The sequence below is a fragment of the Eleutherodactylus coqui genome, chromosome 2, assembly GCF_035609145.1.
Source record: "Eleutherodactylus coqui strain aEleCoq1 chromosome 2, aEleCoq1.hap1, whole genome shotgun sequence".
NCBI classification, from domain to species: domain Eukaryota; kingdom Metazoa; phylum Chordata; class Amphibia; order Anura; family Eleutherodactylidae; genus Eleutherodactylus; species Eleutherodactylus coqui.
In genome coordinates, this window is record NC_089838.1 from 190,810,906 (window position 1) to 190,882,994 (window position 72,089).

At 47.9% G+C, this 72,089-nt stretch overlaps 2 protein-coding genes across 3 annotated transcripts; one reads left to right on the plus strand and one right to left on the minus strand.

The window, feature by feature from the left end:
• Window positions 1-24,944: 24,944 nt before the first annotated feature.
• Window positions 24,945-53,077, minus strand: LOC136612038 (ras association domain-containing protein 6-like; the record flags this gene model as incomplete). Its single annotated transcript, XM_066592105.1, has 5 exons — window positions 24,945-25,442; window positions 37,469-37,566; window positions 37,646-37,764; window positions 49,509-49,560; window positions 52,967-53,077. Coding segments are annotated over 5 exons (456 nt in total), but the record flags the coding sequence as incomplete, so codon positions are not given.
• LOC136612036 (uncharacterized) lies at window positions 35,775-47,600 on the plus strand. Of its 2 annotated transcripts, none has more exons than XM_066592104.1 (2): window positions 35,775-35,913; window positions 44,035-47,089. In XM_066592104.1, exon 2 carries the CDS (start codon window positions 45,337-45,339, stop codon window positions 46,399-46,401), a length of 1,065 nt encoding a protein of 354 aa, XP_066448201.1. In that variant the 5' UTR covers window positions 35,775-35,913; window positions 44,035-45,336; the 3' UTR covers window positions 46,402-47,089. The 2 variants fall into 2 exon arrangements, 1 of the variants encoding a protein (XP_066448201.1); XR_010790341.1 differs by lacking the exon at window positions 35,775-35,913 and adding an exon at window positions 47,288-47,600 and having other exon boundaries at window positions 43,930-46,834.
• Window positions 53,078-72,089: the final 19,012 nt, after the last annotated feature.

Consider the following 72,089-nt stretch of genomic DNA (forward strand, 5'->3'; position numbering starts at 1 on the left):
AGGCACACAGTGGTTACTCTGCATATTAGCTGGTGGTCATAATTTGACTCTGTATATACTAGGTTCTTTTTTAGGCTGTGAAGTAACCTCATCTGTTTATTCCATTATTGTTAATATAATGGTAAGCTGTGGTCTGAGCCCTAGTAGTCTCACCTGACAGTCTCATTATGTCCTCTGTGATTGTACTGCATTATATCGTTTGCGCTGATTGGTCTGGAAGATCATGTGCGAGTGAACTCACACAGGGGACATTGACGCGTGTATCCATAGTGTAGTGAATCCCACTGAAAACTACTGGAAAAAATATCTACGGGTCTTCCTTTGAGTGTAGACTGTTCCAAAGCCTATTTTGGCCTGACTGATCCTTTGGATGGCACCCATGTGGTCCTCCTAGACATTATAAGCAAGTGAGAGAATGTTAATTTCTGAAACTATATTCTTATGTTGTCTAAGGAAGTTTGCTTCCTTCAAAAAGGAGAAAGAGAAAGGCTGATTGTTAACTACACTTCTTTTTAAATGAGATTCATAAGCATAACGTTTGGACAGATGTTTGCCTCTTGTCAAAAATCTGCTTCCTGCATGCTGTAGCCGTGTGATCGTTTTTTTACACCAAATTATGAACAAGACTCGGGATCCCCGCAGGTGACATTCTAAACGCAAGCTGCCTGGGCTGAACATGACTCTACTAGGCCCTTTCAGAGCCAAGAAAGTTCGAACCACGAGCAAAAAGTCCCTGCAGCACCTCCTGTGAACAACCTGCCAATGGCCTCTTTGTCCACCCAAGGTCCCTTTTCACCCACATACTTCGGTGTATTCCTCCTGAGGAATGACTTATTGTCACACCGAGGCATAAATGCATATGTCGCAATATATGATAGGCAAAACAGGTACAAGGATACACAGCAGACAACAAAGTTAGAAAAATGGAAAATGTTATACTAATAATACTGCAGCGAAAATGGATTATGCAACTTAAGAAATCAGTGGGGAAAGCACGTAAATTCTATAGTTCTGTTACACAAACATGATTATCACTAACTAGAAAGATTAACTGTTAGCATACACATACAATGCAATACCCAATGTTAATCACACTGCAATACACAACATGGATAGAACATGGGGTACTTCGATATAAACTAGTAAACCATTAATTTGCAGCTTACTGCACACAATTCATAGATAACCAGAGTAATAACTGCATCTGGGGGATTTACAAATACTTGAGGCAATTATCCGAAAGTCCCAGGCTTGTCCCCAGTAAAGTCTCAGTGTTCCACTAAGTGTTCAAGCCAAGAAGTAACTAGTATCCCAAAAAAAGTATTACATGACTAGAAGGCCTGCATAGTCCCTAGCAATCACTATATGTGTGCTTACATTTGACTTTTATTGAGGCTGACCTCACTTACAACCTGTTGCTGACGAACTCTTTACATCCGCTGATGATTTTTAATCTGTTTCACTATAACTCCATACTCTGAATCTTGCAGTTTATCGCAACAAGGGGCAGCCTCTGTAATAGTCCTCTGTAACAGCCACTGCTGCTTCAGCTGCTGCACTGTAGCCTCTTGTGGATGGTAGCCACCTGAGCCTGCAGTGTGCTTTCTTGCAGACTGTCACCTTCAGCAGTACTTCTCAGTAGCTCATGCAGTAGGATCTCAGCTGCACACAGACTCCCTGTGCTCTCTCAGATCTCACAGGGCTCACTTTCTGCACGTCTACTGGCTCTAATTCAGCAGCAGCCAGCATGCACAGTCTCTGTACACTTTGTTTCTACAGTTGGTTTTCTAATTTGTTCTAGTTCATTTTGCTATGAACATTTGGTTAGCTAAGGATTCTTAAGACACCAAGGACCATTAACGCAGATTACGAGCCTTGCATAGTTTGGCCAAAACATCAAAAATGTCAAATTTAGCTTTTTGACATAAAGCAGGCTGACATTCTTTAGTGAAAATAGACCTTTAAAGTGGTTATCAAAACTGGTGGTCTGGTGAGGAGAAAAAAACATTAAAATCAATGCCCCATATGTGTGGGCAGAAGAAGACGAAAAAAACAAGTTGACACATTTGAAGCACATAGTGGAGGCTTTTCGAGTTTATTATGGTAAACTTTATCATCTAAAGGATGAGGCACACGTAACTCAACCTAATAACGTGTCTATAGCAAACTTTTTCAAGGAGATCAAGCTCCCTTAAATGTCAGTCCAAGAAAAAGTATATCACCAGTAGCACTTGAAGGAATCCCCATAAGGGAGTGGCACAAATACGATGCAGCAGCCACCGGGACGTGAACACAGTCCCAAAAGTCCCATCAACAAAGTCAAGGTGGTAGCATCAATAGGTGCCAATAATTCAGACAAGTTTATACTCCCATAATCAAAACGAGTAATACAGCGACGTTTCGACCAGCGATTTGTAGAGATGAGCGAGCACCAAAATGCTCGGGTGCTCGTTACTCGGGATGAAAATTTCGCGATGCTCGAGGGTTCGTTTCGAGTAACGAACCCCATTGAAGTCAATGGGCGACTCGAGCATTTTTGTATTTCGCCGATGCTCGCTAAGGTTTCCATTTGTGAAAATCTTGGCAATTCAAGAAAGTGATGGGAACGACACAGCAACGGATAGGGCAGGCGAGGGGCTACATGTTGGGCTGCATCTCAAGTTCCCAGGTCCCACTATTAAGCCACAATAGCGGCAAGAGTGCCCCCCCCTCCCAACAATTTTTACTTCTGAAAAGCTCTTATTAGCAATGCATACCTTAGCTAAGCACCACACTACCTCCAACAAAGCACAATCACTGCCTGCATGACACTCTGCTGCCACTTCTCCTGGGTTACATGCTGCCCAACCCCCCCTGCATGACCCAGTGTCCACAGCGCACACCAAATTGTCCCTGCGCAGCCTTCAGCTGCCCTCATGCCACACGCTGGCCTCATGCCATACCACCCTCATGTCTATTTATAAGTGCGTCTGCCATGAGGAGGAACCGCAGGCACACACTGCAGAGGGTTGGCACGGCTAGGCAGCGACCCTCTTTAAAAGGGGCGGGGCGATAGCCCACAATGCTGTACAGAAGCAATGAGAAATATAATCCTGTGCCACCGCCATCAGGAGCTGCACACGTGGGCATAGCAATGGGGAACCTATGTGCCACACACTATTCATTCTGTCAAGGTGTCTGCATGCCCCAGTCAGACCGCGGTTTTTTATAAATAGTCACAGGCAGGTACAACTCCGCAATGGGAACTCCATGTGCACCCACAGCATGGGTGGCTCCCTGGAACCCACCGGCTGTACATAAATGTATCCCATTGCAGTGCCCTGGACAGCAGAGCTAACGTCAGATTAAATGCAGGTGGGCGATGGGATCTCATCCTGGCTTTCAGTTTCTGTCCTGTTTCTCCAACATAAAGACCCCCAACAGGACATTTACTGCACATGATCAGGTACACAACATTGGACGAGGAACATGTAAATGTCCCTGGGATCTTATAGTCCTGCTGTGTGTTGGGGATCCGTATGTCATGTTTAATGCAGGTGGGCTTCGGCCCACACTGCATGCCCCAGTCAGACTGGGGTTCTTTAGAAGTGGACACATGTAGTTACAACTCCGTGTGGACCGACAGCATGGGTGGCTCCCTGGAACCCACCGGCGGTACATAAATATATCCCATTGCAGTGCCCATCACAGCTGAGATACTGTCATGTTTAATGCAGGTGGGCTTCGGCCCACACTGCATGCCCCAGTCAGACTGGGGTTCTTTAGAAGTGGAGACATGTAGTTACAACTCCGTGTGGACCGACAGCATGGGTGGCTCCCTGGAACCCACCGGCGGTACATAAATATATCCCATTGCAGTGCCCATCACAGCTGAGGTAATGTCATGTTTAATGCAGGTGGGCTTCGGCCCACACTGCATGCCCCAGTCAGACTGGGGTTCTTTAGAAGTGGACACATGTAGTTACAACTCCGTGTGGACCGACAGCATGGGTGGGTGCCAGGAAGCCACCGGCGGTACATAAATAAATCCCATTGCAGTGCGCAGCACAGCTGAGGTAATGTCATGTTTAATGCAGGTGGGCTTCGGCCCACACTGCATGCCCCAGTCAGACTGGGGTTCTTTAGAAGTGGACACATGTAGTTACAACTCCGTGTGGACCGACAGCATGAGTGGCTCCCTGGAACCCACCGGCGGTACATAAATATATCCCATTGCAGTGCCCAGCACAGCTGATGTAACGTCAGCTGTAATGCAGGTGGGCAAAAAATTAATTGGATTACACTGTAGGCGAGGGCCCCAAAAAATTGGTGTACCAACAGTACTAATGTACCTCAGAAAAATTGCCCATGCCCAACCAAGAGGGCAGGTGAAACCCATTAATCGCTTTGGTTAATGTGGCTTAATTGGTAACTAGGCCTGGAGGCAGCCCAGTTAAAATAAAAATTGGTTCAGGTGCAAGTTTCGACGCTTTAATGAGCATTGAAACGTATAAAAATTGTTTAGAAAAATTATATGACTGAGCCTTGTGGGCCTAAGAAAAATTGCCCGTTCGTCGTGATTACGTTAGGTTTCAGGAGGAGGAGGAGGAGGAATATTATAAACACATTGATGAAGCAAAAATGTCCCCGTTTTTGATGGTGATAGAGAACGATGCTTCCATCCGCGGGTGCAGCCTACGTATTGCTTAGGTATCGCTGCTGTCCGCTGGTGGAGAAGAGAACTCTGGGGAAATCCAGGCTTTGTTCATCTTGATGAGTGTAAGCCTGTCGGCACTGTCGGTTGACAGGCGCGTACACTTATCTGTGATGATTCCCCCAGCCGCACTAAACACCCTCTCTGACAAGACACTAGCCGCAGGACAAGCAAGCACCTCCAGGGCATAGAGCGCGAGTTCAGGCCACGTGTCCAGCTTCGATACCCAGTAGTTGTAGGGGGCAGAGGCGTCACGGAGGACGGTCGTGCGATCGGCTACGTACTCCCTCACCATCCTTTTACAGTGCTCCCGCCGACTCAGCCTTGACTGGGGAGCGGTGACACAGTCTTGCTGGGGAGCCAGAAAGCTGTCAAAGGCCTTAGAGAGTGTTCCCCTGCCTGTGCTGTACATGCTGCCTGATCTCCGCGCCTCCCCTGCTACCTGGCCCTCGGAACTGCGCCTTCTGCCACTAGCGCTGTCGGATGTGAATTTTACCATCAACTTGTCCGCCAGGGTCCTGTGGTATAGCATCACTCTCGAACCCCTTTCCTCTTTGGGTATCAGAGTGGAAAAGTTCTCCTTATACCGTGGGTCGAGCAATGTGTACACCCAGTAATCCGTTGTGGCCAGAATGCGTGTAACGCGAGGGTCATGAGAAAGGCATCCTAACATGAAGTCAGCCATGTGTGCCAGGGTACCAGTACGCAACACATGGCTGTCCTCACTAGGAAGATCACTTTCAGGATCCTCCTCCTCCTCCTCAGGCCATACACGCTGAAAGGATGACAGGCAAGCAGCATGGGTACCCTCAGCAGTGGGCCAAGCTGTCTCTTCCCCCTCCTCCTCATCCTCCTCATGCTCCTCCTCCTCAACGCGCTGAGATATAGACAGGAGGGTGCTCTGACTATCCAGCGACATACTGTCTTCCCCCGGCTCTGTTTCTGAGCGCAAAGCGTCTGCCTTTATGCTTTGCAGGGAACTTCTCAAGAGGCATAGTAGAGGAATGGTGACGCTAATGATTGCAGCATCGCGGCTCACCATCTGGGTAGACTTCTCAAAGTTTCCAAGGACCTGGCAGATGTCTGCCAACCAGGCCCACTCTTCTGTAAAGAATTGAGGAGGCTGACTCCCACTGCGCCGCCCATGTTGGAGTTGGTATTCCACTATAGCTCTACGCTGCTCATAGAGCCTGGCCAACATGTGGAGTGTAGAGTTCCACTATGTGGGCACGTCGCACAGCAGTCGGTGCACTGGCAGATGAAACCAATGTTGCAGGGTGCGCAGGGTGGCAGCGTACGTGTGGGACTTGCGGAAATGTGCGCAGAGCCGGCGCACCTTTCCGAGCAGGTCTGACAAGCATGGGTAGCTTTTCAGAAAGCGCTGAACCACCAAATTAAAGACGTGGGCCAGGCATGGCACGTGCATGAGGCTGCTGAGCTGCAGAGCCGCCAACAGGTTACGGCCGTTGTCACACACGACCATGCCCAGTTGGAGGCTCAGCGGCACAAGCCAGCGGTCGGTCTGCTCTGTCAGACCCTGCAGCAGTTCGTGGGCCGTGTGCCTCTTATCTCCTAAGCTGAGTAGTTTCAGCACGGCCTGCTGACGCTTGCCCACCGCTGTGCTGCCACGCCGCGCGACACCGACTGCTGCCGACGTGCTGCTGCTGACACATCTTGATTGCGAGACAGAGGTTGCGGAGGAGGAGGAGGAGGGTGGTTTAGTGGAGGAAGCATACACCGCCGCAGATACCACCACCGAGCTGGGGCCCGCAATTCTGGGTGTGGGTAGGACATGAGCGGTCCCAGGCTCTGACTCTGTCCCAGCCTCCACTAAATTCACCCAATGTGCCGTCAGGGAAATATAGTGGCCCTGCCCGCCTGTGCTTGTCCACGTGTCTGTTGTTAAGTGGACCTTGGCAGTAACCGCGTTGGTGAGGGCGCGTACAATGTTGCGGGAGACGTGGTCGTGCAGGGCTGGGACGGCACATCGGGAAAAGTAGTGGCGACTGGGAACTGAGTAGCGCGGGGCCGCCGCCGCCATCATACTTTTGAAAGCCTCCGTTTCCACAACCCTATACGGCAGAATCTCCAGGCTGATAAATTTGGCTATGTGCACGTTTAACGCTTGAGCGTGCGGGTGCGTGGCGGCGTACTTGCGCTTGCGACGGCTGGACGGTGTGCTGACAGACATTGGTGGATGGGGCCGAGGACAGCGGAGGTGAAGGTGTGGGTGCAGGCCAGGAGACGGTAGAGCCTGTGTCCTGAGAGGGGGGTTGGATCTCAGTGGCAGGTTGGGGCACAGGGGGAGAGGCAGCGGTGGAAACCGGAGGCGGTAAACGGCCTTCGTCCCACCTTGTGAAGTGCTTGGCCATCATATGTCTGCGCATGCTGGTGGTGGTGAGGCTGGTGGTGGTGGCTCCCCGGCTGATCTTGGCGTGACACAGGTTGCACACCACTGTTCGTCGGTCGTCTGCACTCTCAGTGAAAAACTGCCAGACCTTTGAGCACCTCGGCCTCTGCAGGGTGGCATGGCGCGAGGGGGCGCTTTGGGAAACAGTTGGTGGATTATTCGGTCTGGCCCTGCCTCTACCCCTGGACACCGCACTGCCTCTTGCAACCTGCCCTGCTGCTGCCCTTGCCTCCCCCTCTGAAGACCTGTCCTCAGTAGGCGTAGCAAACCAGGTGGGGTCAGTCACCTCATCGTCCTGCTGCTCTTCCTCCGAATCCTCTGTGCGCTCCTCCCTAGGACTTACTGCCCTTACTACTACCTCACTGATAGACAACTGTGTCTCATCGTCATCATCCTCCTCACCCACTGAAAGGTCTTGAGACAGTTGCCGGAAGTCCCCAGCCTCATCCCCCGGACCCCGGGAACTTTCAAAAGGTTGGGCATCGGTCACGACAAACTCCTCTGGTGGGAGAGGATTCGGAACCATTGCTGCCCATTCTGGGCAGGGGCCCGAAACCAGTTCCTGGGAGTCTGCCTGCTCCTCAGAATGTGTCATTGTAATGGAGTGAGGAGGCTGGGAGGAAGGAGGAGCAGCAGCCAGAGGATTCAGAGTTGCACCAGTGGACGGTGCAGAACTCTGGGTGTTCGATAGATTGCTGGATGCATTTTCTGCCATCCACGACAGGACCTGCTCACACTGCTCATTTTCTAATAAAGGTCTACCGCGTGGACCCATTAATTGTGAGATGAATGTGGGGACGCCAGAAATGTGCCTCTCTCCTAATCCCGCAGCAGTCAGCTGCGATACACCTGGATCAGGAGCTCGGCCTGTGCCCACACCCTGACTTGGGCCTCCACGTCCGCGTCCACGTCCTCTAGGCCTACCCCTACCCCTCAGCATGGTGTATTACCAGTAGTGCAGAAACAGAACGCTGTAATTAAATGTGCCGCTTATTGGCCTGTGGTTGGAGGCTGACTTTGCTTACGGAACGCACAGCAGAGCTAGGAAATAATTTTGCGCAAGCCTGCTGTAACACTTAGCTGGCTGCGTATGAATTAGGACAACTACCCCCAGCACAGACCCAGTACACTGAGGACGGTCACAGGCAGCCCAAATAGATTTTTTTTCCCAAATGTTTTTGGAAAGGCCCACTGCCTATATACACTAAATATGTCTTCTCTCTCTGCGTCACCACTACTGGCCCTGGACTATGTAAAATAACTGCAGACTGTTGCACTGTGGACTGGAATACAGCGGTGATGTAACAGCCAACACAGAGCCAGGAAATAATTTTGCGCAAGCCTGCTGTAACACTTAGCTGGCTGCGTATGAATTAGGACAACTACCCCCAGCACAGACCCAGTACACTGAGGACGGTCACAGGCAGCCCAAATAGATTTTTTTCCCCAAATGTTTTTGGAAAGGCCCACTGCCTATATACACTAAATATGTCTTCTCTCTCTGCGTCACCACTACTGGCCCTGGACTATGTAAAATAACTGCAGACTGTTGCACTGTGGACTGGAATACAGCGGTGATGTAACAGCCAACACAGAGCCAGGAAATAATTTTGCGCAAGCCTGCTGTAACACTTAGCTGGCTACGTATGAATTAGGACAACTACCCCCAGCAGAGACCCAGTAAACTGAGGACGGTCACAAGCAGCCCAAATAGATTTTTTTCCCAAATGTTTTTGGAAAGGCCCACTGCCTATATACACTGTATATAGCTTCTGTCCCTGCGTCACCACTACTGGCCCTGGACTATGTAAAATTACTGCAGACTGTTGCACTGTGGACAGGAGGAATACAGCGGTGATGTAACAGCCAACACAGAGCCAGGAAAGAATTTTGCGCAAGCCTGCTGTAACACTTAGCTGGCTGCGTATGAATTAGGACAACTACCCCCAGCAGAGACCCAGTACACTGAGGACGGTCACAGGCAGCCCAAATAGATTTTTTTTCCCAAATGTTTTTGGAAAGGCCCACTGCCTATATACACTAAATATGTCTTCTGTCCCTGCCTCACCACTACTGGCCCTGGACTATGTGAAATTACTGCAGGGCGCAATGCTCTACACGGCCGATATACAAAAAAAAAAAAATGTGCAACACTGCAAAAAGCAGCCTCCACACTACTGCACACGGTTAGATGTGGCCCTAAGAAGGACCGTTGGGGTTCTTGAAGCCTACAATAACTCCTAACACTCTCCCTATAGCAGCTCCAGCATCAGCAGCACTTTCCCTGAGCTATGTCTGAATGCATCTGTGGCGAGCCGTGGGAGGGGCCGATTTTTATACTCGGGTGACACCTGATCTCGCCAGCCCCTCACTGCAGGGGGGTGGTATAGGGCTTGAACGTCGCAGGGGGAAGTTGTAATGCCTTCCCTGTCTTTCTATTGGCCAGAAAAGCGCGCTAATGTCTCAGAGATGAAAGTGAAAGTAACTTGAACATCGCGTGGTACTCGTTACGAGTAACGAGCATCTCAAACACGCTAATACTCGAACGAGCATCAAGCTCGGATGAGTACGTTCGCTCATCTCTAGCGATTTGGTCTTTATCAAGCTTTATTAATCTCAGATTGAGTTAGCTGTTGGTTTAGCATGGTAGCGTGCGCGTCTGACATTTTAGGGAGCCAAGGGGGCTGCATCAAAAGGTGCAAATAATTCAGACAAGTTTATTCTCCCATAATCAAAATGAGTAATACAGCGACATTTCGACCAGCGATTTGGTCTTTATCAAGCTTCATATGGCTCCCTAAGATGTCAGACGCGCACACTCCCATGCTAAAACAACAGCTGATTCAATCTGAGATTAATAATGGCGTAAAGGTTTCTGAAGGTGTTCTCCAACATAGTGCACTCAGATCAAATAGGCTTCATCAAGGGCCAGCAGGCCTTGGATGCAATGAGACGGATCCTCAACCACATGCACTCGGTGGAAGCCTCTAAAACGCCAAAAGTACTGCTAGCTCTCGATGCAGAGAAAGCCTCTGATGGGGTGCATTGGGGCTATGATTTTGAAACCCTGATGCAGTTTGGCTTCGGTGAGGGGTTGGTCCATACCATCCGGGCCCTGTATTCTCCGCCTACAGTGTGGATGGCACATCGTCTAAATCCTTTAACATCTATATATATAAAAATAAATGAATGTCTGTCTGTCTGTCCTTTATGCATTACTACACCATTCATCCAATCACCATGAAACTTTGGGAAGTTGTTGAGTACACTCCTGGGAAGATTATAGGCATAGTACAACTATCCTACGATAGGTGGCGCGCGTGCGAGCATCGTCAACAGTTATGCCCCCCAGACGTAAATCGTTCGATTTCCATCTCAAGCACGAAAGCAAAAGGCATTACGATCAACGGGATGAGTGTTCAACTACAAAATGATGCATCCACCGAACGTTTCGCAAGACAATTGCTGGATATTGAGAATGCTGCGGTATAATGAAAGCTGTGCTGTGATTGGTTGCTATTTCTTATACTGCTGAGGTAACATGAAAGCTGCGCTGTGATTGGTTGCTATATATTATACTGCTGAGGTAACAAGAAAGCTGTGCTGTGATTGGTTGCTATTTCTTATACTGCTGAGGTAAGATGAAAGCTGCGCTGTGATTGGTTGCTATTCCTTATACTGCTGAGGTAACATCAAAGCTGCGCTGTGATTGGTTGCTATATATTATACTGCTGAGGTAACATGAAAGCTGTGCTGTGATTGGTTGCTATTTCTTATACCGCTGAGGTAACATGAAAGCTGCACTGTGATTGGTTGCTATTCCTTATACTGCTGAGGTAACATGAAAGTTGCGCTGTGATTGGTTGCTATTCATTATACTGTTGAGGTAACATGAAAGCTGCGATGTGATTGGTTGCTATTTCTTATACTGCTGAGGTGACATGAAAGCTAAGCTGTGATTGGTTGTTATATATTATACCCCTGAGGTAACATGAAAGCTGTGCTGTGATTGGTGGTTATTTCTTATACTGCTGAGGTAACATGAAAGCTGTGCTGCGATTTGTTGCTATTTCTTATACTGCTGAGGCAATATGAAAGCTGTGCTGTGATTGGTTGCTTTTTCTTATACTGCTGAGGCAATATGAAAGCTGTGCTGTGATTGGTTGCTTTTTCTTATACTGCTGAGGTAACATGAAAGCTGCACTGTGATTGGTTGTTATTTCTTATACGGCTGAGGTATAATGAAAGCTGAGCTGTGATTGGTTGCTATTTTTTTATACTGCTGAGGTAACATAAAAGCTGCACTGTGATTGGTTGCTACTTATATTAATGAGGTTACACGAAAGCTGTGCTTTGATTGGTTGCTATTTCTTATACTGCTAAGTTAACATGACAGCTGCGCTGTGATTGGATGTTACTTTCCAAACTGCTGAGGTAGTATGAAAGCTGCGCTGTGATTTGTTGCTCTTTCTTATACTGCTGAGGTAACATAAAAGTTGCACTGTGATTGGTTGCTATTTCTTATACCGCTGAGGTAACATAAAAGCTGCACTGTGATTGGTTGCTCTTTCTTATACTGCTGGGGTAACATGAAAGCTGCACTGTGATTAGCTGCTATTTCTTATACTACTTAGGTAAAATGAAAGCTGTGCTGTGATTGGTTGCTATTTCTTATACCGCTGAGCTAACATGAAAGCTGTGCTGTGATTGGTTGCTATTTCCTATACTGCTGAGGTAAAATGATAACTGCGCTGTGATTGGTTGCTTTTTCTTATACTGTTGAGGTAACATGAAAGCTGCGCTGTGATTGATTGCTATATATTATACTGCTGAGGTAACATGAAAGCTGCGCTGTGATTGGTTGCTATTCCTTATACTGTTGAGGTAACATCAAAGCTCCGATGTGATTGGTTGCTATTTCTTTTACTGCTGAGATAACATGAAAGCTGTGCTGTGATTGGTTTACATATATATTCTATTGCTGAGGTGACATGAAAGTTTCCCTGTGATTGGTTGCAACTTCTTACACTAGTGAGGTTACATGAAAGCTGTGCCATGATTGGTTGCTATATATTATAGCGCTGAGGTTAAATGAATGCTGCGCTGTGATTGGTTGCTATTTCTTATATTGCTGTGGCAGAATAAAAGCTGCGATGTGATTCGTTGTTATTTCTTATACTGCTGAGGTAACATGTAAGCTGTGCTGTGATTGGTTGTTATAGATTATACTGCTGAGGCAACATAAAAGCTGCGCTGTGATTGGTTGTTATAGATTATACCCCTGAGGTAAAATGAATGCTGCGCTGTGATTAGTTGTTATTTCCTATACTGCTGAGGTAACATGAAAGCTGTGCTGTGATTGGTTGTTATATATCATACCACTGAGGTAACATGAAAGCTGTACTGGGATTGGTTGCTATAAATTATACCACTGAGGTAACATGAAAGCTGCGCTGTGATTGGTTGTTATCTATATATATAAAAATGAATGTATGTATGTCTGTCTGTCTTCGCAGCAACGTGCGACGGATAAGCTAGTATTAACTAAAACAAGGCAGGGATGCCCGCTGTCCCCATTATTGCTTGTTCTTATCACTGAACCATTGGCAAAGGCCATAAGATCGAACATTGAGATAAGGGGAGTCTCAATGAGATCACGTCAACACAACATAAGGTTATTCAGAGATGATATAATTGTGGCAGTAACTAAACCCCTCGTATTACTGAGGAAAGTCATGACAGTTTTAGACCAATTTAACACAATATCATTTTATAAACTTAATGTAGGGAAATCCCAAATTTTGGGTTTAAATATCTCCAAAGACTTTCAGCATACTATAAACACAGAGTTCCCTTTCAATTGGCAGGAAAAAGATATACCGTATATGGGGGTAACCTTAACGTATCCAATAACTAATATAGAAAAAGAAAACTTCCAACCACTTCTGACCTCCCTGCAAATGGAATTAGACTGCCTCTCTAAGATATGCAAGTCCTGGCTAGGAAAGGTAATGATATACAAAATGAAATTTCTTCCTAAAATACTATATATATCCCAATTCACTCTGATTAAATTGCAGAAACAATTATTTAAATTTATTTGCGGAGGTAAAAACCCCAGAATATCTTTATCAATTCTTGTCCTGCACAGGAAAAATGGAGGCGTGGATGTCCCCAATATAGAAGCATAATACAAATCAATCATACTTAATCAGATAAAATTGTGGCTTACCAAAAGGAGCAATGCCTGTTGGAAGACAATGGAAAAGAGTACCCTGCCGGGAGCCACACTTCAATCCCTATTATATGCAACGGCCCTAATAGCCAAAAATAATCTCTCTGGGGTAAGGGTGGAGACCCAAGGGATATCCGCTCCCATAAGAAAACACCCAGAAAAGGTCATAGGACCACACAGACATTTTTTCTCACCGTTTACAGTACAGAAAGCATTTTTCTGTTGCTTTTTGGCATATATATATATATATATATATATATATATATATACACAGTTAGGGCCAGAAATATTTGGACAGTAACACAATTTTCGCGAGTTGGGCTCTGCATGCCACTGCATTGGATTTGAAATGAAGCCTCTACAACAGAATTCAAGTGCAGATTGTAACGTTTAATTTAGAGGGTTGAACAAAAATATCTGATAGAAAATGTAGGAATTGTACACATTTCTTTACAAACACTCCACATTTTAGGAGCTCAAAAGTAATTGGACAAATAAACATAACCCAAACAAAATATTTTTTTTTCAATATTTTGTTGCGAATCCTTTGGAGGCAATCACTGCCTTAAAGGGGTTGACCCGCGGCGAAACGTTTTTTTTTTTTTTCAACCCCCCCCCCCCCCCCCCCGTTCGACGCGAGACAACCCCGATGCAGGGACTTAAAAAAAAAACGCTCAGCGCTTACCTTAATCCCCGCGCTCCGGTGACTTCTATACTTACCGGCTGAAGATGGCCGCCAAGATCCTCTTCCTCCGTGGACCGCAGCTCTTCTGTGCGGTCCATTGCCGATTCCAGCCTCCTGATTGGCTGGAATCGGCACGTGATGGGGCGGAGCTACACGGAGCTACACGGAGCCCCATTGAAGAAAGCAGAAGACCCGGACTGCGCAAGCGCGTCTAATTTGGCCATTCGACCATTTTAAACGGCGAAAATTAGGCGGGCTCCATGGAGACGAGGACGCCAGCAGCGGAGCAGGTAAGTGAAAAACTTTTTATAACTTCTGTATGGCTCATAATTAATGCACAATGTACATTACAAAGTGCATTATTATGGCCATACAGAAGTGTATAGACCCACTTGCTGCCGCGGGACAACCCCTTTAAGTCTGGAACCCATGGACATCACCAAACGCTGGGTTTCCATCTTCTCAATGCTTTGCCAGGCCTTTACAGCCGCAGCCTTCAGGTCTTGCTTGTTTGTGGGTCTTTCCGTCTGAAGTCTGGATTTGAGCAAGTGAAATGCATGCTCAATTGGGTTAAGATCTGGTGATTGACTTGGCCATTGCAGAATGTTCCACTTTTTTGCACTCATGAACTCCTGGGTAGCTTTGGCTGTATGCTTGGGGTCATTGTCCATCTGTACTGTGAAGCGCCGTCCGATCAACTTTGCAGCATTTGGCTGAATCTGGGCTGAAAGTATATCCCGGTACACTTCAGAATTCATCCGGCTACTCTTGTCTGCTGTTATGTCATCAATAAACACAAGTGACCCAGTGCCATTGAAAGCCATGCATGCCCATGCCATCACGTTGCCTCCACCATGTTTTACAGAGGATGTGGTGTGCCTTGGATCATGTGCCGTTCCCTTTCTTCTCCAAACTTTTTTCTTCCCATCATTCTGGTACAGGTTGATCTTTGTCTCAACTGTCCATAGAATACTTTTCCAGAACTGGGCTGGCTTCTTGAGGTGTTTTTCGGCAAATTTAACTCTGGCCTGTCTATTTTTGGAATTGATGAATGGTTTGCATCTAGATGTGAACCCTTTGTATTTACTTTCATGGAGTCTTCTCTTTACTGTTGACTTAGAGACAGATACACCTACATCCCTGAGAGTGTTCTGGACTTCAGTTGATGTTGTGAACGGGTTCTTCTTCACCAAAGAAAGTATGCGGCGATCATCCACCACAGTTGTCTTCCATGGACGCCCAGGCCTTTTTGAGTTCCCAAGCTCACCAGTGAATTCCTTTTTTCTCAGAATGTACCCGACTGTTGATTTTGCTACTCCAAGCATGTCTGCTATCTCTCTGATGGATTTTTTCTTTTTTTTCAGCCTCAGGATGTTCTGCTTCACCTCAATTGAGAGTTCCTTTGACCGCATGTTGTCTGGTCACAGCAACAGCTTCCAAATCCAAAACCACACACCTGGAATCAACCCCAGACCTTTTAACTACTTAATTGATTACAGGTTAAGGAGGGAGATGCCTTCTGAGTTAATTGCAGCCCTTAGAGTCCATTGTCCAATTACTTTTGGTCCCTTGAAAAAGAGGAGGCTATGCATTACAGAGCTATGATTCCTAAACCCTTTCTCCGATTTGGATGTGGAAACTCTCATATTGCAGCTGGGAGTGTGCACTTTCAGCCCATATTATATATATAATTGTATTTCTGAACATGTTTTTGTAAACAGCTAAAATAACAAAACTTGTGTCACTGTCCAAATATTTCTGGCCCTAACTGTATATATATATACCAAAAAGCAACAGAAATATTGATAAAAGCTTTGTGGAAAGGAGATGGGGGTAGTATGAGCGTGCATCTACATACCAGTGTAGAACACAAATGAGTTTAACCATTTAGATGCTAATTATCCACTAAGATATCTTCCTTCTTAGGAGGAAAGTATTTTGGATGATAGGTAAGTCAACATACTGTATATATGCATTGTCTGCCTTGTAATAAACTTAGAAGAGCATCATTGTCGGATGATATCAACTGTGTCGTGTCAGTGATTTGTGCAAACAACTTCTCATATAAGAAAGGGAATCTAATGATTTCCATAACAACTGTCACCCACTCATAGGGACAAGAGAGGCCTAATAAGAGGATTTATTTGTCCGATCGCTTAATTTCGAGGCCCAGATGATAGACCAATTGAAGAAACTGCAGTAGTGAGGTGAGTCATATGATTCATATGTACTATATACCTCCGCTCCATATATTATTTCCATATATTATTTCTTGCCTGTCTTAAGAGCTTTGGTCGGGTAAGTTAAATCCGTATATGGGTTCTTTGTATAATTTATAACCTTTCTCCCTTAGCAAATAAGAACCCTGATGTGTTTCATTGTACTGGCGAATGGCTGGGGGCTGTGTAAGGTTTGTTTGTGTGTTTATCCTGGGTTTCCAGTGTCTGATGAGGCATTGATGGTATGCTGAGCATAGTCTCAAAGGCTTTTATAAAATAGTTATTCCTAGCAAAGTTACAGATCCCTGCTGAATAACGGAAATGATCTAGGAGTAGCACGCTAACTATGCGGCGTATATAGGTCATTAAATGGATAATATAGGCAGCAAGCGGATGGATGTTGAAAAATGGTGCACAGCACTGCAGATTGTATTTGATATAGAAGAGAAAAAGAATGTGAACAAGTTGAAGAAGTTTGATGTTGATTACAGAATGTAACTCAGGAGGTAGGCTAAATGAGCCTTTCTGGAAGAATGTGATATCGGAAAAAAGAAAGGGCATTGAAATAAAATATATGTATAGTATAGTTATTTTATTTGGAGAATGAGGAGGTGGTGGCTTCTTCTGTTGTGGATGATGGGAAGTCAAATGGTGATGCTGCCCCTTCTGATGAGGCAGCACATGATGCGCTTGCTCCTATTGCTCTTATTGTGCCGGCCCCACCCCCATACAAGCCCTCTGGATGGACTTGTTGGCATTGCACACAAAGGAAAAAGGTGTGGCAAGATGCTTGCCTGTCTTGATAGTTCTCTTAGACACCACCCCTTTACCAGCGCCCAGTCAGGCCACGCCCATTGTGGCCATTTCAGTGCCAGGCATGGCCTGCGGCCATTTTAGAATCTGTTGTAACAATACCTTCGTCCACCGCCCAAGCGCCATCTTAGCTCTATAGCAGGCACAGTCTGGCTTCTCATCTCCCATAGATGTACCTTTAACCTAGCATCCCAATGCTTGCACTGGTAGTAGTGCACAACACCAATGATGAGTGCCTTCTCTGAATTGAATAGGAATATTCAGAACCCCTCCATCCCGTGTCCTCTTTGTCTTGATATGTTGCCTGTCTTAGGTGTTTGCTATAGGATAAGGTCAGTATGATACCTTTGGATATATAGTCATAGCAGTTCTAGATTTTAGGTATAAAGTCTAGAGGAATACGTATGGTCTCCATAATACAAGCGTCAGGTAGTGTCCGCACTGAAGGGATAGGTTGCTATGGGTGACAGTAGCACTGATAAGGATCAGGGATAGTAGGCAGCAGTGCAGACTTTTTCAGAGAAAGAAGGGATGATTACATAATGCAGATAGTCCTGGGATAAGACCGTGAATGAATAAAAAGTCTACAGTAGTATTAAATTAAGTTGGCAGGCAATGGCTTGAGTGCTAGCTCGGTGTGGTATGGTTAGCTTATAAATGATTAAAGAATGTTTTTCATTTGAATGTTTGGTTCTTGTGAAGCTGCTCCTTCCTTTTGCCCCCTTCTTTCCCCTCCACTCTAACAGAATTTGTTGTATATCAGACACACAGAGAAGAGGGGAGGGAAAGAATGTGACTGACCTTGTAATGTAGGAGTCTGGGAGGCTTGCGTAAATGAATAGAGACTTGTAATGAAGACAAATATGAATGAAGTGAATTACAGTGTCTTAGTATAAGCTTGTGCAAATAGGAAAGGTACAGGAATCTTAAGGTAAATTCTTTTTGTTATTTGTGTAAATCTAAGTTCTGTGATTTGTTTGCGGTGAGATAAATTGTTAAATGGTGTTACTGTTGTGTTTTTAGTGTGATAATGTCATGTAAGAGAAACAAATTGTTGATATGTGAGACCAGTGATTGTTCTTTTTTTGGGAAAAATATTATAATTATACTAAGGTAAGCTGTAGAATTCTAGAAACTATGAAAGTTTTCTTTATTTCCTTTCACCTTCTCTCCCTGAAAAGAGGAATTTCGGAGGGGGGGTTGTTAGGTTGAAGGATCGAGCTAGTTGTCTGAAGATGACGGGAGTGGTAGTAGTTGCGTAAAGTTTTATGCTATGCAGTAAGAATTGTGTGTAGAGAATTATATGGTTATTAATATTTATGAGAGAGAAAGACTTAACTACACAACTGGATGAAAGTTTAGGACAAGTGTTCAAGCTGTGATGAATGTAAAATGTGTGATGAAAATATTGACTGGGGATACATATTTCTCTTCCCTACGCATAAGACTCTACTGGCTGCTCAGTGTAGGATGTAAATTTCATCTACATTTTTGGTTTTTTTTTTCTATGCCTTTGCATATGTACGTGTCAGTGTACACTGCAGTTCTGGCATTATATTCATGAACTCAGAAGTCCAGGATAAGCAATAATAAACACCATGCTGGAATGAACTTCTTTGTAGATGAATGCCTTTGCAGTAAATCTTTCTGCTAGACTGAGTAGGAATTGCAGGGGGAAAAAAACACTACATTTTTCACACCCTGAAGATTGTGATCTATTTTTCTTCTCTAAACCCTGATAATACCAAGTCTTTCAATGTTGCTTATGGTGCACCATCTTGTGTTAGAAACAGTAGCAGCAGCTGGAACAAAGTTCTGAGATAGTTTTCAGTTTTCCTATGACAGTATTAGGCCCCATGATGTTCCAGTCAACGATGTCATAGGTTTAGCTCAAACTTTAGTTCACAGAACATCACTTTTGCCTATAGTGCGCTCTGTTCATGCCACTCTACATGTCAGCGCTGCAACACCCTCAACCCCACTACCTTGCTGCATCTGGAAAAGGAGGGAGAGGAATAATCATCTGATAGTTTTCCTTTCAGCTTGCTACAAATGACTACGCACTAGCTAATGGCTCAGGAGACAGGGGATTCAGTCATGTTGTTGATCAGTCATTAGACCAGCCTGATTTTACACTCTTTGTGGATGGATCGAGGTATGGTCAAGAAGGCAGGTTCTATACAGGTTATGTTGTGATTTCCTTATATAAAGTGGTCAGGGCCAAACCCCTTCCATCTCACATGTCAGCCCGGAAAGGCACATTGCGAGCTCTGGAAGAAGCATGCAAGCATGCCCAAGAGAACCCGGCTAACATCTACATGTACTCACGCTATTCTTACGGCATTGCTTATGACTACGGACCCATTGGGAGAGCGGGGTAATTCTTGAAAGCAAATGAAAAGGCAATTAAAAACAGAGAAGGTGTACAGGCACTGATGGAAGACCTCTTGCTGCCCAAGAGAGTGGCCTGAAAGCACAACAAAAGGCAACTCCAAGGATGGCACACAAAGAGGCAACTGGAAATCATCCGGCTGATCAGGCTGTGAAGAGAGCCACACAGAAGCCCAGACTTGATCCTTCAGGGGTTGGGGTGGTACAGGTGCCCAATCAGACATTACCCCTGGTGGATTACGACCCGTTGATTCAGTTACAAAAGCAGGCAATCAAGGGGGAAAAAAGAACAATGGGAACAAGGAGGGGCAGAGACACCTGGAGATAAATGGATGGTATCCAACAAGCTCTGTCTTCCGCAGGCCCCTATCCCATCATGAGTCCGACCTCCCATGGAAATACACACCTTTCAAAAAGAGCTATGACAGATGTAGTTGTTAGTCACTGATATGCACCAGGATTTAGCGTCACAAAGCTAAGTACACACAGGGCTGCCTGCTTTGTGCACAGAGCAATGTGGTTAGGTCTGTACAGACTCCCATGCAGTGCACCCCTCGTCCTGACTACACATTTCAGCATCTTGAAATAGACTACATCCAACTGTAGGTGGACAGGTACAAGGGTGGGCAGGTACGAGTACATTCTGGTCTGCCTAGACTTGTTTCCAGGGTGAGCAGTCTGGCTGACTGCATCAAAATGCCACCGCCAAGAACTGATATCTGAGGTGGTATACAGGTACAATGTAGCAGAGACAATAGAGAGTGACCAAGGCACTCCCTTCATGGGAGAAGTTATGCAGGAAGTAACAAAAGTATCAGGGGTAGAACAGGCCTATTATGCTACGTACCATCAAAGCAGTGGTAGAGCAGAGAGCCAAAATGGTACCTTAGAAACCACAATCCAGAAGGCCATGGCAGAGCTCAATAGATCATGGACTGAGTGCCTACCCCTGGCATTCTTCTCCATAAGATACACACCTAACAGAATAGGCCTCAGCCCGTATGAGGTACTTTTTGGGTCGGCCCCAAGGCTAGGATTGTATTTTCCACAATAACTCCGGATACAGCATGGTAGCTTGACAAACTATGCTATTGCTCTCACAAAATGCTTAACTAATGTATATTCTCGAGTGTTTGCTTCCTTTCCAGATCCTGATAGCTTAGAAGGAACTCATTTTTGTGAAACTAGGAGATTTGGTGGTTACCAAAAGACACGTGCGCAAAGCTCTAGAAGCCAGACTTCATGGTCCATAACAAGTGTACCTGGCCACCACTTCAGATGTTTAGCTGGAAGGACAAATCAAATTGGATACATGCGTATCATTGCAAGAGAGTCTTCCCACCATGATAGCCATATGCTTTCTCCTAGGTTGTTCAATCCCTGTTCACAACTATAGTTCCATAATGAAGCCTCTGAAAGGTCGAACTAGCCTCTCTAAAGAACTATCTCTAAACCCTTTGGTGACTAGTGGACTGATACTTGGAGCCACTGGATTTCATCTTTTGCTAGAACTTTAATGACTATTCTTACTACTATTGCTTTTATTGATTGCTGCATTATTCCGTGTCTTCAAGGATTCATCTCTATGACTATTGACAGAGCTGTCCCTTTTAGATTATAGCTACTGACTTTGATATTGAATTTGCTTTATATAAAATCTCCATTTCTACAGCACTATTCCAAGATACTTTTTCTTGTGAGCACTAGGGGGGCATCAGTCGGGGGATCTGGGGAAGTTGTGTGGGAATTCTGGCTTATGTCACTAGGGCATTTGTCCGTACCTGGCTAGCAGTTCTCATAGCTGCTTTAAGAAACAAAGGAGGGATTGTTATAGTAATAATATATGTATTCTATTATGTAAATGTTTCTTACATCAGCCTAGGCAAACACGTATATATATATATATATATATATATTATATTATATATATATATATATATATATATTGCAGTGGTGCAGTATCAGAAGGACCTGCAGAGGGTGCTAGTCAGGCAGTCTGATAGCTGGAAAGAGAAAGATAGGGTTAACACCTGATGGGTGTAGCAGGAATTAGGTGCATATAAGCCAGTTCCTGCCAGAAGCAAGGGAAAAGTTACAGCTTGGCAGTGCAGGACAGGCTGCAAGCTGGGGTCCAGTGAGGACAAGCAAAAGCCCTGAGGTTAACATGGACGACAAGCCTAACCTCACACCCAGGTGGGGTGTTTAGGGACTTTATATTGGACAAGCTGCATCGGTCACCATGTCTAATGGAGGAAGACGCTTTTTCAGATGCCCTAGGAGGGGTTAGTGACAGCACCCTGTGGGTTGTGAACCCCAAGCTATGTTGAACTGTGTTGGAGCCTGTTTTCGTGTGAGGTGCGCCACTTCCTGACTGTGTGGACGGTGATCCAGAGGCGACTAATCCCCGACTTGTCCCAATATGTAGATACTGGTATATCTTCCTTCTTAGTGGATAATTAGCATTAGCATTAACCATTAATTGGTTAAACTTGTTCATGTTGTACACTGGTATGTAGATGCAGGTTCATACTCTCCCCACATCCTTTCCCGACTAAGGAATGTATAGAGATAGCGGTTTCTAAACCTCCCCCCCATTCATATAGAAGCTACTAGAACAGTGAATACTGAATCTATTTTCATGTTCCTAGGAATTACGTATTTAGTAATAACACCCCTCAAAGTATTAACATATGTTAAACCATTAGCACCTGGAGCCAATCATGAGTTCGTATGATTACAGGGGGGTGGGGGGGGGGTGTATTTCTGATAATACAGAAGTGAACATATATATACATTGTCTGCCTTGTAATCAACTCAGAAAAGCATCATTGTCGGTTGATACTGAGTGTGTCACATGTCAGTGATTTGTGTACACAACTTCTCATATAATTCGGACCAGGCAATGAAACATGCTAAGAAATCTCTGATGATTTCCCTAACACTAGCATCTTGTCGATTTGCAGAGTGACATCAGATGTTGAAGAAAGAATGGAGTTGGAAGAGGAGGCTATGGGTTCATCCTCTAGTGTCACAACTGGCTTACAAAGGCCATTTCCACAATGTCTGTATCTCACTATTCCATGTGGAAGGCACTCTGAACCGATTTGGCTATGAATCTATCCTTGCAGATAACATAGATCCATACATGTTGTTCCAGCAAGACAATGTGACATGTCACAGGCCATCCGTGAGGCACACGGCGGTTACTCTGGTTCTTTTTTACACTTTTTTTTGTTTGTATTTCCCGCACCGTCGCTTACTCGCAGCCCATACACAATGTAGTTGCGTATGGGCTGCGGGTATATCCGCGAGCATGGAGCACAATGAGCTCTATGTTGCGGATATCCGCAGAAAAATAGAACCTGCTGCGTTCTCTTTTCTGCGAGTGGATTACACAATTCCAACCCACCAATGTGAGCGGAATTGTGTAATCCAATGCAATTGATCTGCGGATCACTGCGGATCAGACACATGCGGAATCCGTAATTCCTATCCGGTCATGTGAGACCAGCCTAAGGTAGATCGCTACCTTTTTATCACGTGACTGGCGAACGCTCAGCAAGGTCAATGCTCTAGGCTCTCGGCGACCATTGGTCACTGGGAGCAAGGAGATTTTACATTTCCTGGGCTCCCCGCCTCCTGCGCATGTGTCTGGTGTTTTGCCGGTGGTCGCATGTGCAGAATCCGGGAAAGTTCACGGAGGAGGATCGCTTTAGGGTGCACATACGGAGGCCTCCGGTAACAAGTTTCATCTCCTCTCACCGATCGCATCGATGAGGGGAGATGAAGCTTCACCTTTTTTTTAACTGTCACGTATTCGCTATTATCCATTGGATAACCGCAAACACGTGATCAGGAACCGCTCAACTGACGTCAGGTCCCAGAACAACGGGGACATCGCAGAGGACCCGAGGTGAGTATTTTCACCTCCCATCATGGATCAGATCCATGAGGGGAGGTGAAACTGGCACTTTTTAAAAACTTTTTCCAGTGGATAGCGGCAATCGCAGTCCCCGGTAACATCTACTGGTCTTGGAGGACCCGTGCACCCCGATCAAGGCGGGTGAGTACTTTCAGCTGCCCTGATGGATCCGATCCATCAGGGCAGCTGAATATCTAACTTTTTAAAAACTTTTTTTCACTGTATTGCGATCGGCGCTATCCATTGGATAGCGCCGATCGCAATGCCGGAGGGGACTGTCCGCAGCCCAGGATGGCAGCTCCATGCTGTCGGCTACCTGCGGGCACTGACAGCATGGAGCTGTCACGTCCTCAGCCAAGAGGGCTTTAATCCTGAGAGTGTGTATGTTTTTACGTCCTCTAGGAATAAAGCCCACTTAGTGAGGACATAAAAAGGCAATGGGGCCGTCACTAAGGGGTTAAACGAATTTTCCAGCCCAGTAATATGGATGACCTGTCCTTAAGATAGGTCATCAATATCTCATTAGTGTGGGTATGCTGCATGCAACTACTACAGATCAGCTGTTCATAGAAGTTGCAGTGCCTGGATGAGCGCCGTATATTTTAAAGAGGCTGTTCCTGGCATAGAAGCTCAATTCAATTCACTAGAACTTCTCCAGGTCCTTAGCTGCCAGTGACAGCTGGGAACCAAACCTGCCCTTGCTAGATTGCAGGAGCTTTAATCCTGTGCCAGATTTTTACCATCGGCCAGGTTTGAAGCCCAGGACCATGCACCATAAATTTGGTCCTTAATGGGTTGATACTGGCCTAATTACTGGCAACACAAGTAATATTACCTTATGAAACAGAGTGGGAATTGGATGGTTATAATGCTTATATACAGTTCTCAGTTAAGGCTATCATACAGTGCTTAGTTAATTTTGCACAATTCAGTACCACAGTACAGTATAAACATATATACTACATACTGTATATTACAATTATACATAAGCTTGCAAATCTTCAAACACCTAAATATACATGCACATATACCTAAATGTGATTGTTCCCAGCCAGAGAAACCACGTAATCTTGTAGATATGATACCTTTCAATGGCTAACAAAAATACATGATATAATAGCGAGCTTGCAAACCTCTCGGGCTCTTCGTCAGGCTAAAAACGAATAGTCCGAGAGGTTCACAAGCTCGCTATTACATCATGTATTTTTGTTAGCCATTAAAAGGTATCATATCTACAAGATTACGTGGTTTCTCTTGCTGGGAACAATCACATTTTGCTCTACTTGCTAACACAGTACCAAACCTTTATTTTCATATACCTAAATGCATGCACATACAAATAAATATACTCTCATAGTAATATGGGCTATCTTCTAGTTGGCACTCCTTCTCTCCTCCTCCTAACAGGCATCGGGACATGCTCTCCATTTACTGTTGGCTTCCTGCTCCACTATACCCTGCAGCACATGGAGCCCAACCTGAGGAGCTTGCTCTTTTTTCTTCAAGAGACCACAACTCTTCCTGTCAAGGAACGATCCAACTTCCCCTCTCATCTCAAAAATAAAATACACTCAACCACGAGATTAGAGTTTATATTTTAAGGCTGACACTCTCTATTATGGTTACTATAAACGTTGAGGTTTACATTAAAGATCCTGGAAAGAATAGTGACAATTTATTTCTAATCAGACACACTTTAAATACATAATCTAAGTGTTCCAATTACTTGGCTATGTCCACTTAATGCTACATTATCAGTCTCATTGTTGACAGCATATAATGTGTGACAGTTAGCATTTAAATATATCTTATGAATGAGTAATAAATTATGAACTTGTTATGACTGATGACAACTCAACTGTCACGTTGTGTCGTCCGTTGTTAAGTATGAGCTTCTAGCCAAGAGAATAATTGTTCTCAAAAGTCTCTTCTCATCTATAACATCAATAGTTTCATTGTCATCATCCAGTGCAGTTTTATAAAATAATTGTGATTTCATTATACTGTAGTTTCTGTCTTTTTAGTAGTTTTTGAATGAATGTACTGATGTAATATAGCTTTCTCATTAACGTATCTGAAAGAGAAAAAAATATATATTAATGTAATGTTTGCAATTGAAAACAAGATTGTGATGTCTCCTTATCTCATAATATTCACTCTGTCATTGATGATGCAATGTGCCACAAGCGGGAAGAGGCCTGCACTCTCTGAGCGCTTTCTAAGAGGTGGCTGGGGAGCTGTGTCATGGTGGTGATCGGTGCAATGCGCTCTATGTAATCTAACGCACAGATGAAAGTAAACAACAGGATATGGATGACTAATGGAATTAGGTGAATGTGCCACCAGTGCCCGACTTAAAGATCTTGGTAGAGAAAAGTAACAGATGTATTTAAGATTAGAGATGAGCGAGCACCAAAATGCTCGCGTGCTCGTTACTCGAGTCGAACTTTTCACGATGCTCGAGGGTTCGTTTCGAGTAACAAACCCCATTGAAGTCAATGGGCAACTCGAGCATTTTTGTATATCGCCGATGCTCGCTAAGGTTTTCATTTGTGAAAATCTGGGAAATTCAAGAAAGTGATGGGAACGACACAGAAACGGATAGGGCAGGCGAGGGGCTACATGTTGGGCTGCATCTCAAGTTCCCAGGTCCCACTATTAAGCCACAATAGTGGCAAGAGTGCCCCCCCCCTCCCAACAATTTTTACTTCTGAAAAACCCTCATTAGCAAGGCATACCTTAGCTAAGCACCACACTACCTCCAACAAAGCACAATCACTGCCTGCATGACACTCTGCTGCCACTTCTCCTGGGTTACATGCTGCCCAACCCCCCCCCCCCTCACGACCCAGTGTCCACAGCGCACACAAAATTGTCCCTGCGCAGCCTTCAGCTGCCCTCATGCCACACCACCCTCATGTCTATTTAGAAGTGCGTCTGCCATGAGGAGGAACCGCAGGCACACACTGCAGAGGGTTGGCACGGCTAGGCAGCGACCCTCTGTAAAAGGGGCGGGGCGGTAGCCCACAATGCTGTACAGAAGCAATGAAAAATATAATCCTGTGCCACCGCCATCAGGAGCTGCACACGTGGGCATAGGAATGGGGAACCTATGTGCCACACACTATTCATTCTGTCAAGGTGTCTGCATGCCCCAGTCAGACCGCGGTTTTTTATACATAGTCACAGGCAGGTACAACTTCGCAATGGGAATTCCGTGTGCACCCACAGCATGGGTGGCTCCCTGGAACCCACCGGCTGTACATAAATGTATCCCATTGCAGTGCCCTGGACAGCAGAGCTAACGTCAGATTAAATGCAGGTGGGCTTCGGCCCACACTGCATGCCCCAACCTGACCGGGCTTTCTAATTCATAGACACAGGCAGGTACAGCTCCCTATTGTGAAGTCGCTGTGGACCGACAGCATGGGTGGGTGCCAGGAAGCCACCGGCGGCACATAAATATATCCCATTGCATTGCCCATCACAGCTGAGGTAATGTCATGTTTAATGCATGTGGGCTTCGGCCCACACTGCATGCCCCAGTCAGACTGGGGTTCTTTAGAAGTGGACACATGTAGTTACAACTCCGTGTGGACCGACAGCATGGGTGGCTCCCTGGAAGCCACCGGCGGTACATAAATATATCCCATTGCATTGCCCATCACAGCTGAGGTAATGTCATGTTTAATGCAGGTGGGCTTCGGCCCACACTGCATGCCCCAGTCAGACTGGGGTTCTTTAATAGTGGACACATGTAGTTACAACTCCGTGTGGACCGACAGCATGGGTGGCTCCCTGGAACCCACCGGCAGTACATAAATGTATCCCATTGCATTGCCCATCACAGCTGAGGTAATGTCATGTCTAATGCAGGTGGGCTTCGGCCCACACTGCATGCCCCAGTCAGACTGGGGTTCTTTAGAAGTGGACACATGTAGTTACAACTCCGTGTGGACCGACAGCCTGGGTGGCTCCCTGGAACCCACCGGCAGTACATAAATGTATCCCATTGCATTGCCCATCACAGCTGAGGTAATGTCATGTCTAATGCAGGTGGGCTTCGGCCCACACTGCATGCCCCAGTCAGACTGGGGTTCTTTAGAAGTGGACACATGTAGTTACAACTCCGTGTGGACCGACAGCATGGGTGGCTCCCTGGAACCCACCGGCGGTACATAAATATATCCCATTGCAGTGCCCATCACAGCTGAGGTAATGTCATGTTTAATGCAAGTGGGCTTCGGCCCACACTGCATGCCCCAGTCAGACTGGGGTTCTTTAGAAGTGGAGACATGTAGTTACAACTCCGTGTGGACCGACAGCATGGGTGGGTGCCAGGAAGCCACCGGCTTCTCCTGGGTTACATGCTGCCCAAACTCCCCCCCCCCCCCGCACGACCCAGTGTCCACAGCGCACACCAAAGTGTCCCTGCGCAGCCTTCAGCTGCCCTCATGCCACACACTGGCCTCATAGCCACACCACCCTCATGTCTATTTGTAAGTGCGTCTGCCATGAGGAGGAACCACAGGCACACACTGCAGAGGGTTGGCAAGGCCAGGCAGCGACCCTCTTTAAAAGGGGTGGGGCGATAGCCCACAATGCTGTACAGAAGCAATGAGAAATCCAATCCTGTGCCACGTCCATTAGGAGCTGCACACGTAGGCATAGCAATGGGGAACCTATGTGCCACACACTATTCATTCTGTCAAGGTGTCTGCATGCCCCAGTCAGACCGTGTTTTTTTATAAATAGTCACAGGCAGGTACAACTCCGCAATGGGAATTCCGTGTGCACCCACAGCATGGGTGGCTCCCTGGAACCCACCGGCTGTACATAAATGTATCCCATTGCAGTGCCCTGGACAGCAGAGCTAACGTCAGATTAAATGCAGGTGGGCTTCGGCCCACACTGCATGCCCCAACCTGACCGGGCTTTTTAATTCATAGACACAGGCAGGTACAACTCCCTATTGTGAAGTCCCTGTGGACCGACAGCATGGGTGGGTGCCAGGAAGCCACCGGCGGCACATAAATATATCCCATTGCATTGCCCATCACAGCTGAGGTAATGTCATGTTTAATGCAGGTGGGCTTCGGCCCACATTGCATGCCCCAGTCAGACTGGGGTTCTTTAGAAGTGGACACATGTAGTTACAACTCCGTGTGGACCGACAGAATGGGTGGCTCCCTGGAACCCACCGGCGGTACATAAATATATCCCATTGCATTGCCCATCACAGCTGAGTTAATGTCATGTTTAATGCAGGTGGGCTTCGGCCCACACTGCATGCCCCAGTCAGACTAGGGTTCTTTAATAGTGGACACATGTAGTTACAACTCCGTGTGGACCGACAGCATGGGTGGCTCCCTGGAACCCACCGGCAGTACATAAATGTATCCCATTGCAGTGCCCTGGACAGCAGAGCTAACGTCAGATTAAATGCAGGTGGGCTTCGGCCCACACTGCATGCCCCAGTCAGACTGGGGTTTTTTATAAGTAGACACAGGCAAGTACAACTCCCTATTGTGAAGTCCGTGTGGACCGACAGCATGGGTGGCTCCCTGGAACCCACCGGTGGTACATAAATATATCCATTGCAGTGCCCAGCACAGCTGAAGTAACATCAGGTTTAATGCAGGTGGGCTTCGGCCCACACTGCATGCCCCAGTCAGACTGGGGTTCTTTATAAGTAGACACATGCAGTTACAACTCCGTGTGGACCGACAGCATGGGTGGGTCCCAGGAAGCCACCGGCGGTACATAAATATATCCCATTGCAGTGCCCTGGACAGCAAAGCTAACGACAGATTACATGCAGGTGGTCTTCGGCCCACACCGCAGGCCCCAGTATGACCGGGGTTTTTAATACATAGACACTGGCGTGTACAAATCCCTAATGTGAAGTCCCTGTGGACCCACAGCATGGGTGGCTCCCTGGAACCCATCGGCGGTACATAAATGTATCCCATTGCAGTGCCCTGCTCAGCAGAGCTAACGTCACATACAATACAGGTGTGCTTCGGCCCACAGTGCATGCCCCACTCAGAGTGGTAATATGTACCTTAACAGTAACCGCGTTGGTGGGAATGTGGTGGCGACTGCGGACCTAGTAGCGCGGTTTTATTTAGTTGGTTTTCGGAATGTGGCCAGGATTAAGTGGGCCGTGGCGGGGGGATGGTGGGGGGGGCTCTCTTGTTGTGTCGGTAAAGGTGAAATTCTTGGACTGCCACCAGACGGACCAATGCAAAGGTATTTGCCAAGAATGTTTTCATTGTTGGAGGAGAAGGGGGATGTTTTTGAGGCACTACGTGTCCTCTCCACGTGTCCATGGTTATATGCACCTTAACAGTAACCGCGTTGTTGGGAAATGGCCTCGCCACCATCATGTCTTTGTGAAGCCTCTGTTTCCACACACCAGTGACATAGCATTAGCAACGGTATAGGCAGAGCCCAGAATTAGTAGCATTTCAGCGGTAGCAGTAGGGACAGGCCCCAGTAACATATCACTAGCAGCATTATAGGGGGAGCACAGTATTAGTTCCATTTCAGTAGTAGAAGCAGTCCAGACAGGCCCCAGTAACAATTCCGAAGCAGCAGTATAGGTGGAGCACAGTATTAGTTCCATTTCAGTAGTAGTAGTCAAGACAGGCCACAGTAACATTCCCGTTGCAGCAGTTTAGGGAGATAACAGTCTCTTTCACATTTCAGTAGTTGCAGTATAGACAAGGCCCCAGTTAAATTTATGTAGCAAAAATGTAGGCCAACCCCACACACCTTGCTGTAGCATGAGTGCAGGCGAAGCCCATGAAAATTACTAGGATTACACTGTAGGCGAGGGCCCAAAAAAATTGGTGTACCAACAGTACTAATGTACCTCAGAAAAATTGCCCATGCCCAACCAAGAGGGCAGGTGAAACCCATTAATCGCTTTGGTTAATGTGGCTTAATTTGTAAGTAGGTCTGTAGGCAGCCCAGTTAAAATAAAAATTGGTTCAGGTGCAAGTTTCAACGCTTTTATGAGAATTGAAACGTATAAACATGGTTTACAAAAGTAATATGACTGAGCCTTGTGGGCCTAAGAAAAATTGCCCGTTCGGCGTGATTACGTGAGGTTTCAGGAAGAGGAGCAGGAAAATGAATATAATACACAGATTGATGAAGCTAAAAGGTCCCCGTTTTTGATGGTGATAGAGAACGATGCTTCCATCCGCGGGTGCAGCCTACGTATTGTTTAGGTACCGCTGCTGTCCGCTGGTGGAGAAGAGAAGTCTGGGGAAATCCAGGCTTTGTTCATCTTTATGAGTGTAAGCCTGTCGGCACTGTCAGTTGACAGGCGGGTACGCTTATCCGTGATGATTCCCCCAGCCGCACCAAACACCCTCTCTGACAAGACGCTAGCCGCAGGACAAGCAAGCACCTCCAGGGCATACAGCCCGAGTTCAGGCCACGTGTCCAGCTTCGACACCCAGTAGTTGTAGGGAGCAGAGACGTCACTGAGGACGGTCGTGCGATCGGCTACGTACTCCCTCACCATCCTTTTACAGTGCTCCCGCCGACTCAGCCTTGACTGGAGAGCGATGACACAGTCTTGCTGGGGAGCCAGAAAGCTGGCAAAGGCCTTGGAGAGTGTTCCCCTGCCTGTGCTGTACATGCTGCCTGATCTCCGCGCCTCCCCTGCTACCTTGCCCTCGGAACTGCGCCTTCTGCCACTAGCGCTGTCGGATGGGAATTTTACCATCAGTTTGTCCGCCAGGGTCCTGTGGTATAGCATCACTCTCAAACCCCTTTCCTCTTCGGGCATGAGAGTGGAAAGGTTCTCCTTATACCGTGGGTCGAGCAGTGTGTACACCCAGTAATCCGTAGTGGCCAGAATGCGTGTAACGCGAGGGTCACGAGAAAGGCATCCTAACATGAAGTCAGCCATGTGTGCCAGGGTACCTGTACGCAACACATGGCTGTCCTCACTAGGAAGATCACTTTCAGGATCCTCCTCCTCCTCAGGCCATACACGCTGAAAGGATGACAGGCAAGCAGCATGGGTACCCTCAGCAGTGGGCCAAGCTGTCCCCCCCCCCTCATCCTCATGCTCCTCCCCCTCCTCTTCCTCCTCCTCAACGCGCTGAGATATAGACATGAGGGTGCTCTGACTATCCAGCGACATACTGTCTTCCCCCGCCTCCGTTTCCGAGCGCAAAGCGTCTGCCTTTATGCTTTGCAGGGAACTTCTCAAGAGGCATAGCAGAGGAATGGTGACGCTAATGATTGCAGCATCCCCGCTCACCATCTGGGTAAACGCCTCAAAGTTTCCAAGGACCTGGCAGATGTCTGCCAACCAGGCCCACTCTTCTGTGAAGAATTGAGGAGGCTGACTCCCACTACGCCGCCCATGTTGGAGTTGGTATTCCACTATAGCTCTACGCTGCTCATAGAGCCTGGCCAACATGTGGAGTGTAGAGCTCCATCGTGTGGGCACATCGCACAGCAGTCGGTGCACTGGCAGATTAAACCGATGTTGCAGGGTCCGCAGGGTGGCAGCGTCCGTCTTGGACTTGCCGAAATGTGCGCTGAGCCGGCACACCTTTCCGAGCAGGTCTGACAAGCGTGGGTAGCTTTTCAGAAAGCGCTGAACCACCAAATAAAAGACGTGGGCCAGGCATGGCACGTGCGTAAGGGCTGCCGAGCTGCAGAGCCGCCACCAGGTTACGGCCGTTGTCACACACGACCATGCCCGGTTGGAGGCTCAGTGGCGAAAGCCAGCGGTCGGTCTGCTCTGTCAGACCCTGCAGCAGTTCGTGGGCCGTGTGCCTCTTCTCTCCTAAGCTGAGTAGTTTCAGCACGGCCTGCTGACAATTGCCCACCGCTGTGCTTCCACGCCGCGCGACACCGACTGCTGGCGACGTGCTGCTGCTGACACATCTTGATTGCAAGACAGGAGATTGCATAGGAGGGGGAGGAGGAGGAGGAGGGTGGTTTAGTGGAGGAAGCCTACACCGCCGCAGATACCAGCACCGAGCTGGGGCCTGCAATTCTGGGGGTGGGTAGGACATGAGAGGTCCCAGGCTCTGACTCGGTCCCAGCCTCCACTAAATTCACCCAATGTGCCATCAGAGATATAGTGGCCCTGCCCGCCTGTGCTTGTCCACGTGTCTGTTGTTAAGTGGACCTTGGCAGTAACCGTGTTGGTGAGGGCGCGTACAATGTTTTTGAAAGCCTCTGTTTCCACAAGCCTGTACAGCAGCATCTCCAGGCTGATCAATTTGGCTATGTGCACGTTTAACGCTTGAGCGTGCGGGCGTGTGGCGGCGTACTTGCGCTTGCGCTCAAACAGTTGCGCTAGCGACGGCTGGACGCTGCGCTGAGAGACATTGCTGGATGGGGCCGAGGACAGCGGAGGTGAGGGTGTGGGTGCAGGCCGGGAGATGGTCGTGCCTGTGTCCTGAGAGGGGGGTTGGATCTCAGTGGCAGGTTGGGGCACAGGGGGAGAGGCAGTGGTGCAAACCGGAGGCGGTGAACGGCCTTCGTCCTACCTTGTGGGGTGCTTGGCCATCATATGCCTGCGCATGCTGGTGGTGGTGGCTCCCCGGCTGATCTTGGCGCGACAAACCTTGCACACCACAGTTCGTCGGTCGTCTGCACTCTCAGTGAAAAACTGCCACACCTTTGAGCACCTCGGCCTCTGCAGGGTGGCATGGCGCGAGGGGGCGCTTTGGGAAACAGTTGGTGGATTATTCGGTCTGGCCCTGCCTCTACCCCGGGCCACCGCACTGCCTCTTCCAACCTGCCCTGCTGCTGCACTTGCCTCCCCCTCTGAAGACCTGTCCTCAGTAGGCTTAGCAAACCAGGTGGGGTCAGTCACCTCATCGTCCAGCTGCTCTTCCTCCGAATCCTGTGTGCGCTCCTCCCTTGGACTTACTGAAATTATTACTACCTCACTGATAGACAACTGTGTCTCATCGTCATCGTCCTCCTCACCCACTGAAAGCTCTTGAGACAGTTGCCAGAAGTCCCCAGCCTCATCCCCCGGACCCCGGGAACTTTCCAAAGGTTGGGCATCGGTCACGACAAACTCCTCCAGTGGGAGAGGAACCATTGCTGCCCAATCTGGGCAGGGGCCCGAGAACAGTTCCTGGGAGTCTGCCTGCTCCTCAGAATGTGTCATTTTAATGGAGTGAGGAGGCTGGGAGGAAGGAGGAGCAGCAGCCAGAGGATTCAGAGTTGCAGCAGTGGACGGCGTAGAAGTCTGGGTGGTCGATAGATTGCTGGATGCACTTTCTGCCATCCACGACAGGACCTGCTCACACTGCTCATTTTCTAATAAAGGTCTACCGCGTGGACCCATTAATTGTGAGATGAATCTGGGGACGCCAGAAACTTGCCTCTCTCCTAATCCCACAGCAGTCGGCTGCGATACACCTGGATCAGGAGCTCGGCCTGTGCCCACACCCTGACTTGGGCCTCCGCTTCCTCGCCCCTGTCCACGTCCTCTAGGCCTACCCCTACCCCTCAGCATGGTGTATTATGAGATTAGCAGAAACAGAACGCTGTAATTAAATGTGCCGCTTATTGGCCTGTGGTTGGAGGCTGACTTTGCGTACGTAACGCACTGCAGAGGCAGGAAACAATTATGCGCAAGGCTGGGTATTAATTCACCAACTACTACCCCCAGCAGGGACGCTGTAAACGGAAGGCACTGACAGGCAGGCCAAATATTGCATATTTTTTAACTTTGTGGGAACAACCACACTGCCTGTGATATACACTGTATTTCGATTGCCCTGTTGGAGGCTGACTTCGCGAACGTAACGCACTGAAGAGGCAGGAAACAATTATGCGCAAGGCTGGGTATTAATTCACCAACTACTACCCCCAGCACAGACGCTGTAAACGGAAGGCACTGACAGGCAGGCCAAATATTGTATATTTTTTAACTTTGTGGGAACAACCACACTGCCTATATAGCCAGTATATCTCTTTCACCTTTCCCACTGTCCCTGCCTCACCAGTACTGCCCCTATACACTGTAAAATGACTGCAGACTGAGGACGCTATGGTCTGTACGCCCGATATACAAAAAAAAATAAATTGTGCAACACTGCTCCCAGCAGCCTCAACAGTACTGCACATGGTCAGATGTGGCCCTAAGAAGGACCGTTGGGGTTCTTGAAGACTAAAATAACACCTAACACTCTCCCTATAGCAGCTACAGCAAGACAGCACTTTCCCTGATCTCTGTCAGCATGCATCTGTGGCGAGCCGCGGGCGGGGCAGATTTTAATACTCGGGTGTCACCTGATCTCCCCAGCCACTCACTGCAGGGGGGTGGTATAGGGCTGGAATGTCACAGGAGGAAGTTGTAATGCCTTCCCTGTCTTTCTATTGGCCAGAAAAGCGCACACATTTCTCAGGGAAGAAAGTGAAAGTAACTCGAACATCGCATGGTGCTCGTCTCGAGTAACGAGCATCTCGAACACCCTAATACTCGAACGAGTATTAAGCTCGGACGAGTATGCTCGCTCATCTCTATTTAAGATGTATTTTTAAGCCACACATATTTCAGTAAACTGCAGTCACACCATTTACTGTTGAACGTAGCAGTCTAAAAAAGTATTAAACAGTAGAACTTGCATATACACAGTTTAAACCTTGATACATGGATAAACAAGCCTTGGGAAGGCAGCACCTGAAATAAGGGAGAGCTATAATGAGATTGAGAGGACTGAAAACCCCATTAACAGTTTTTGCCAACCTGAAACACAAGCTAAGATTCTCCAGTACTCATTCTCAGTGGGACTATCTAGAGGATCTCTGCAGCTGGCGATGCTGCATCCGTGTTGGCTGTTCAGTGGAAGCATAGACGGAAGGATTTCAGGTCTTAAGAACAAATGCAGGCCGCTCTCAGCGTAGGGGGTGATTGATTAGCTGTAGAGATGAGTGAACGTACTCGTTTAAGGCTATTTCGCAATCGAGCATCGCTTTTTTCGAGTAACTGCCTACTCGGGCGAAAAGATTCGGGGGGCGAGAGAGAGAGAGCTCCCCCCTGTTCCCACTGCTACCCCCCGCTCCACCACTACGCCCCCCGAATCTTTTCACCTGAGTAGGCAGTTACTCGAAAAAAGTGATGCTCGATTGCGAAATAGCCCTAAACGAGTATGTTCGCTCATCACTAATTAGCTGTATACAGGATTTCTTAAAGTTGAAAGTAAAGGTTCTCCACTTATAGGACAGGGGGGAGGGAAGCCAGTAACACGTCTTCACCTGGCTGCAAGCATTTTCCCCTCCCCCCCCTCCCTCCGTGTTTCTCTCTCTCCATCTCGCTCTCTCTCCATACTCTTGTTCCCCGCCTCTCAACACCTTTATAATTATCTACTACACCACAGATTAGGGAAACAGGAAATTCTTCAGCCCAGTCCACTCAGGTACCTTGTTTCAGCTTGGCTGCGGTTAGCCCTGTCCCTTCTGCTGGGCCCCATGATCTATGACAGTGGAAGGTCCTGTCTGTAACATCTGTCATACCGTCCGGTAACAAGACGGACACCTAAGCTGTAAGTTACCTATTTAAAGGATTGCTTGACTGTATGTTTAGTGTATTGCTTGAAAAAGGCATGTTCATTGCCGAAGCGCGTTGCAATAAAGAAGTTAATTGTGAGTCCACACTGAGCACGAGGAGCAAGTTTTTTCTGTTTATGCTGGATACATTTGCTGCAAGCTTCTGGTAACCCGGATAGCTTACACACTGCCTCGGACGACTCTCCGGATCGCTAACTAGTAAGGAGTCTACATGCAGACTTGTACTACAGGTACCGGTGGGATTCCTCTTTCCAGAGTTAACCCACTGAATACCGGGAGAGTTAATATTCACTCTCCACATACATTTTTTCAGTTTATTTACAAGGCGCATTTCTGAATGATACTTTTATTTGCTTACCGTCTTCTTCCTTGAAGTTCCAAATATCAGTCTATTTTGGCATAAAACCTTCAGGCCTCTGCTAAAAAGCTAAAAATGAAAATCCCCCTTTTACATCACAACGACAAAAGCAGACCTTCAATGGGAGCCTCTGACACCAATGGGAGCCTCTGACAGCGTTTAGCGTAAGGGAGGCCTTACGGGTTGAAGACCACTGTCTCAGAAGGAGGGTCAGGTGCACAAGATACAAAATAGCCCTTACCCTTCCACCCATTCCCCCCAAGTCTTTATCTGCCCTATAACTGACCTCTGCCCATCTTGCTGTTAGGGTATGTTTACACATGGCAGATTTATTGAAGAAACCTTTACTACTAAAAATTAGTTCTATTCATCTGAATGGAGTTGTTTTGAAGGGAAGCACATGGATTTCTGTAAGCTCCGTTTAGATGAATATACCTTTATTCAGACTGTTACGTGAATATTCTTTGAATATTCTTCACATGAGTGTATGCATATTTGCACACTCCTGGGCACTAAGTATTTGTGTGCACATCAGCGTACTTTCACAAGAGCATATGTACATTTGTGCTCGCCCCAGCGCAACTTTTTTGGGCACTGAACAAGGCTTTTTTTGCGCACGAACCAGCATATTTTACTGATTAAAATGGCTAATTAGTCTATGGAGTACCAGATGTTTTTTTTCCTACGCAATTACACAGTGTTTTTTGTGTCTCTTAACGTATTTTGCGCATGCCCATTGACTTCTATGGGGACTTTTGGTGTGCAAATGCACAGAAAGAGAGAATGCTTTGGGGTTTTTTTATGCGCAACCTAAATAGGCAGGAAAAATACACGCAATGAACCCAACCGCTGGGACCGCCGGAGATTACGAGAACAGAGCATGCCAAGTCCTCTAAGTAAATGGAGCGCTGATGCACATTCCTTGCCACCGTTCCATTCACTTCTGTGGGACTGATTGTTCAGTTACCTGCATAAACCATTAATGGAGCGGTGGTCACGCATGGGTTCTACTTGGGGCCCCTTTGGTGCATGGTTCTTGTGATCCCTGGAGATCCCAGTGTTGAGACCACTAGTGAGCATACAATTATCACCTACCCTGGATACGTGATCAATACTTTTGGTGGGATCACACCTTTAATTGAAAAGTCTCTATTAAATATAATGTCACTTACTTAGCGATTGTTCTTTGTATTTCTTGCTCTTCCTCTTCGTTAAGTCTCTGCAAAATGGTTTCCAAAAGTGGAAGGCTAAACTTAATATACTGTGCTACCTGTTGAGCGAAAGAAACAGGTTTTGGTGAGAGGATTTCCTTACAACCATAAACCTAATGCAATTTCCTGCGTACTTACATCACTACTGATCTCCTCCGCCTCTCTGTCCATGAGGAACATTCTTGCTATGTTTCCTGCAGGGCCTTGTAGAAGTCTTTCCCAGAGCGGACAATCTGTTCCCTTCAGCTTTTTCTTCTCTAAAGAAAAAAATATTTTACAAAGCCACAATAATTCACTAATATTTTAAATATAAGAAGAAATATTGTTGAAAAGGTCGTAACACTGTATTTTACAACCTGTGACTTTCTAATATACAAAAGGAAAAACTCAGAGCTGCATCTTCACAACTATACTACCCCTTGCTGCCATGTCTGGTGCTGGTAACTCCAAGCATGAATATCATTACATAGAATATCAGATGGACAGTGAAAAAGACATGTCATTGTGTCATAAATAGAGATGAGCGAACGTACTCGTTTCGAGTAATTACTCGATCGAGCACCGCCATTTTCGAGTACTTCAGTACTCGGGTGAAAAGATTCGGGGTGCGCCGGGGGGGCGGGGGGAGGCGTGGCGGCGCGGGGGGTAGCAGCAGGGAACAGGGGGGAGCCCTCTCTCTTTCCCTCTCCCCCCCACTCCCCGCTGCAACCCCCCACTCACCCACGGCGCCCCCCGAATCTTTTCGCCCGAGTACGGAAGTACTCGAAAATCGCGGTACTCGGGCGAAAAAGGGGAGTGGCCGAGTAGGTTCGCTCATCTCTAGTAATGATACAAATTTTTTTTAAAAACTAGAAATGTAAAAAATTATTTTTTTTTTAGCTTTTTACTTCCCAATAAAACTAAAAAACGGGGGGGAAAAGTCAGTGAAAAAGATATTTAAAAAACAGCCTGGTCCTTAATGGGTTAAAGACATAAAAGTAAAGTGTTTTGTTTCATGTGTAATCTTTGAAATAAATAGATCAAAAACATAACTCAAATTAGTGAGTTTTTGTTACGGCGCCTCTTGGCTGCTCACTTGCTCCGGGGGTTAGCGGAAGGACACCACTTCTGGTCATAAGGTGCATGGTACTCCTGTGTCACCATTCGCTCCCAGGTCTCTGCTCATAAGGCTTATGCGTGCCCCGGCTCCCCTTATTAGTTTCAGGGAAGTGTATTACAGAAACAATTAAATGTAGTGACATTTTAAGTCCCCCAGTGGGACAAAAGTAAAAAGTTAAGAAAAAAAAAGTATATTAAAAAATATATACAGTAGAACCTCAACTAACGTCATTAATCCATCCAGAAGCAATGGACTTTAGTAGAAATCAATGTTAGTTTAGGACTAGAGATGAGCGAACCTACTCGTTTCGAGTAATTACTCGATCGAGCACCTCGATTTTCGAGTACTTCCGTACTCGGGTGAAAAGATTCGGGGGGTGGGGGGAGGCGTGGCGTAGCGGGGGGTAGCAGCGGGGAACAGGGGGGAGCCCTCTCTCTCTCCCTCTCCCCCCCCCCACTCCCCGCTGCAACCCCCCACTCACCCACGGCGCCCCCCGAATCTTTTTGCCCGAGTACGGAAGTACTCGAAAATCGCGGCGCTCAGGTGAAAAAGGGGCGTGGCCGAGTAGGTTCGCTCATCTCTATTTAGGACATTATTTCCATAGGAATTAATGTAAATCCAATTAATTGGTTCTAGATGTTCCAAGAAACACACCAAACCCCATTTAATATAGAAGAACTCTGGTCTTTAATACCGAAAACAATAATAACAATACTGAATGAATATAAAACACAACTGTAAAGAATAAATTAACATTGCAGAGACATCATTATAGCAGTACGTATCACTGTATTATCTGTGCTTTTACATAGGACTGCAGGGACATCATTATAGCAGTAGGTATCACTGTGTTATCTGTGGTTTGACATAGCACTGCAGGGACACACCCCTTCACTTCCAGTTGCAGGGTGTGGTTCACTTGTGAGCAGGTCCTAGCAGCTCCTAGCAGCTCCAAGCTTCTCTCCTTCTCCTCCAGGGCCTGCGACTTTTTGCTCTCTCCTACCCAGGAGGGAGTGAGATCCTGGGCTATGGCTAGAAGGAGGACTACTACCCCCACTCTCCGGAGCCAGCCGGCGGAGGATGGGGATGCTTCGCAACCGGCTATCCAGGAGGGGCTGAGGAGATCTAGCAGGAGACGCAGCGATGTGGCTCCTGCACCCCTCCTGGAGACCACCCGAGGTGGCCGTCGGGCTAGCCAGGGTGAGGGACGGCGGCCCTCCGGGACCTCGGCTGCTGGGACTTCCAGCAAAGGCCCTCCTGGAGCCAGGCCAGGTACTCCTGGGGGAAACCCCAGTCCTACCATCGAGCACTGGGGGAAACTGCGGCCTAGGGTGGATGTAACCGCCTTTGCTGCCAGGCTCGCTTCAAGGACCCAGGAGTACCGTGAGGCCGGTGGCACCATCAGAAGGCTTCAGGAGGAGTTAAAGGCAGCCAGGTCCCTGGCCAACAATTCAGGTGGGTCAAGGAGGGCCCAATACAACCAGGCCGTCCAGGAATTGAAAAGCGAGATCCTCACCCTGGTTGAGAGGAGGGCGGACATCTTAAGGGGTGCAGGTCCTTTCGCTGAGAAGCTGGTGAATTGTGACCGGTTTGAAGGGTCTCAGCCGGCTCTGGCTGGGGTCTGTGAGGATATGAAGGGCCTAGTGTCCAAGATAGAGCAGGCCCTTGCTGGAGAACTGCAGACAGTGGACAGTCAGCAGTCCCTGTGCAGTGACCTTCCTGCTGGGCAAGCTACTATTATTTCAAGCTCAGACTCCTCTGGGGAAGAGGGCGAGGACAGCGGCCCAGGGGGGGGGGGGCAACTAATGGCATACATAAGTCACCTGGAATCCCCTGGAGGCCTGGAGGGTCTCTATTTTGGCAATGACCTTCCTGAGCGAGACCCCCAGGCTAAAAAGAAGAAAAGTGGCAAAAAGATCACCCAGGTGGAGTACAGGTACGTCAGCCTCCCTGGGCAAGCCTCTGAACCAGAGGAGGGGGGTAGCTGCATGGGTAGCCCCCGGGTCCGACCCAGCCTGGACTCTGCTAATGTGGGTTCAGTACAAAGGAAGGGGGAGAGTACTAGGCATCCTGATCCAAACACCCCCCTGGTTCGTAATAAAAGGAGGGGTGACGGGCAGAAGCTGGTGTCTGACAGTGAGATTCCTAAGAGTGGGGGTCATCCGGCGTCAGATGATCCAGGTAAAATGTCAAAAAAGGCTGCGAAGGTGGGGGGTCATCCGGCGTCGGATGATCCAGGTACAATGACAAAAAAGGTTGCGGAGGTGGGGGGTGCACCGGCATCAGGTGGCCCCCAGAAAAGCCCTGCGGTGGGCCTAAGTAAGGGGGGTCTCCCGGCGTCGGGTGATCCCAAGAGTTCAGGGAAGGTGGAGGAAAAGATGGGGGGTCATCCGGCGTCGGCTGGCCCCCAGAAAGGCCCTGTGGTGGGCCTGGATAAAGGGAATTGCCCGGCGTCGGGTGGTCCCAAACATCCTGGGAGTTTGGGGGGCCATCTGGCGTCGGGTGGCCCCAATAAGGGCCCTGCGGTGGACCCCAAAAAAAGTGGATACCCAAAACGCCGGAATTCTTTTGCTGGGGTTACACGAAGTATGATGGCAGGAGGCGGAGCCAAAGGTCCTGAATGCGTGGCTGGAAGTCCCTTTCCCCCCAGTGCTAAGGGGGGTTGGTCTGGAGGCTCGGAGGGGACTATATTTAAGAAACCCACCCTGGGTTGCTCCCCTGCAGGCAAGGGGGGAGCGGCTGGGAAACCTCCGGGCCACCAGGTGCCCCTTACTCTTCCGGCCAAGAGAGAAGCCATTACCGGTCTGGTCGCAAAGAATAGGGAGAATGATGAGCGTGAGAGTATGGCAGGCATGGAGGTGTGTGAAAGAGATGAAGGGAGCAACATCATGGTGAGAGGTGTGCGTGAGGGAGAGTCCAGGGGTGTGGGGAATCTAAATAATACAAGATTAAATGTTGGGGTGTCTGCTGGTGGAGGAGTATCTGAGGGAGGTACAGGTAAATTTACAAAAGTCACAAGTGAGGGTGGAGTGTCTAGTGGTTTGGGGAGGAGTGGGGGCCCTGGTCCAGCTGCCGCCCCGGCGGTGACTGCTCTTAGAAGCTACGCTAGTGTTGCCGCCGGGGTAGGTGGGGGACCTTCACCTCCCGGCTTCAGGGACCCCAGGTCACACGAGCTATTCCTATCCGCCTTAAAGAGGGGAGAGAGGTCGGTCACTATAGAGGGTGAAAAGCGCGACCTATCCTTTTGGATAGATAGGTTTGGCACAGGGGCCTTCCGAGAGCAAAGGCAGGGAGAAGAGGCATGGTCGCTTCCTACAGCTGGGCAGGGGGGGTCCAGAAGGAATGTGGTTCGTCTCCGATAGGGAGGAAGTGAAGCCTGCCCTAACCGTACTAGGGTGGTGGAGCTTCTCCTCGGGATGGAATTCAGGGTGAGTGACATCTTTGCCCTGATCCACCCCTTTGGGACCTCCCTGTTTGATGTTAGCTTCGTGAGACCAGAGGGGCTCGAGCTCTTCTGGTCAAAATACGAGCTGGCTCAGACTGAGCCCAAGTGGCGGGATTTTGCAGTTCAAGCAATTACCCGCCAGAATGACACTAAGAGAGTGACCGTTCTGACTAGTAACGAGTCTCTCTCTTATGTTGACATCATGACCTGGATGGGCAGGTATGGGGAGATTCTCCATCCTCCCCAGAAAAACAGGGACGCACACGGTATCTGGTCAGGGGCCTGGACTTTCATGGTAAAGTTGAAACGTGCAGGTAATTCCGTTACCCACATCCCTTCTTCTGCGTTCCTGGGAAGGGACAGGATTCTGGTTTTCTACCAGGGGCAGCCGAAGGTCTGCCACAGGTGCGGGGACCCCACAAATTTCAGTGCACAGTGTAAGGTGCTGGTGTGTGCACTGTATGGGGGCAGAGACCACCCATCCTCCTCCTGTGGCAGCATTCGGTGTAACCTGTGTGGTGCTTTAGGGCACCAATTCAGTCATTGTCCCTTATCCTTTGCCAACATCGGCCGAGCCAAGTCAGAGGGTCAGCGGGCCCGTCGCTCCGGGGGCGAAGCTGGTGGCAGCAGGGAGGAGGAAGAGCTACGGGGTCTCGGGGTGCCTGGCCAGCCAGGGCAGGAGGGGAGTCGAGCTGCTGAGGCCCCAAGGGATAGCGATGTGGATGAGGAAACCAGAAGGATGGAGAGAGAGGACGTGGCTGCCAGTTCTGCCGGATCCTCCCGTGAAGAAAGTGCGGACGAGGAAAGCAAGAAATGGCAAAAGTAGAAAAAAAAGGGGTAAGGGAAGAACAAGAAAGAAAAATAGGGGTTCTTCCTCTCTAGAGTGGGATGACTCGGTCCCACTCACTCTGGTGCAGATACCAAAGGAAGGCCCCATCAGTTCCCTTACGGTCGACCTCTCTAACCGGTACCAAGCTCTCAATAACACCTCCTCTTCCCTGCCAGGGGGAGAGGCTGGGGGTGAGGTACCGGAGGTGGTGGCAGAGATAATTGAGGAAGGAACCCCGGGGGACGCTGGGTCTCTTTCTGTGGGGGACCCGGTTTCTTCCGGGAAGGGGGCTACCCTGAAGCCGGAAGGTGAAGGTAAGGATGAGAGTGGTGATATGGATGTCTCAATTTCACTAAAAAGAAATAAAGGAGAGACCTCTTCTTCCGACAGGGAGGAGGGGGAGAGTAAGAGGAAAGCCATCCAGCTCGATCACCAATGATGGCGGCACTCACCCTGTTGACACTGGCATCCATTAATGTTGCCAGCATTAAGTCAGATGCGGCTAGGTTTGCGGCCTTTGATTTTCTCAGCCGAGTTGAAGCTGACATTTTATTTTTGCAAGAGACCAGGCTGACAGATTTGTCAGTCATGTACAAAGCCAAGCGTGAGTGAAGGTGCGGAGCCTCCTATTGGTCTCTTGCGGCCAAGCCGTATAGCGGGGTGGCGGTCCCTTTTTAAGACCGCACAGGTAGAATGCAGACGGGTTATCGAGCTGGAAATGGGGAGGTGCCTGATCGTGGATATTCTCATGGGAGGTCAAGAGTTGCGTCTTATTAACATCTATGGACCCCAGTCAAAGGAGGGGCGCAAAGACCTCTTTATGAGAATTAAGCCTTTCCTTTTTACAAGCCGGCAAGTGGTCTTTGGAGGAGACTTTAATAATGTCACGAGGCTCTGTGATAGAGGAGGTTCCAATAACCAGCTAGGCTATGATACCGTCGCGTTAAATAGAGTAGTTAGTGAGGCACGCCTTGTGGATGTCCACGTTCGGCACACCCCAGGGCGCACGGGATTCACTTGGTTTAGAGGTAGTTATTGCAGGTCTAGGATAGATAGGTTTTATTTAAAGGAGGAAGCTGTCTTCTCACCGTTATCGGTGGTGGAGGTGGAGTTCTCCGACCACTGTATGATTCTTTTTTCTCTGAATGTCACAGAGACCCCTCGGATGGGCAAAGGTTTATGGAAGTTGAATTCGTCACTCCTGGAAGAAGCGGAAATAAGACGGTCCTTTGAGGATTTTCTTCAGAGCCAGGAACCACTACTGGGCCTATGCAGCAGTAAGTCAGAGTGGTGGGAGATGTTCAAACATCGGGTAAGAAGGTTCTTCCGACAGATCTCCAACCTCAGAAGCCTGAACAGGAAGCGTATGTATCAGAGCCTGAGGAGGAAACTCGAGCGTTTGGTCTCAACTGGAGGTAGCCGCGAGGAGATCTCCAGAGTGAAATCCTTGCTCAAGAGATGTCAGTATGATAGGCACGCATCTTTGGTTCTTGAGAGGGACTTTGGGAAGTACCGCTCGCCTGACCCCTACAAGAACTGTAAGATGTCAGTGAGTTGTAAATTGGTTACGGGTCTGCTAGACAGTACAGGCTCCCTGAAAAGGTCCAGATCAGGGATCCTGGAGGTCGTCAGATCCTTCTACTCGCATCTCTTGGGCGGGAAAGAACTTAATCGGGACGGAATCTCGACTTTTCTGGCAGAAACCGTTCCCGAACCAGGAGCAGACCCCCCCTCTTGGCGTTTTGACAGAAGCAATTACGGAAGATGAAGTCGGACTGGCGATTGATGGGCTCCGGTCCAAAAAGTCGCCAGGCCCAGATGGCTTAACATCTGAGTTTTATAAAGCCTTTAAGGAAATTTTGGTTCCTCTCTTGACCGAGGTTTTTAATGAATGTCTATCCTTGGGCGATCTGCCGGAGTCAATGAGGAAGTCGGCCCTAATTATTCTGTCAAAGGGTAAAGATCCGCTCCGTATTGAGAATTGGCGTCCCATAGCGCTCCTCAATACGGACAGAAAGATTCTGGCAAAAGTGCTGTTCAGTAGGTTGATGAAATTTGCACCCCGGCTCCTTTCTGGGGCTCAGCACTGCTCTGTTCCCGGTCGAAGCACGTTTAGCGCCGTGCTGAGTGTCCGGGAGGCTGTGGAGCAGGGCAGGGCGGGTCTCTGGAAGGGGTTTTTACTTTCCCTGGATCAGGCTAAAGCTTTTGATTGAGTAAACCACGAGTACCTTTGGTCTGTCCTTTTGAGATACGGTCTGCCGGTGGGGTTCGTAAAATGGTTAAAAACATTGTATTCAGGGGCTGAGAGTTTCCCGCTCGTGAGCGGTTGGGTTGGCTGTCCTTTTGTAGTCGGGTCTGGAGTCCGTCAGGGATGCCCTCTGAGCCCCTTGCTTTACGCGTTCGCTGTCGATCCCTTCCTCAGAAGGGTAGATGGGGGACCGTTGGCGGGGGTGAGGATGGACCCGGGGGTCCCGGACCTGGCCTTGAGGAAAGTGGCGTACGCTGATGACGTTACTATTTTTGTCTCCTCTCAGGAGGAGGCGGGGTGGGTGATGTCGGAAGTTGTCTGCTACTCGGAGGTCTCCGGGTCAAAGATCAATCGGGAAAAGTGCGAGAGTCTCTGGCTGGGAGGGGGAGATCCTGCTTTTGATCTTCCGGACGCTCTCCCAGAACCCCAAGATTCCGCTAAAATTTTAGGCATCGATTTCGACCAAGGGAATTATCCCGAGAAAAACTGGGAAGGCAGATTGAGGAATGCCGCTCAAAAGGTGGATCAATGGAAAGGGTGGTCTTTGACCCTGAGAGAAAGGGTTTGCTTGATCAAGACTTACCTGCTCCCTTTGTTAATGTACCTGGGAAGGGTCTGCATTTTGCCAGAACCTCTTTGGTCACGGGTCTACAGCCTGTTCTTCCAGCTGTTATGGGGGAATAGGTTGAACCCAGTCAAGAGGGAGGTTACTTACCGTACGAGGAGACTAGGCGGGTTGGGTATGGTCAACCCAGTGGTATTCCTCGTGAATACCTTTTTGAAAGCTAATATCGCAAACCTCTGGAAAGAGAGGGCTCCTCTGTGGGTATCCTCCTGTAAGGGATGGTTTTGGCCGTTCTTCCAGGAGTGGGAGACAGGAGGGCGTGTGAAGGACTTTCGTACACCGCACGGACATCTTCCGGCTTACATTGCATCGGTTCTGAAGGTTTTACGCCAATGGGGGCTGACCGTGGGGGAAGTCAGGACGCTGGCCAGGCGTGTGCTGGACCAGAGGGTCTTGGCAACCCACTTTCAGAATCCATTGGCCCTCAGAGACTGCCCAGGTGGGGATTTGAGGGTGGGTTTGTCTCTTTTAAATTCGGTAAGAATCCCCTCAAAGTATTGGGACTTGACCTGGCGCTGCTTCCATGGTAAGCTATATGTGGGGGACAACTTGAAGCACAAGAACACCGAGGACAGCGGTTGTCCCCGGGAGGCATGTGGCAACACTCTGGAGAGCATGGACCACTTCCTGCTTCATTGTCCCTTTTAATATAGAGGTATACAAGAAGGTAGGGGCTTCCATCGGTTGGCCTCGGCTGGCTGACCTTACCTACGCCGAGTGGTGTTATGGAGCATTCAGAGATCTGGGTGGCAGGGACCGCTGCACTTTATTTTTAGTAAGTCTAGTGGTTAGGTATCACACGTGGAGCGCACGGTGTGTAGTATCGACGCAGCATAAAATCCTCCTCGAGGACGAGGTAAGTAGGAATATTCTCGGTGACCTGGTGAAGGTGCGTTCTCTGGAGTTTGAAAGGTTGGGTAGGCCTCGAGCAGCCTTCCTTTGAAGGGGTTTTTGCTTTGGGGTTCCCTAGCCTGGAGAACTGTTTCCCGGTGGGGGGCTGGATTCTTTCACACTAGCTTTTTGTTTTGTTTTAAGTTAAAAGTTGAATAAAAGGCTTACGGGACCCGAACCAGGGCTGGAGGTAATGGTTATATTTTTATTTATTTATTTTTCTGTATATTTAGGCTGTGGATTATTATGCATGATATGGGTTTGTGGGTGGTATTATATGTTTGTTTGGTTTTTTTCATGGGTGGTATTATGTGCTTTCGTGGGTGGTATCTTTATGGGAGGTATTATGAGTTTTTGTCGGGTTAGTATTACGTCCTGTGTATTTAAAAAAAAAACAAAAAAACTATATGTTCATAAGCATGATTGGCAGGTATTGGCAGCGGACCAGGGGATGGGTAGAGGGTAATGTGTGTTTAGTTTAGAGGGGAGGGGGGCGGGGGGATAAATAATAATTAAAAAATAAAAATTATAAAAAATTTAAAAAATTAAAAGAAAAATAAAAAAAAAATTATTAATTTAAATTTTTTTTTTAAATTTATATATATTCTTGTTTTACTAATTTGTGTTTTTTTTCTCTGTTTAGTAGGTTGGAATATGCAGCACGACGGGATTATGGAATAGGTTGTCTTGTTTTTGTTGTGATATGTTTTGTTATGTAAATTTTGTAGTGTAAATGGGATGTGTGAGATTGGAGATGTGGCCACACCGGTTTTTCACTCCTGTACAGTTTCTGTAAAATTTTGTAAATATGAATATGTTTGGCTATTATTTCTTGCAAATATTTCTGTTATTTTCGGTTATTTTTGCAAATATTTCTGTTTTGTAAATGTGTGTGTATATATGCTTCTTGCAATTGTATTTGGCAAATTTTTCTGTTATTTTGCTATTTTTGTTATTACGACCTGTAATGTTTTTTACTTTTATAATAAAGATTATCACTGTGTTATCTGTGCTTTGACATAGGACTGCAGTATTTATTTGCAAACGTTTCTTTACTGTACTCATCTGTACAGTACTTATATTTTGCAGTACAGTGGGGATTCAGGAGGCAGGCAGCGTTCAGCCGGCACTTTGGGGATTCAGCTGCTGTACTATGTCAGGAGGCAGGTAGACACAGCAACGTTCAGCCGGCACTGTGCACTGTGGAGAGGGGAGGGGCAGGCACACACTGATGTAGGAGAAGCAGGAAGTGACCAGCATCAGCTGCGCGCTGGCTCACTGAGCGGCGCCGGGGTCATGGAGTGGTCGGTGCCCTTATCTGAGGAATGCAACTTTATTTGAGGGACCGCCTCTGCCCTGACACATCAACTTAAGTTGAAAACAGCTTTACTAAAGAGCAATGCTACTCAAGGGTTTACTGTATCTAAAAATAAAGTCAAATCCCCAGCTTCTCCTCCTCAGTATGTAAACACACACACAAAAAATTAACATTAATTTGATATTTCCATATTCATAATGACCCACATAAAAAACTTATTTATATTATTTAACTCGGATGTAAAAAAAAAAAAAGCTTTGGAAAAATAGCTAAGAAGAAAGTGATCACAAAAATTATATGGATAACCAATAGAGATGAGCGAGTATACTCGCTAAAGGCAATTGCTCGAGCGAGCATTGCCTTTAGCGAGTATCTCCCTGCTCGAGACTGAAGGTTCAGGTGCCGGCGCGGGGGATCGGTGAGTAGCGGCAGTCAGTAGGCAGTCAGTCTCCCCTCCGTTCCGCCCCACTCTCCCCTGCAGCTCCCTGCCCGCTGCCGGCACCCGAACCTTCAGTCTCGAGCGGGCAATTGCCTTTAGCGAGTATACTCGCTCATCTCTAATAACCAAATAATACAATTAAAAAGCACAACTTGCCTACTCCCACCCCCCACCCCCCAAAAAAAGCTGATTACACAGAAGCGTTGACAGAAAGAAGTTAGGGGTCGATGAATGCAGTGCTAAAAAAAAGACTATGCATTTTTTCTCTATATAAAATTTGTATTGACCGCAGAATGCCATTATAAAAAAAACATTCCTGGTTTGGGCTTAAAAATATGGATGCAAAATATTAACCAAACTACTCCTGTATGAAATTGGTCTAAGGGGAACTTCACACACAGCATGTTTTGGAAAACGCACTTGCAGTTTTTGATAAACTTTTTTGAGCCAAAGCCATTAGTGGAATAAAGCAGAATGAGGCCTCGTTCACACAAGCATGGATTTGCACGTACATACGCGTGTGCAAAACTGCGCGTTCATGCACGTGTCAAAACAGGCGGTAACAAGGTTCCGTACCTATTGCTTGCAATGAGATGCTAGCAACCCCTGCAATGATTTTTGGGGAAGGGATTTAAATATAAGCCCTTCCCTGAAAAATAAAAAAATAAAAAAAACAACTCACTTCTCATTCACATCAGCGTATTTGCGCTACATAGTACTCACATATTTCTGCGCATGTGGAATGCACAGAACCAATTGATGTTAATGGGTTTATTCATATTTACAAATTTTTCAAGTAATTTTTGACAATTACACAGCATATCCTATTTTGGTCTGTATTACGGAATGCGTCAATGGGAATGCGTATTTGCACATATAATTATTGAGTCCTGCTTGCATTTATTTTCTGCGTGTATAATTATGCTGCGATTATGAGCACAAAAAAATACAACCAGAGACACATACACACGGAATATGCAGAGTTTCTATCTGTGAATACGCTGCGTATGGTGGGAGCGAAATCTGTGTGCGCCCTTGTGAATGAGCCTTTAATAGGTCTGAGATTGCGTCTTCAAAGGTGAAGACAAACTAAAAGTAAATACTCACCGCCTGAGGCATGAATAATGTATAGTGCAAATTCATTTGGACTCGTCTCAACCTGTCAAATACAAAATATTAAAAAGTTAATACTTAAATGATTCTATAGAGCTTCTATAGGGAAACTGAGCGCAGCATAAACTAGAGACCCGGACTGCAGCGCCGAATCACTTGCTTTATCTTTTTCAGTACTTTTCATAATCTCTGTTGCTTTTCAGCAATGCAAAATGCTAAACTTCTACTCTATAATCTATAATCCGGTCCCAGATACCGTTTAAAATCTGAGAACATAAAGTGTTGAAGGCCACAATAAATATACAGGTAATAAAGTAGGATAATGTAGCATATACCCTATATTCAAAATGCACGTTGGCTTTATAGTTTGTACCTACCAACATAATGATGTTTTAATATAATAATAATAATAATCTTTATTTGTATAGCGCCAACTTATTCCGCAGCGCTTTCAGGCATGGATAAATGCAAAACAATACAACAATTGCAACAATTACAATGTGAGATACATTGGGTTAGACACAAATGGGTTGAGGGTGGTACAGGAGGTGCAGGGGTTGGGGAACACAGGCAATAGGAAATTTTATGTACAGATCATTTATCAGAAGGCAAATAGGGAGGGGCGAGGGACTAGGTCAGGAGATTTGGTATGCTTCCCTGAAGAGGTGCGTTTTTAAGGCATGTCTGAAATTTCGTGCATCGGGAATTGTCCGGATGCCTTGGGGTAGAGCATTCCAGAGGATGGGTGCTGCTCTAGTGAAGTCCTGTAGGCGAGCATGAGAGGTTCGTATTACAGGGGGGTTTAGTCTGAGGGTGTTAGCCGATCGGAGTAAGCGCGCTGGGTGGTGTACTGACAGTAGGGAGGCGATGTATGGTGGCGCAGCGCCATGCAGAGCTTTGTGAGTGAGGTAGAGGAGTTTAAATTTAGTTCTGCAGTGGATGGGCAGCCAATGCAGCGACTGGCATAATGCAGAGGCGTCTGAATAATGACTGGATAGAAAAATGAGTCTAGCTGCTGCATTTAGTATGGATTGGAGTGGAGCGAGTCTAGTGCGGGGGAGGCCAATGAGTAGCGAGTTGCAGTAGTCAAGCCGGGAGTGGATGAGCGCAACCACGAGCATCTTTAGCGTGTCCGTGGTTAGGAACGGACGTATTTTAGCAATATTTCTGAGGTGCATGTGGCATGTTTGGGCCAGAGATAGGATATGGGGGGCAAAGGAGAGGTCAGAGTCCAGTGTGACCCCAAGGCATCGGGCATGCCGTCTGGGGGTTATGATGGTGCCAGACACTGAAATGGAGATGTTGAGGGGAGGTCGGTTAGAAGGTGGAAAGACAAGGAGGTCAGTTTTAGAGAGGTTTAGTTTGAGAAAAAGGGAGGACATAGTGTTAGAGACAGCGGACAGACAGTCGGTGATATTTTGGAGGAATGGTCCAGAGATCTCACGAGAGGAGGTGTATAGTTGGGTGTCGTCAGCATAGAGATGGTATTGGAGGCCGAATCTGTGGATGGTTTGTCCAATTGGGGCAGTATAGATAGAGAAAAGAAGGGGACCAAGGACTGAGCCCTGGGGTACCCCGACAGCGAGAGGAAGTGGAGCAGAGATAGAACCAGCAAAGGAAACACTGAAAGAGCGGTCAGAGAGGTAGGAGGAGAACCAGGAGAGAGCAGTATCCTTTTTAAGATTGAAACCCATTTTCCGGCCATTTTGGAAAAGATGTAGAAGCATAAAATTACAAAGCATTGCTCAAATTTTTGTGCCAAAAAACAAAAGAACTGGCACACATCCTCAGTAGGCAAGGGCTACACAGTGACTTAGCTATGACAGGAGTTGCGTGAACAAAAATCGCTATGTAGCCCTTGCACTCATATTGAAGTGAATGGGTCGCAGTTTGGGTTGCAGTTTGCCTTGGATGTTGGCTGCAGGTGGCAAATAATCAAAACTTGAATTTTTTGCGAGCTGTGACTCACAGGGCAACCCCGTTCACTTTAGTGTGACTGCGAGGTTGTAAGACTACATAGTGATTTTTGGTTGTGCTAGCCTGTCGTGGCCAGAACTTGCTGTGTAGCCCGAACCTAAGACCTGCCTGCCATATGGGTAATACCTGAACATGTTAAAGGAGATGTCTCGAGGAAGCAGTTAATTTTTTTTTTTGCCCAGTCCCCCTTATACAGCATACAAAACTAAGCACCCGTTTAAATGACTTTTAAAGCCGGTTTCTACTCACTGTTCCAGCGTTTCAGCAACTTTTAAAAACTTTTCCAAAGATGGCCGCCGGTTCTTCTCCCAAAGTGTACAGCCCTTGCTTCAGCCCGACGTGCGCGCTCCCGAGACGCCGCCAGCTGTGTCTCCATGGCAACCGGACGCATCGCAGCCGCCGACCAGACGCCGACCAGACGCCCACCGCCAGGCAGCAGGTAAGCGGCGCTAGCCCCCGGCTCCCCAGCGCTAGTTCCCCCGGCGCAGCGACAGCCCCCCCGGCCTAGCGACAGCCCCCCCCCATCGCAGCGACAGCCCCCCCGGCCTAGCGCTAGCTCCCCCGGCGCAGCGGCAGCCCCCCCGGCCTAGCGACAGCCCCCCCGGCCTAGCGCTAGCTCCCCCGGCCTAGCGACAGCCCCCCCGGCCTAGCGACAGCCCCCCCCCATCGCAGCGACAGCCCCCCCGGCCTAGCGCTAGCTCCCCCGGCGCAGCGGCAGCCCCCCCGGCCTAGCGACAGCCCCCCCGGCCTAGCGCTAGCTCCCCCGGCCTAGCGACAGCCCCCCCGGCCTAGCGCTAGCTCCCCCGGCGCAGCGGCAGCCCCCCCGGCCTAGCGACAGCCCCCCCGGCCTAGCGCTAGCTCCCCCGGCCTAGCGACAGCCCCCCCGGCCTAGCGCTAGCTCCCCCGGCCTAGCGACAGCCCCCCCGGCCTAGCGACAGCCCCCCCCCCCGGCGCAGCGGCAGCCCCCCCCCGGCGCAGCCCGGCGCAGCGGCAGCCCCCCCCGGCGCAGCCCGGCGCAGCGGCAGCCCCCCCCCGACCCATCACTTACCTGGGAGGCTTCTCGGGGCGGCTGGGTTGGGCTGGTCTTCTCCGCTGGGCAGCTCCAGTTTCTGCACCTTCCTCTAACAGAGGATGGTGCAGAATGGCCGCTTCAGCGCGCTCCCGAGCAGTGACAGCTCGTCTGCGCATGCGCAGAAGAGCTGTAGCGGGGAGCACACTGAAGCGGCTCGTGCTGAATGGAGAAGACCGGACTGCGCAAGCGCGTCTAAAAAAGCAAGCTGCCAGCGAATTTAGACGGAACCATGGAGACGAGGACGCTAGCAACGGAGCAGGTAAGTGGAATAACTTCTGTATGGCTCATATTTAATGCACAATGTACATTACAAAGTGCATTAATATGGCCATACGGAAGTGTATAACCCCACTTGGTTTCGCGAGACCACCCCTTTAAACAAGCAGAAGAGTGAAGGTCCTACCTTAAACTTGTGTAATAACTGCTTAATTACTTCTTTTGTTTTCATGTTGCTGGTAATCATAACTTTTGTCTCCGAACCAAAAGCTGGAGTGAAAATTGAGGTCTGGAAATAAAAATGAAGGAATTAGGATACTTACTGACTTGATGCAGGTTTTAGTAAAGCCACTTTCACATTTGCGTTGGTATCGCCGGTTGGAGGTTCCATCTGGCTCAAAATACCAGACAAAAAAGCTCTGCATGCAGCAATTTTTCTTCCCTTCAAAACGCAAACTCGTGAGTAGAAAACAAATGGACCCTCTATAGTCAATGGGGTCAGTTTGGCACTGTTCGGTTCCGCCCTGAGACTAAGCCGTTCAGCCACGAAGATTTCACTTTCTAGCTCCCTAAGCGGAGCAGGAAAGTGGAAACCTGGGCGCATGTGTGAAACCACCCTAAGAATCTTAGCAGCAGTCTCTCGTTTTATGGCAATTACATTTTGTCCAAGATTCCATGTGCATAATGTTTTCTTGAAACACCCATATATCATAAATACTGGTTATAAAGATCAACAGGTCTGTAGTAATAATTTTAATTCAGAAATGTCAGTCTATTATATACAGATCTAATAGTCCTTTTCGTGGAATATTTAATTCAAAACGCTACGAGTAGTCACGTTAAAGGGCTATTCCCATTTTATAAAGTGAAAGTATCTGTCTTCACTTTATGATCAGTGAAGAGGCAACCACTTGGACCAACAGCGCTAGGGAAGCCTTGCATCCCCTACACCATTGGTGGCAAACCTATAGTACATGTGCCAGAGGCTGTACGCAGAGCCCTCCCTGCTGGCATGCGCGCCGGAGGCTGTTCATCACAGTAGTGAAAAACATCCGGTTCCCCTATCGGTATTTACTCAGCGGCGCTGCTAGCGGTGCTGATCCCAGGTGCACACTGTGACAGCAGTATGCACCCGGGATCCCCATCCCTTGACGTCTCCTCCTTGGTTTCACGAAAGCAGAAGGGAGGAGGCGTTGGGATGCACACACTGGCGTCACATTGTGCACCTGGGATCAGTGCCAGCAGAGGAGCAGCGGCGCTTGAAGAGGTGGAGCTGGTAAGTATATGGGTCTCAGGGGGACGCTATTACTACATAGGGGCTGACATAGGGGATACTATTAGTAATAGTGTCCCCTATATTGTTCCCAGTAGTAATAGCATTATTATTGGGGCTGCTGTGAGGGTCACTATTACTACTGGGGCTACTGTGGGGGTCACTATTACTACTGGGACTACTGTGGGGGACTCTATTACTACTGGGGCTACTGTGGGGGTCACTATTACTGCTAAGGGGGTCACTATTACTGCTGAGGCCAATATTACTACTGCGGCCCCTGTGGGGGGTCACTATAACTACTGGGGCCGCTGTGGCTGTCACTATTACTACTGGGGCCACTGTGCGGGACACTAATACTACTGGGGCCACTGCGGGGGAAACTATTATTGCTGAGGCCACTGCTGGGGTCACTATTACTGCTCAGGCCACTGTGGGCGTCACTATTATTGCTGCGAGGGTCACTATTACTATTGAGGCCACTGTGGAGGGTCCCTATTACTGCTGAGGCCACTGTGAGGATCACTATTACTACTATGTTTTTCAGAACGTCCTCAGTGGAAATTTCCGTGGCAAATTCCGTAGCATTTCTGCATCCAAAAAGCAGTTAAAATCTGCACCCTATCTATTTTAAAACAGACAAGTTTTTTGGATTTTTAAAAGTAGTCAAATATGAAAAAAACTAAGTTTGCAGTAACTGTACTGACCCGCATAATAAAGTAAAACTAACTCCCTGCCCCCGAAACGAATCAAGCAATTGCATTTTTTTATTTCACCCCCTCAAAAATGTTTTGAAGTTTGAGTGCATTGTATAGTAGATTTAATGGTATCATTAAAAAATACAACTCGTCCCACGAAAAAAAGCCCTGATACATATGCACTATGTTGACGGAACTTTTAAAACATTATGGCTTCTGGAAGGTGGGAACAAAACAACAAAAATGAAGAGGATACAAAGTAAAGCAATATACATTCCATTTACAGTAGCAGCAAAGTGGATGAGATTTTGAAAATCTTATCTATAAACTGTGGAATTACCCTCACAAAACCTGTGCGGAAACTGACATTCGGTGCAGAATTTAATTATCGCCGCTTCCACTGCAGAATTAATCTCTTTTCAACGAGATATTCAGCACATGAATATCCGATGAAACTAGCTTCACAATTTGTTTTTTCACTGATTTGACTCCTAATTAAAATTCAACTATTAATGATAGCTTCTAAAAACGTATATTCCCACAGAGAGGTAAAAAATATATATTTTGGATAAAACACCATAGACTTCCAATTTCTCAAATGGACCATGGATGGCGCTTATAGAGTAAATACTCGGTCTTCACTCATGTAAGTGTTGCGTGCTTTTTTATATGCTCATAATATGCCCTGGGGCCAAACTGAGAAAATGGAATGGTTACAGTTCTGCCCAAAAAGGAACTCAGCTTGTCCACTGTATGTAGTGGTACAGGCACAGTTAGGGCCAAACAATTAGTTTGGTGCTATCTGACAGGCAAAAGGTAGTCCTCTTAGTCTGGATAAATCCAGTTGTTCATATAGACATACCCCAGCCCTAATACACATTGATTAGCTCAAATAAAGTTAGAGCGTAGATAGATTTAGTGTTGTCGAAGGCTCAACAGTTGGAGTAGGTACACTTGATGTTAATAGTTGCTCAATACACTTGATGTACTAAACGCTCGACGCGTTTCTGTCGCAAATTGCAACTTCATGAGGAGCCCTAAAAAACGGGGACTATAGATTTATTGTCCCTAATGAAAAGTATTTGAGCGTGCATACCAGTATCAATGATTAAGTAATGGTTCCAATAACATACACGGGTAAACAATCCCCTGTGTTCAGACCTTGTATATACTGGTCCTATCTTCCCTCAAAAACAGGGGGGGGGGGAAGAAAGAACCAGAAATACTCCAAATATTAGAGTGATCAGGACAATGCCTATAAACCCTAGGGTAGAAAGTTTAGCTGTTCCACATGCATATCAATCCCCTATGCTCCAATAAGCAGCAAAACTGGTCCTATAGCCTTCTCCTATCTCAAAAGGAATCTATATGTTAGTTAAGAGCTGGAGAATTAACCCCATTAGCAATCAATGGATACTGCCCAGTTTAAGTTCCTAGATAGTGTGAAACTAGCTTAACCAGATAGATGCTCAGAGAGAGGTTTGCTGATGAAAGAACCAAAAAAAAAAGCAAAATGAAATGAAACCCTAGCAGAGTCTCCAGCCTTGAAGGTAGGCTGGAGGCATATGAAGTGAACTGGACAAGCTGCATGATTAATACATAAGCAGCATAACTTGCATATAATCATCCAGTACTAACATAACTGGATAATAAACAATGGATCATAGGTAGAGATGAGCGAACGTGTTCTTCCGAGCTTGATATTCGTGCGAATATTAGGGTGTTCGGGATGTTCGTTATTCGTAACGAACACCATGCGGTGTTCTGGTTATTTTCACTTCCTTCCCTGAGACGTTAGCGCGCTTTTCTGGCCAATTGAAAGACAGGGAAGGCATTACAACTTCCCCCTGTGACGTTCAAGCCCTATACCACCCCCCTGCTGTGAGTGGCTGGGAAGATCAGATGTCACCCGAACATAAAAGTCGGCCCCTCCCGCGGTTCGCCTCAGATGCCGTGTGAGTTAGATGAGGGACAGTGCTGTTTGTACCGGAGCTGCTGTAGGGAAAGAATTGGTAGTTAGTGTAGGCTTCAAGACCCCCCAAAGGTCCTTATTAGGGCCACTGATAGCTGTGTGTTGGCTGCTGTTAGCAGTGGCAATTTTTTTTTTCTCAAAATCGCCTCTGCAGACCGTTGCACCCGGCATTAGGGACAGAAGTGCTGCATAGGCAGGGAGAGTGTTAGGAGTGAGTGTAGCCTTCAAGAACCTCAACGGTCCTTTCTAGGGCCATATTTATCCGTGTGCAGTACTGTCCAGGCTGCTGTTAGCTGTGCTGCATTTTTTTTTGCTTCTCAAAATCGCTTCTGCAGAGCATTGCACCCTCCATTGATACTGCAGGGAAAGAATTGTATAGGCAGGGCCACAACACAGTTATTATTCATTGAATATACGCAGTGCTGCCTTTTGCTTGTAAAACAAGTGAAAATAATTCTATTTGTCCGGCCTCTGTCCGTCCTAAGGGCGGTGGACACGTGTCGACTGCGTGTGACACCTTTAAAAATCATACGCACCCAGCTACGTTTTACTCCTGGCTTCGCCATTTGCTTTCCTTAATTGGGAAAAAAAATACCTGCTCTGCCACAGTTAATAACTCTGCTACCCTCACGTTCTGTGACACATTAGCAGGGACACAGCACAGTTATTAAACTTCTCATGTTCATAGAATATACGCAGTGCTGCCTTTTGGTGCCAAAAAACGGAAAATAATTCTATTTGTCCGGCCTCTGTCCGTCCTAAGGGCGGTGGACACGTGTCGGCTGCGTGTGACACCTTTAAAAATCATACGCACCCAGCTACGTTTTACTCCTGGCTTCGCCATTTGCTTTCCTTAATTGGGAAAAAAAATACCTGCTCTGCCACAGTTAATAACTCTGCTACCTAGAGATGAGCGAACGCGTTCGTCCGAGCTTGATATTCGTGCGAATATTAGGGTGTTCGGGATGTTCGTTATTCGTAACGAACACCATGCGGTGTTCTGGTTACTTTCACTTCCTTCCCTGAGACGTTAGCGCGCTTTTCTGGCCAATTGAAAGACAGGGAAGGCATTACAACTTCCCCCTGCAACGTTTAAGCCCTATACCACCCCCCTGCTGTGAGTGGCTGGCGAGATCAGGTGTTCGCCTAATATAAAAGTCGGCCCCTCCCGCGGCTCGCCTCAGATGCGGTGTGAGTTAGATGAGGGACAGTGCTGTTTATACCGGAGCTGCTGTAGGGAAAGAATTGGTAGTTAGTGTAGGCTTCAAGACCCCCCAAAGGTCCTTATTAGGGCCACTGATAGCTGTGTGTTGGCTGCTGTTAGCAGTGGGATTTTTTTTTTTCTCAAAATCGCCTCTGCAGACCGTTGCACCTGGCATTAGGGACAGAAGTGCTGCATAGGCAGGGAGAGTGTTAGGAGTGAGTGTAGCCTTCAAGAACCTCAACGGTCCTTTCTAGGGCCATATTTATCCGTGTGCAGTACTGTCCAGGCTGCTGTTAGCTGTGCTGCATTTTTTTTGGGCTTCTCAAAATCGCCTCTGCAGAGCATTCCACCCTCCATTGATACTGCAGGGAAAGAATTGTATAGGCAGGGCCACAACACAGTTATTATTCATAGAATATACGCAGTGCTGCCTTTTGGTGGGAAAAAACTGAAAACAAATCTATTTGTCCAGCCTCTGTCCGTCCTTACGGGCGGTGGAGACGTGTGAGCTGCGTGAAGAACAGTGCTAAATCATACGCACCCAGCTACGCTTTACTGCTGGCTTCGCCATTTGCTTTCCTTAATTGGGAAAAAAAATACCTGCTCTGCCAGAGTTATAATAACTCTGCTACCCTCACGTTCTGTGACACATAAGCAGGGACACAGCACAGTTATTAAACTTCTCATGTTCATAGAATATACGCAGTGCTGCCTTTTGGTGGGAAAAAACTGAAAACAAATCTATTTGTCCAGCCTCTGTCCGTCCTTACGGGCGGTGGAGACGTGTGAGCTGCGTGAAGAACAGTGCTAAATCATACGCACCCAGCTACGCTTTACTGCTGGCTTCGCCATTTGCTTTCCTTAATTGGGAAAAAAAATACCTGCTCTGCCAGAGTTATAATAACTCTGCTACCCTCACGTTCTGTGACACATAAGCAGGGACACAGCACAGTTATTAAACTTCTCATGTTCATAGAATATACGCAGTGCTGCCTTTTGGTGGGAAAAAACTGAAAACAAATCTATTTGTCCAGCCTCTGTCCGTCCTTACGGGCGGTGGAGATGTGTGAGCTGCGTGAAGAACAGTGCTAAATCATACGCACCCAGCTACGCTTTACTGCTGGCTTCGCCATTTGCTTTCCTTAATTGGGAAAAAAAATACCTGCTCTGCCAGAGTTATAATAACTCTGCTACCCTCACGTTCTGTGACACATAAGCAGGGACACAGCACAGTTATTAAACTTAGATAATTCATTCACTAGAGGCAGTGGGGCCTTTCGTTTTCCAAAAAGGGCAAAAATTATATTTGGCCTGCAGTCTTGCGCCAATTTATTTCCTGCCTGTGAAATCAAATCACTGGTAATACAGCATGCTGAGGGGTAGGGGTAGGCCTAGAGGACGTGGACGCGGCCGAGGACGCGGAGGGCCAAGTCAGGGTGTGGGCACAGGCCAAGCTCCTGATCCAGGTGTGTCGCAGCCGACTGCTGCGCGATTAGGAGAGAGGCACGTTTCTGGCGTCCCCACATTCATCGCCCAATTAATGGGTCCACGCGGGAGACGGTTATTAGAAAATGAGCAGTGTGAGCAGGTCCTGTCCTGGATGGCAGAAAGTGCTTCGAGCAACCTATCGTCTACCCGCAGTTCTGCGCCGTCCACTGCTGCCAATCCGAATCCTCTGTCTGCTGCTCCTCCTTCCTCCCAGCCTCCTCACTCCACTACAATAACACCTGCTCAGGAGCGGGAGCACTCCCAGGAACTGTTCTCGGGCCCCTGCTTAGATTGGGCAGCAGCGGTTCCTCTCCCACCAGAGGAGTTTATCGTCACTGATGCCCAACCATTCGAAAGTTCCCGGGGTCCGGGGGAAGAGGCTGGGGACTTCCGCCAACTGTCTCAACAACTTTCTGTGGGTGAGGAGGACGATGACGATCAGACACAGTTGTCTTGCAGTGAGGTAGTAGTAAGGGCAGTAAGTCCCAGGGAGCAGCGCACAGAGGATTCGGAGGAAGAGCAGCAGGACGATGAGGTGACTGACCCCACCTGGTGTGCAACGCTTACTCAGGAGGACAGGTCTTCAGAGGGGGAGTCAAGGGCATCAGCAGGGCAGGTTGCAAGAGGCAGTGCAGTGGCCAGGGGTAGAGGCAGGGCCAGACCGAATAATCCACCAAGTGTTTCCCAAAGCGCCCCCTCGCGCCATGCCACCCTGCGGAGGCCGAGGTGCTCTAAGGTCTGGCAGTTTTTCACAGAGACGCCTGACGACCGACGAACAGTGGTGTGCAACCTTTGTCGCGCAAAGCTCAGCCGGGGAGCCAACACCAACAGCCTCACCACCACCACCATGCGCAGACATATGATGGCCAAGCACCCCGCAAGGTGGGACAAAGGCCGTTCACCGCCTCCGGTTTGCACCCCTGCCTCTCCCCCTGTGCCCCAACCTGCCACTGAGATGCAATCCCCCTCTCAGGACACAGGCACTACCGCCTCATGGCCTGCACCCACACCCTCATCTCCGCTGTCCTCGGCCCCATCCAGCAGTGTAGTTCAGCGCACCGTTCAGCCGTCGCTTGCGCAAGTGTTCGAGCGCAAGCGCAAGTACACCGCCACGCACCCGCACGCTCAAACGTTAACCGTCCGCATCGCAAAATTCATCAGCCTTGAGATGCTGCCGTATAGGGTTGTGGAAACGGAGTCCTTCAAAAGTATCATGGAGGCGGCGGCCCCGCGCTACTCAGTTCCCAGTCGCCACTACTTTTCCCGATGTGCCGTCCCAGCCCTGCACGACCACGTCTCCCGCAACATTGTGCGCGCCCTCACCAACGCGGTTACTGCCACGGTCCACTTAACTACGGACACGTGGACAAGCACAGGCGGGCAGGGCCACTACATCTCCCTGACGGCACATTGGGTGAATTTAGTGGAGGCTGGGACAGAGTCAGAGCCTGGGACCGCTCACGTCCTACCCACCCCCAGAATTGCGGGCCCCAGCTCGGTGCTGGTATCTGCGGAGGTGTATGCTTCCTCCACTAAAGCACCCTCCTCCTCCTCCTCCTCCTCTGTCTCACAATCAAGATGTGTTAGCAGCAGCATGTCGCCAGCAGTCGGTGTCGCGCGGTGTGGCAGCACAGCGGTGGGCAAGCGTCAGCAGGCCGTGCTGAAACTACTCAGCTTAGGCGATAAGAGGCACACGGCCCACGAACTGCTGCAGGGTCTGACACAGCAGACCGACCGCTGGCTTGCGCCGCTGAGCCTCCAACCGGGCATGGTCGTGTGTGACAACGGCCGTAACCTGGTGGCGGCTCTGCAGCTCGGCAGCCTCACGCACGTGCCATGCCTGGCCCACGTCTTTAATTTGGTGGTTCAGCGCTTTCTGAAAAGCTACCCACGCTTGTCAGACCTGCTCGTAAAGGCGCGCCGGCTCTGCGCACATTTCCGCAAGTCCCACACGGACGCTGCCACCCTGCGCACCCTGCAACATCACTTTAAGCTGCCAGTGCACCGACTGCTGTGCGACGTGCCCACACGGTGGAACTCTACGCTCCACATGTTGGCCAGGCTCTATGAACAACGGAGAGCTATAGTCGAATACCAACTCCAACATGGGCGGCGCAGTGGGAGTCAGCCTCCTCAATTACTTTCAGAAGAGTGGGCCTGGTTGGCAGACATCTGCCATGTCCTTGGTAATTTTGAGGAGTCTACCCAGGTGGTGAGCGGCGATGCTACAATCATTAGCGTCACCATTCCTCTGCTATGCATCTTGAGAAATTCCCTGCAAACCATAAAGGCAGCTGCTTTGCGCTCGGAAACGGGGGCGGGGGAAGACAGTATGCCGCTGGATAGTCAGGGCACCCTCCTGTCTATTTCTCAGCGCGTACAGGAGGAGGAGGAGGAGGAGCATGAGGAGGATGAGGAGGAGGGGGAAGAGACAGCTTGGGCCGCTGCTGACGGTACACCGGCTGATTGCCTGTCATCCTTTCAGCGTGTATGGCCTGAGGAGGAGGAGGAGGAGGAGGAGGAGGAGGAGGAGGATCCTGAAAGTGATCTTCCTAGTGAGGACAGCCATGTGTTGCGTACTGGTACCCTGGCACACATGGCTGACTTCATGTTAGGATGCCTTTCTCGTGACCCTCGCGTTGCACGCATTCTGGCCACGACGGATTACTGGGTGTACACACTGCTCGATCCACGGTATAAGGAGAACCTGCCCACTCTGATTCCCGAAGAGGAAAGGGGTTCGAGAGTGTTGCTATACCACAGGACCCTTGCGGACAAGCTGATGGTAAAATTCCCAGCCGACAGCGCTAGTGGCAGAAGGCGCAGTTCCGAGGGCAAGGTAGCAGGGGATGTGCGTAGATCGAGCAGCATGTACATCCCAGGCAGTGCAACAGTCTTTAAGGGCCTGGCCAGCTTTATGGCTCCCCACCAAGACTGTGTCACCGCTCCGCAGTCACGGCTGAGTCGGCGGGAGCACTGTAAAAGGATGGTGAGGGAGTACGTAGCGGATCGCACGACCATCCTTGGTGACGCCTCTGCCCCCTACAACTACTGGGTGTCGAAGCTGGACACGTGGCCTGAACTCGCGCTGTATGCCCTGGAGGTGCTTGCTTGTCCTGCGGCTAGCGTCTTGTCGGAAAGGGTGTTTAGTGCGGCTGGGGGAATCATCACAGATAAGCGTAGCCGCTTGTCAACCGACAGTGCCGACAGGCTAACACTCATCAAGATGAACAAAGGCTGGATTTCCCCAGACTTCTGTTCTCCACCAGCGGACAGCAGCGATACGTAAGCAATACGTAGGCTGCACCCGCGGATGGAAGCTACATTCTCTCTCACCATCCAAAACGGGGACATTTCTGCTTCATCAATCTGTGTCTAATATTCCTCCTCCTCCTCCTCCTGCTCCTCCTCCTGAAACCTCACATAATCACGCTGAATGGGCAATTTTTCTTAGGGCCACAAGGCTCAGTCAAATAATTTTTCAGAACACTTTTTAAAAGTTTCAATGCGCTTAAAAGCATTGGAACTTTAACTTGAACCAATTTTTCGTTACACTGGGCTGCCTCCAGGCCTAGTTACCACTTAAGCCACATTAACCAAAGCGATTAATGTGTTTCACCTGCCCTCTTGGCTGGCCATGGCCAATTTTTGGGATGTACATTAGTACTGTTGATACAGCAATTTTTGTGGGCCCTCGCCTACAGTGTAATCAAATTAATTTTTAGCCCACCTGCATTACAGCTGACGTAACCTCAGCTGTGTTGGGCAATGCAATGGGATATTTTTGTGTACCGCCGGTGGGTTCCAGGGAGCCACCCATGCTGTAGGTGCACACGGAGTTTTTAATACATCTGTACACTTCTAAAGAACCCCAGTCTGACTGGGGCATGCAGTGTGGGCCGAAGCCCACCTGTATTACGCACAACATTACTACCTCAGCTGTGTTGGGCAATGCAATGGGATATTTCTATGTACCGCCGATGGCTTCCTGGCACCCACCCAGGCAGTGGGTCCACAGGGAGTTTAACCTACATGTGTCCACTTGTAAAGAACCCCAGTCTGACTGGGGTATGCAGTGTGGGCCGAAGCCCACCTGCATTAAGCACGACATTACTACCTCAGCTGTGTTGGGCAATGCAATGGGATATTTTTGTGTACCGCCGGTGGGTTCCAGGGAGCCACCCATGCTGTAGGTGCACACGGAGTTTTTAATACATCTGTACACTTCTAAAGAACCCCAGTCTGACTGGGGCATGCAGTGTGGGCCGAAGCCCACCTGTATTACGCACAACATTACTACCTCAGCTGTGTTGGGCAATGCAATGGGATATTTCTATGTACCGCCGGTGGCTTCCTGGCACCCACCCAGGCAGTGGGTCCACAGGGAATTATAAATGCATCTGTTTCCACTTATAAAGAAACCCAGTCTGACTGGGGCATGCAGTGTGGGCCGAAACCCACCTGCATTAACCCTTTCCAGTCCACTGTGTGACCTGTGAAGACATTAGGGTTTAAGGCTGTACAGCTCCGTTGTTGGTAGACGTCCGTCGGGGTTCTCTTACTGTATATTGCCAGCCTCTCTGCTGTCGGAGCCTATCCTACGTGTCAGCTCATGCAGTACTGGCTTTAGCCAGCATATAGCGCCGTTGTATAACGGCAGAAAAAGAGTAAGCCCCCTAGGAAAACCATATACAAATTGGATTGGAAAGGGTTAAGCACAACATTACTACCTCAGCTGTGTTGGGCAATGCAATGGGATATTTCTATGTACCGCCGGTGGCTTCCTGGCACCCACCCATGCTGTAGGTGCACACGGAGTTTTTACTACATCTGTACACTTATAAAGAACCCCAGTCAGACTGGGGCATGCAGTGTGGGCCGAAGCCCACCTGCATTAAGCACGACATTACTACCTCAGCTGTGTTGGGCAATGCAATGGGATATTTCTGTGTACCACCGGTGGGTTCCAGGGAGCCACCCATGCTGTGGGTCGACAGGGACTTCACAATAGGGAGTTGTACCTGCCTGTGTCTATGAATTAAAAAGCCCGGTCTGACTGGGGCATGCAGACACCTTGACAGAATGAATAGTGTGTGGCACATAGGTTCCCCATTGCTATGCCCACGTGTGCAGCTCCTGATGGCGGTGGCACAGGATTCTATTTCTCATTGCTTCTGTACAGCATTGTGGGCTATCGCTCCGCCACTTTTAAAGAGGGTCCCTCGTCATGGCAGACGCAATTCTAAATAGACATGAGCGTGGTGTGGCATGAGGGCAGCTGAAGGCTGCCCAGGGACACTTTGGTGTGCGCTGTGGGGGGGAGGGGGTGCGGTTGGGCAGCATGTAACCCAGGAGAAGTGTCAGTGGAGTGTCATGCAGGCAGTGATTGTGCTTTGTTGGAGGTAGTGTGGTGCTTAGCAAAGGTATGCCATGCTAATGAGCGCTTTTCAGAAGTAAAAGTTGTTGGGAGGGGGGGGGCCCACTCTTGCCGCTATTGTGGCTTAATAGTGGGACCTGTGAACTTGAGATGCAGCCCAACATGTAGCCCCTCGCCTGCCCTATCCGTTTCTGTGTCATTCCCATCACTTTCTTGAATTGCCCAGATTTTCACACATGAAAACCTTAGCGAGCATCGGCGAAATACAAAAATGCTCTGGTCGCCCATTGACTTCAATGGGGTTCGTTGTTCGAAACGAACCCTCGAGCATCGCGGGAAGTTCGTTCCGAATAACGAACACCCGAACATTTTGGTGTTCGCTCATCTCTAGTATTGATCAAGAATGTTGTACCAGGCCTGTGGGGGGCGCTCATCATTTGTCAGTTTTATTTATTTTAATATTTTTCTTACATTTACAGCAGGATCCTGGTCATAAATCATTGTAATAAACTATTTTGTCTCACTCGTGACTATGACTGTTCATTGTTCTGTACTGCGGTTATATTCACATGCAGGGCACTTTCTATGGAATTTGGTCAAAAGGATGACATTTTAAAAGCATCTTCCCCTCCCACCCCGACAGCAATGCTGATAATGTGAATAATAATGCTGCATATTTGGATTAATGCAACTACATATGTTTTTTTTTCATTTACTCCATGTTAAGCTTCAAGACATCAGAAGTAAAAAAAAGCTTAAAGGGGTTGTCCCGCGCCGAAACGTTTTTTTTTTTTTTTTCAACCCCCCCCCCGTTCGGCGCGAGACAACCCCGATGCAGGGGTTAAAAAAGAACACTGGACAGCGCTTACCTTAATCCCCGCGCTCCGGTGACTTCTTACTTACCCGGTGAAGATGGCCGCCGGGATCTTCTACCTCCGTGGACCGCAGCTCTTCTGTGCGGTCCATTGCCGATTCCAGCCTCCTCATTGGCTGGAATCGGCACGTGACGGGGCGGAGCTACACGGAGCTACACCGAGCCCCATTGAGAAGAGAAGAAGACCCGGACTGCGCAAGCGCGTCTAATTTGGCCATTAGACGGCGAAAATTAGACGGCAACCATGGAGACGAGGACGCCAGCAACGGAACAGGTAAGTGAATAACTTTTGATAACTTCTGTATGGCTCATAATTAATGCACAATGTACATTACAAAGTGCATTAATATGGCCATACAGAAGTGTATAGACCCACTTGCTGCCACGGGACAACCCCTTTAATTCTTGTAATTTAATACACACCTCAGCTGCTGCAGGACCTCATTATATACACCACAACGCATAAATATTTAGAACCTCATAAATACATACTTCAATTGCAGCAGCATTTCTTCTCACACACACACACAAACACAAGCATAAGGGCGGGTTCACATATGTTAGGAGGTTCCATCTCAGATCCGGAACAAAATATTGGAAGAAAGTGTGTTGCATGCAGCGCTTTTTCTTCTGGTAAAATGACAGGCAGCTGAGCTGAAACCGAACGGACCCTGTTATAGTCAATGGGGTCCGTTCGGCACTGTTCAGTTCCGTCATAAGACAAACCCGTTCAGCCAGGGGATTCCCCTTTCCTGCTCCCATAAGGGAAGACCCAACGCAGTTGTGAAAGCAGCTTAAGAAAACTTTATGTTGAACATATACAGTATATTATACAAGACAACTTTTATAACTTGGCAGGCTCAGATACAGCAGCTCAGCTCTGGGGCACCTCTAAATAATTTAATTGCCAAATAGTCACTTCACACCAATAGAAAAAATGTGGTTTTCCCTAACATTACTTGAAAAAAGTACAACTTTTAGATCATCATTAAAGTGAATGGCTTCCTAAAAATATAATTCACACCTACAGAAAAAAATTCCTCTTTGTGGTTTTGTTTGCATTTTGTGGTTGCATGTTGTATTTGTTGCAGTTTCTCTCCATAGAAAACTATTGGGAGAAACCACAAATAAAAAAAGGTTCACAATGTTTCCTTGCCAGTACCAACACATAAAACCATATAACAACTGCAACAAAATTACTGTGTTTAGAAGCCATAATAGAACCACAAGTTGAAAGCACAATTAAGTTTATAAATGCATGTTTTTTAATCTTTGGCAGTTTTATTAGCATTTTTAAAAAGGCCATTTTTCTACAGATGTGAACTTAGCATTACAGTCAGTTAGGGCCCTTTTACACGGGACGGTTATCGTTCAGGCCATGGCAATCTGAACGATAATTACTCAGTGTAAATGCCTGCATGATCTGAATGACGAATTAATTCGTTCCCTTATTGTTTTTCGTTTGGATCTTGCAGACATAAAAACCAAACAACGATTGTTCTGTGTAAATAGGCAGTTGTTCATCTATAAAAGCACAGGAGCGATTATCACTGGGACCACTGTCAGACATTTCTGTGCCCGATTGTCATCCTGTGTAAAAGGGCATCTTTCACAGGTGACTTCCTCTTATGGTAGTCATTAACTTTTCCTTTTCTTCCCTATCCAAGTTCAGATTGATATGAAGACATGACTAATTTTTTCACACAAATTTCCTAACTTGCTGCTACCCCTCTTAGTGTCCTCTGGACAATAAAAATGCCCCCCTGGAGCCTCCTCACAGTAACCATTTCCCCATCATGCCCACCAGAAAATAATGATGCCTCCTTTATGCCACATAGTAATAATGGTCCTTTGTACCTCTAAAGTAATAGCTCCCCCATTATTACTCCATAATAATGCCTTTTTTTTGTCTACAAAGTATTAAATTCCTTTTGTGTAACCATATACACATGGCTGTGCCCATTGTGCACCGCAGTAATAGTGTTCTTAAAGTAATAAGTCCATTTTGTGCCCCCACTGTGGCACCCAATGATTAATGCGCAGAAAATAGAACCAATTGATTTCAAAGGGTTTGTTCTCATGGTTTCTTTTTTTGGGGTGCACATTTCACTTGTGCAAAAATAATGCAACATGATCTATATCTGTGTAGGGAAATCAATAACACTAGTACTTTTTGGTAGTTCTGTTGGCTGTTGCTGATGGTAGCTATCAATTTGGAATTGGAGAAGGGCAAATGTTGTCCCTATCTTCAAAAAAAGGGAAGAAAGTAGATCCAGGAAACTACAGGCCTGTAAGCCTGACTTCTATACCGAGAAAGATCTTTGAACAAATTATTAAACAGCATATATGCAAGTACTTGGATGAAAATGGAATAATTAACCAGAGCCAGCATGGGTTTGTAAAAAACAAGTCATGCCAGACGAATCTAATTTCCTTCTATGACATTATCACTGACTGGGTTGATAAGGGAAATAGTATACCTTAACCTTAGTAAAGCATTGGACAAAGTATCTCATAGTATACTTATTGAAAATATGGCCAAATATGGGATTTACAAGGCATTTGTTAGGTGGATTCACAACTGGCTGAGTAATCGTACTCAAAGATTGGTCATAAATGGCTGCACATCCAAGTGGAAGAATATATGAAGTGGGGTACCATAAGGCTCTGTCCTTGGCCTAGTGTTGTTAAACATTTTTTATAAATGATCTGGAGGAGGGAATTGATGGGAAACTGATCAAATTTGCGGACGACACAAAGCTAGAAGGGATAGCTAACACTAGGGAAGAAAGAGGAAGTATTCAAAAAGATCTAGAAAAGCTTGTACAGTGGGCAGCGACTAACAGAATGGTATTTAACAGGGAGAAATGCAAAGTGCTACATCTGGGCAAGAAAAATAAAGAAAGCACATACAGAATGGGAGGAATTGGGCTGAGCAGCAGCACATGTGAAAAAGACTTGGGTATTCTAATAGATCACAGACTGAACATGAGTCAACAATGTGATGCAGCAGCCAAAATGAAAACACAATTCTGGGATGTATTAAGAGAAGCATAGAGTCTACATGATGTGAGGTAATTATCCCCCTCTACTCTTCCTTAGTCAGACCTCATCTGGAATACTGTGTCCAGTTCTGGGCACCCCACTTTAAAAAAGACATAGACAAACTGGAGCAAGTTCAGAGAAGAAATACCAAGATCGTGAGCGGTCTGCAAATCATGTGCTATGAATGATCTGGGAATGTTTAGCTTGCAAAAAACAAGGCTGAGAGGAGACTTAATAGCTACCCACAAATATCTGAAGGGCTGTCACAGTCCAGAGGGATCAGCCCTATTCTCATTTGTACAAGGAAAGACTAGAAGCAAGGGGATGAAACTGAAAGGGAGGAGACAAGATTAGATATTAGAAAAAACTTTCTGACAGTGAGGGTGATCAATGAGTGGAACAGGTTACCACGTGAGGTGGTGAGTTCTCCTTCAATGGAAGTGTTCAAACAAAGGCTGGACAAATATCTGTCTGGGATGATTTAATGAATCCTGCACTGAGCAGGGGGTTGGACCCGATGACCCTGGAGATCCCTTCCAACTCTACCAGTCTATGAGTCTATAAATTGTGGATATTTGGGGCCTATGGAAGCACTGCGGATGCTTGCAATTACAGGGCTTCCAGAATGGGTCAGCAACTTCTTGCCGACTACCTATCCCTTCCAGAACCACAAAACCTTCCTGGCTCTTCAGGTCCACCTGCCCCAGTCATCATTGTGGCAGATTAGAGTTTTGGTCTGACCACTCATTTTTGGCATCCCTTTGCTCGTAGAGACATGGACACCAGGAGAAGTGTCTCATACGTGCCAGCTGCTTTGTCGAGTGTGCCTTTGGCATTCGCACCAGCAATTGGAGAGTTTTCCATAGGGCACTTCAGCTGAAACTTAAGAATGCATGTGCAGAAATTAGAGCCTGTGTGGTTCTGTACAATTTTGCCGGTTGGAATACTGAGGAGCCAGAACCTGCAACTATCCCTTCAGACGTTCTAGATCACCACAGACTGCATTGCAGACCAGTAGCATCTGGTCTCCAAATCAGGGACATCTTCGCACACTACTTTTCTCTATCTCTCTCCTCTCCTGCCCCAACCTGGCTGCCGCACATAACAGCACCACTCTCAAACATGCCCTGGATAAAGTGGCACCCCACAGTGATTCAAGCCATTCGATGAAGACCTCTGCAACCCTAGCCCATGCCTCAAATGCGCTTCATCCGGCAGTACTCTAGATGTGCTGAATGGCTGTGGAGAAAGTCATAAAAGTCTGCAGACTTTCTCCACTACAAATTCATCCTCAGAACCTACAACCTAGCGCTCCACCAAGCCAAACAAGTCTACTTTACCTCTCTCGGCTCCTCACTATCTCACAACCCTAAATGACTCTGATACTTTTCATTCCCTTCTCAGCCTTAAACTGCAGCCCCCCATGATGGATCTCAGCACTGAAGAGCTGGCTGCTTACTTCAATAAGAAAACCGACGACATCTGGCAGGAAATAACCTCCCAATCCCAGACTAGCCCCAACCCTAGTCTCGTCAGTACTTCATCTAGCTCCTGCTCACTCTCTGTACTCTCTGTACCAACGACAGAGGAAGAAGTCCCCAGATTGCTTTCTTCTGCTCACCCCAACAACTGCGCTAGCAACCCTTTTCCCTCACACCTCCTCCAGTTTCTGTCCCCGGCGGTTATCTCCCATCTCACCACTATATTCAACCTCTCTCTGACCTCTGGCATTTTTCCCTCCTCTTTCAAACATGCCATCATATCCCCACTGCTAAAGAAACCGACTCTTGACTCAACTCATGCTGCTAACTACCGACCCATCTGAAATCTTCCCTTCATCTCCAAACTACTAGAACGCCTGGTTTACTCCCGCCTTATAAGCTATCTATCAGAAAACTCTCTTCTTGACCCCCTATACTCGACAGAAACCGCCCTTACAAAGGTGTCAAATGACATCCTTACAGAAAAATCAAGGGGCGATTACTCTCTACTGATCCTCCTCGACCTCTTCGCAGCAATTAACACTGTTGACCACAAACTCCTCCTCAATATGCTTTGCTCCATTGGCCTAAAGGACACTGCTCTCTCCTGGGTCTCCTCCTACCTATCTAATCGCTCATTCAGTGTCTCCTTTGCTGGCTCTACCTCCCCTCCTCTTCCCCTTGCTATTGGGGTCCCCCAGGGCTCAGTCCTCAGTCCCCTCCTTTTCTCCATCTACACAGCCTCTACTGGACAAACCATCAGGAGATTTGGCCTCCAATGCCATCTATACGCTGATGACACCTAGTTATACACCTCTTTCAGTGACATCTGTGCACCTTTCCTCCAAAACATCACCAACTGTCTGTCTGCTGTCTCTAACACTATGTCCTCTCTTTACCTAAAACTGAACCTCTCAAAAACTGACCTACTGGTGTTTCTACCCTCTACTAACAGACCTCATCCGGACATCTTCATTTCAGTGTGTGTCACCCCCATAACTCCCAGCATGCCCACTGTCTTGCGGTGATATTTGACTCTGATCTCTCCTTTACCCTCTACATACAATCTGTGGCCCAAACATGCTGCCTGCACCCCAAGAACAATGTAAGAATCCACCCTTTTTCTCACTGTGGAAACGCTAAAAACGCTCACTGTTGCCCGGAATGAGGGAGAGCTTGGCGCGGTCCAGGCCGAGCGAGGGCTTCAGGAGAAGCGCGACAGTGGCGGGTCTCGGCGCCGCCCCACGGTGACCCGTCCCAGGGGGATAAAATTCGGGTAAGGGTTCGCAAAGCGTGGGCGGCAAACACATTTTATCCGGGAGCACTGGGCTAGAGCTTGCGGTCTTTGACAACGTTTTTCTCAAAGCGCTGAGAAGGAGTGGGGGCGCACACTCGAGTCAACGCACCGCTCATGAAACTGACCCTGGGTTCTATCTGATAAAGGTTGAGACCCATGGCCAGTTTCATAGGATATGTACCTCTGGTACTGGGGTTGGGGAGGTGGTGGAGGCATGGAGAAGTAGTCCACAAGAGGCTGATACTGCCTCCTCTGCTGGACCCTCCAGTTGTCATAGGCCACAAAACATTCTTCTGTTTTGAAGGATGGTAGACATGCTTTAAATAATGTCGCTATGGCAGACTGCATCTAGGGGACTAAGTGGTCAGGCCACTTTCATAAATTATGCGCTAAACCTTGGCAGTAGTAATGTGCCTAGTCTTCCCTTCTCTTGGCTTGCAAGTAGGCCAGGACATTTTGGTCTACTTGTAGGCCAGTGTAGTAGCTGGTCTTGCGTGCTCTTTCTGCTAACGTAGAGGCCTTCAAGTGCTCTTCTATAGCATCCCGTGTTTCTGCAAAGCTTGAAGGAGGAGATGACATGGCAGCTGTGTCAGCGACATCT

Coding starts and splice junctions, on each gene's coding strand:
- LOC136612036 (XM_066592104.1), top strand. CDS start 45,337: ATGGACCCGGGGGTCCCGGACCTGGCCTTGAGGAAAGTGGCGTACGCT.